This window comes from Paramisgurnus dabryanus, chromosome 10, assembly GCF_030506205.2.
Source record: "Paramisgurnus dabryanus chromosome 10, PD_genome_1.1, whole genome shotgun sequence".
Lineage (NCBI taxonomy): Eukaryota > Metazoa > Chordata > Actinopteri > Cypriniformes > Cobitidae > Paramisgurnus > Paramisgurnus dabryanus.
The window spans coordinates 26946508-27018596 of record NC_133346.1 but is presented as its reverse complement, the minus strand read 5'-3'; the positions used below and the strand labels follow the sequence as shown (position 1 = coordinate 27018596).

The window sequence follows — 72089 nt, the reverse complement described above, 5'->3', positions numbered from 1 at the left end:
AGTGGTGCTTGCCGTGGCAAAATTCTCGGGACAATATATGATTATACTCCAACCCAAAAGTAAAACGTTCCAACCCACTATCCACTAGTGATTACACTCAGAGTCACGAGTTAAACGGTCCAACCCCCGTGTCTCTACGATGTTCTGATGCGGAGATATAAGGCTTTGTTTACACTGTTGCTAGGGTACTGTATTTGGTTGCTAGGGAAAAAATTGGCATCCACTGGTGATTACACTCTAAGTCACAAGTCAAACGGTCCAACCCCCGTGTCTCTACGATGTTCTGATGCGGAGATATAAGGGTTTGTTTACACTGTTGCTAGGGTACTGTATTTGGTTGCTAGGGAAAAAATTGGCATCCACTAGTGATTACATGCCGAGTCACGAGTAAAACGGTCCAACCCCCGTGTCTCTACGATGTTCTGATGCAGAGATATAAGGCTTTGTTTACACTGTTGCTAGGGTACTGTATTTGGTTGCTAGGGAAAAAAATTGGCATCCACTAGTGATTACATGCCGAGTCACGAGTAAAACGGTCCAACCCCCGTGTCTCTACGATGTTCTGATGCTGAGTTATAAGGCTTTGTTTACACTGTTGCTAGGGTACTGCATTTGGTTGCTAGGGAAAAAATTGGCATCCACTAGTGATTACATGCCGAGTCACGGGTAAAACGGTCCAACCCCCGTGTCTCTACGATGTTCTGATGCGGAGATATAAGGCTTTGTTTACACTGTTGCTAGGGTACTGTATTTGGTTGCTAGGGAAAAAATTGGTATCCACTGGTGATTACACTCTAAGTCACAAGTCAAACGGTCCAACCCCCGTGTCTCTACGATGTTCTGATGCGGAGATATAAGGGTTTGTTTACACTGTTGCTAGGGTACTGTATTTGGTTGCTAGGGAAAAAATTGGCATCCACTAGTGATTACATGCCGAGTCACGAGTAAAACGGTCCAACCCCCGTGTCTCTACGATGTTCTGATGCTGAGTTATAAGGCTTTGTTTACACTGTTGCTAGGGTACTGTATTTGGTTGCTAGGGAAAAAATTGGCATCCACTAGTGATTACATGCCGATTCACGGGTAAAACGGTCCAACCCCCGTGTCTCTACGATGTTCTGATGCGGAGATATAAGGCTTTGTTTACACTGTTGCTAGGGTACTGTATTTGGTTGCTAGGGAAAAAATTGGCATCCACTAGTGATTACACTCTGATTCACGAGTCAAACGGTCCAACCCCCGTGTCTCTACGATGTTCTGATGCGGAGATATAAGGCTTTGTTTACTCTGTTGCTAGGGTACTGTATTTGGTTGCTAGGGGAAAAAATGGCATCCCATAATGATTACACTCTGAGTCACGAGTCAAACGGTCCAACCCCCGTGTCTCTACGATGTTCTGATGCGGAGATATAAGGCTTTGTTTACTCTGTTGCTAGGGTACTGTATTTGGTTGCTAGGGAAAAAATTGGCATCCCATAATGATTACACTCTGAGTCACGAGTCAAACGGTCCAACCCCCGTGTCTCTACGATGTTCTGATGCGGAGATATAAGGTTTTGTTTACTCTGTTGCTAGGGTACTGTATTTGGTTGCTAGGGAAAAAAATGGCATCCCATAATGATTACACTCTGAGTCACGAGTCAAACGGTCCAACCCCCGTGTCTCTACGATGTTCTGATGCGGAGATATAAGGCTTTGTTTACTCTGTTGCTAGGGTACTGTATTTGGTTGCTAGGGAAAAAATTGGCATCCCATAATGATTACACTCTGAGTCACGAGTCAAACGGTCCAACCCCCGTGTCTCTACGATGTTCTGATGCGGAGATATAAGGTTTTGTTTACTCTGTTGCTAGGGTACTGTATTTGGTTGCTAGGGAAAAAATTGGCATCCCATAATGATTACACTCCGAGTCACGAGTCAAACGGTCCAACCCCCGTGTCTCTACGATGTTCTGATGCGGAGATATAAGGCTTTGTTTACTCTGTTGCTAGGGTACTGTATTTGGTTGCTAGGGAAAAAATTGGCATCCCATAATGATTACACTCTGAGTCACGAGTCAAACGGTCCAACCCCCGTGTCTCTACGATGTTCTGATGCGGAGATATAAGGTTTTGTTTACTCTGTTGCTAGGGTACTGTATTTGGTTGCTAGGGAAAAAATTGGCATCCCATAATGATTACACTCCGAGTCACGAGTCAAACGGTCCAACCCCCGTGTCTCTACGATGTTCTGATGCGGAGATATAAGGCTTTGTTTACTCTGTTGCTAGGGTACTGTATTTGGTTGCTAGGGAAAAAATTGGCATCCCATAATGATTACACTCTGAGTCACTAATCAAACGGTCCAACCCCCGTGTCTCTACGATGTTCTGGTGCGGAGATATAAGGCTTTGTTTACTCTGTTGCTAAGGTACTGTATTTGGTTGCTAGGGAAAAAAATGGCATCCCATAATGATTACACTCTGAGTCATGAGTAAAACGGTCCAACCCCCGTGTCTCTACGATGTTCTGGTGCGGAGATATAAGGCTTTGTTTACTCTGTTGCTAGGGTACTGTATTTGGTTGCTAGGGAAAAAATTGGCATCCCATAATGATTACACTCCGAGTCACAAGTCAAAAGGTCCAACCCCCGTGTCTCTACGATGTTCTGGTGCGGAGATATAAGGCTTTGTTTACTCTGTTGCTAGGGTACTGTATTTGGTTGCTAGGGAAAAAATTGGCATCCCATAATGATTACACTCCGAGTCACAAGTCAAAAGGTCCAACCCCCGTGTCTCTACGATGTTCTGGTGCGGAGATATAAGGCTTTGTTTACTCTGTTGCTAGGGTACTGTATTTGGTTGCTAGGGAAAAAATTGGCATCCCATAATGATTACACTCTGAGTCATGAGTAAAACGGTCCAACCCCCGTGTCTCTACGACATTGTAAAGCGAAGATATCCCATCTGGAACTTTTTTATTCCCTTATATGGGCATGTTTCCTGCCCCATTATAAGTCAATGGGCATTTTCGGGTGCCTCTTACACCCCAGGGGTACAGCTTACACCCCTATGTGATGTATGTTCTTACAGAGTCTATCACCCTCTTCAAATGTTGTAACCTACATGTTTCTACAAAATCCTCAAGCGGAGCTATGACCCGTCAAAGTTCGGCCCAATGTTAAGTCAATGGGATTTTTCGGGTGGTTTTTCGCCCCCCTTTCGAAAATCCTTCACCCGATCGCTTATAAAAGTCATAGCACACCTCTCCTTAATAATCCGGTCGATTTGAGCCCTCTTTCATGGGACTGTGGCAAACCGTGCGGGACGAGTTACGCGCCGAAAAAGTGTGCAGACATAAGAATAATAAGATACTAGATAGGTACATTTCCTGAAGAAAATGTGAGTGGTGCTTGCCGTGGCAAGTTTCGTGGGACAATTTATGATTATACTCCAAGCCAAAAGTCAAACGATCCAACCCCCGTGTCTCTACGATGTTCTGATGCGGAGATATAAGGCTTTGTTTACTCTGTTGCTAGGGTACTGTATTTGGTTGCTAGGGAAAAAAATTGCATCCACTAGTGATTACCCTCCGAGTCACGAGTCAAACGGTCCAACCCCCGTGTCTCTACGATGTTCTGATGCGGAGATATAAGGCTTTGTTTACTCTGTTGCTAGGGTACTGTATTTGGTTGCTAGGGAAAAAAATTGCATCCACTAGTGATTACCCTCCGAGTCATGAGTCAAACGGTCCAACCCCCGTGTCTCTACGATGTTCTGATGCGGAGATATAAGGCTTTGTTTACTCTGTTGCTAGGGTACTGTATTTGGTTGCTAGGGAAAAAAATGGGATCCACTAGTGATTACCCTCCGAGTCACGAGTCAAACGGTCCAAACCCCATGTCTCTACGATGTTCTGATGCGGAGATATAAGGCTTTGTTTACTCTGTTGCTAGGGTACTGCATTTGGTTGCTAGGGAAAAAATTGGCATCCACTAGTGATTACCCTCCGAGTCATGAGTCAAACGGTCCAACCCCCGTGTCTCTACGATGTTCTGATGTGGAGATATAAGGCTTTGTTTACTCTGTTGCTAGGGTACTGTATTTGGTTGCTAGGGAAAAAATTGGTATCCACTGGTGATTACACTCTAAGTCACAAGTCAAACGGTCCAACCCCCGTGTCTCTACGATGTTCTGATGCGGAGATATAAGGGTTTGTTTACACTGTTGCTAGGGTACTGTATTTGGTTGCTAGGGAAAAAATTGGCATCCACTAGTGATTACATGCCGAGTCACGAGTAAAACGGTCCAACCCCCGTGTCTCTACGATGTTCTGATGCTGAGTTATAAGGCTTTGTTTACACTGTTGCTAGGGTACTGTATTTGGTTGCTAGGGAAAAAATTGGCATCCACTAGTGATTACATGCCGATTCACGGGTAAAACGGTCCAACCCCCGTGTCTCTACGATGTTCTGATGCGGAGATATAAGGCTTTGTTTACACTGTTGCTAGGGTACTGTATTTGGTTGCTAGGGAAAAAATTGGCATCCACTAGTGATTACACTCTGATTCACGAGTCAAACGGTCCAACCCCCGTGTCTCTACGATGTTCTGATGCGGAGATATAAGGCTTTGTTTACTCTGTTGCTAGGGTACTGTATTTGGTTGCTAGGGGAAAAAATGGCATCCCATAATGATTACACTCTGAGTCACGAGTCAAACGGTCCAACCCCCGTGTCTCTACGATGTTCTGATGCGGAGATATAAGGCTTTGTTTACTCTGTTGCTAGGGTACTGTATTTGGTTGCTAGGGAAAAAATTGGCATCCCATAATGATTACACTCTGAGTCACGAGTCAAACGGTCCAACCCCCGTGTCTCTACGATGTTCTGATGCGGAGATATAAGGTTTTGTTTACTCTGTTGCTAGGGTACTGTATTTGGTTGCTAGGGAAAAAAATGGCATCCCATAATGATTACACTCTGAGTCACGAGTCAAACGGTCCAACCCCCGTGTCTCTACGATGTTCTGATGCGGAGATATAAGGCTTTGTTTACTCTGTTGCTAGGGTACTGTATTTGGTTGCTAGGGAAAAAATTGGCATCCCATAATGATTACACTCTGAGTCACGAGTCAAACGGTCCAACCCCCGTGTCTCTACGATGTTCTGATGCGGAGATATAAGGTTTTGTTTACTCTGTTGCTAGGGTACTGTATTTGGTTGCTAGGGAAAAAATTGGCATCCCATAATGATTACACTCCGAGTCACGAGTCAAACGGTCCAACCCCCGTGTCTCTACGATGTTCTGATGCGGAGATATAAGGCTTTGTTTACTCTGTTGCTAGGGTACTGTATTTGGTTGCTAGGGAAAAAATTGGCATCCCATAATGATTACACTCTGAGTCACGAGTCAAACGGTCCAACCCCCGTGTCTCTACGATGTTCTGATGCGGAGATATAAGGTTTTGTTTACTCTGTTGCTAGGGTACTGTATTTGGTTGCTAGGGAAAAAATTGGCATCCCATAATGATTACACTCCGAGTCACGAGTCAAACGGTCCAACCCCCGTGTCTCTACGATGTTCTGATGCGGAGATATAAGGCTTTGTTTACTCTGTTGCTAGGGTACTGTATTTGGTTGCTAGGGAAAAAATTGGCATCCCATAATGATTACACTCTGAGTCACTAGTCAAACGGTCCAACCCCCGTGTCTCTACGATGTTCTGGTGCGGAGATATAAGGCTTTGTTTACTCTGTTGCTAAGGTACTGTATTTGGTTGCTAGGGAAAAAAATGGCATCCCATAATGATTACACTCTGAGTCATGAGTAAAACGGTCCAACCCCCGTGTCTCTACGATGTTCTGGTGCGGAGATATAAGGCTTTGTTTACTCTGTTGCTAGGGTACTGTATTTGGTTGCTAGGGAAAAAATTGGCATCCCATAATGATTACACTCCGAGTCACAAGTCAAAAGGTCCAACCCCCGTGTCTCTACGATGTTCTGGTGCGGAGATATAAGGCTTTGTTTACTCTGTTGCTAGGGTACTGTATTTGGTTGCTAGGGAAAAAATTGGCATCCCATAATGATTACACTCCGAGTCACAAGTCAAAAGGTCCAACCCCCGTGTCTCTACGATGTTCTGGTGCGGAGATATAAGGCTTTGTTTACTCTGTTGCTAGGGTACTGTATTTGGTTGCTAGGGAAAAAATTGGCATCCCATAATGATTACACTCTGAGTCATGAGTAAAACGGTCCAACCCCCGTGTCTCTACGACATTGTAAAGCGAAGATATCCCATCTGGAACTTTTTTATTCCCTTATATGGGCATGTTTCCTGCCCCATTATAAGTCAATGGGCATTTTCGGGTGCCTCTTACACCCCAGGGGTACAGCTTACACCCCTATGTGATGTATGTTCTTACAGAGTCTATCACCCTCTTCAAATGTTGTAACCTACATGTTTCTACAAAATCCTCAAGCGGAGCTATGACCCGTCAAAGTTCGGCCCAATGTTAAGTCAATGGGATTTTTCGGGTGGTTTTTCGCCCCCCTTTCGAAAATCCTTCACCCGATCGCTTATAAAAGTCATAGCACACCTCTCCTTAATAATCCGGTCGATTTGAGCCCTCTTTCATGGGACTGTGGCAAACCGTGCGGGACGAGTTACGCGCCGAAAAAGTGTGCAGACATAAGAATAATAAGATACTAGATAGGTACATTTCCTGAAGAAAATGTGAGTGGTGCTTGCCGTGGCAAGTTTCGTGGGACAATTTATGATTATACTCCAAGCCAAAAGTCAAACGATCCAACCCCCGTGTCTCTACGATGTTCTGATGCGGAGATATAAGGCTTTGTTTACTCTGTTGCTAGGGTACTGTATTTGGTTGCTAGGGAAAAAAATTGCATCCACTAGTGATTACCCTCCGAGTCACGAGTCAAACGGTCCAACCCCCGTGTCTCTACGATGTTCTGATGCGGAGATATAAGGCTTTGTTTACTCTGTTGCTAGGGTACTGTATTTGGTTGCTAGGGAAAAAAATTGCATCCACTAGTGATTACCCTCCGAGTCATGAGTCAAACGGTCCAACCCCCGTGTCTCTACGATGTTCTGATGCGGAGATATAAGGCTTTGTTTACTCTGTTGCTAGGGTACTGTATTTGGTTGCTAGGGAAAAAAATGGGATCCACTAGTGATTACCCTCCGAGTCACGAGTCAAACGGTCCAAACCCCATGTCTCTACGATGTTCTGATGCGGAGATATAAGGCTTTGTTTACTCTGTTGCTAGGGTACTGTATTTGGTTGCTAGGGAAAAAAATGGCATCCACTAGTGATTACCCTCCGAGTCATGAGTCAAACGGTCCAACCCCCGTGTCTCTACGATGTTCTGATGTGGAGATATAAGGCTTTGTTTACTCTGTTGCTAGGGTACTGTATTTGGTTGCTAGGGGCGTGGCTTGGGAGTGGCCAATGATGTGCCCAGTGATTACACTCCGAGTCACAAGTAAAACGGTCCAACCCCCGTGTCTCTACGATGTTTTGATGTGGAGATATAAGGCTTTGTTTACTCTGTTGCTAGGGTACTGTATTTGGTTGCTAGGGGCGTGGCTTGGGAGTGGCCAATGATGAGCCCAGTGATTACACTCCGAGTCACAAGTAAAACGGTCCAACCCCCGTGTCTCTACGATGTTCTGATGCGGAGATATAAGGCTTTGTTTACTCTGTTGCTAGGGTACTGTATTTGGTTGCTAGGGGCGTGGCTTGGGAGTGGTCAATGATGTGCCCAGTGATTACACTCCGAGTCACAAGTAAAACGGTCCAACCCCCGTGTCTCTACGATGTTCTGATGTGGAGATATAAGGCTTTGTTTACTCTGTTGCTAGGGTACTGTATTTGGTTGCTAGGGGCGTGGCTTGGGAGTGGCCAATGATGTGCCCAGTGATTACACTCCGAGTCACAAGTAAAACGGTCCAAACCCCGTGTCTCTACGATGTTCTGATGCGGAGATATAAGGCTTTGTTTATTCGGTTGCTAGGGTGCTCAAATTTGGTTGCTAGGGGCGTGGCTTGGGAGTGGCCAATGATGTGCCCAATTGTTACACCCCTAGTCACAAGTAAAACGGTCCAACCCCCGTGTCTCTAAGATGTTCTGATGCCGAGATATAACTGTTTGTATTTTATGTTGCTAGGGTGCTCAAAAGTGGTTGCTAGGGGCGTGGCTTAGTAAGTCTGTAAGGATCCTGAGAGACTGATTGGATGCCTGAGTAAAATGAGCCCACCCCCATGTCTCTATGACAGTGTGATGCAAAGATATCCATCTGGGCATTTTATAATGGCAGTCTAAGGGAGATGTTGCTAGGGTGCCCAAAATTGTTGCTAGGGGCGTGGCTTAATAGCTCTGGGATGATCCTGAGAGACTGATTGGATGCCCGAGTGAAATGAGCCCACCCACTTATCTCTACGACACTGTAAAGCAAAGATATCCCATCTGAACTGTTTTATTCCCTTATATGGGCATGTTTCCTGCCCCATTATAAGTCAATGGGAATTTTTGGGTGCCTCTTACACCCCAGGGGTACAACTTACACCCCATTGTGATCCATGTTCTTACAGAGCCTACCACCCTCTTCAAATGTTGTAACCCACATGTTTCTATAAAATCCTCGAGCGGAGCTATGACCTGTCAAAGTTGGGCGCAATGTTAAGTCAATGGGATTTTTCGGGTGGTTTTTCGCCCCCCTTTCAGAAATCCTGCACCCGATCCCTTATAAAAGTCATAGCACACCTCTCCTCAATAATCCGGTCGATTTGAGCCCTCTTTCGTGGGACTACGTTAAACCGTGCGGGACAAGTTACGCGCCGAAAAAGTGTCCAGAAAAAGAAGAATAATAATTATAACTAGATAGGTACATTTCCTGAAGAAAATGTGAAGTGGTGCTTGCCGTGGCAAAATTCTCGGGACAATATATGATTATACTCCAACCCAAAAGTAAAACGTTCCAACCCACTATCCACTAGTGATTACACTCAGAGTCACGAGTTAAACGGTCCAACCCCCGTGTCTCTACGATGTTCTGATGCGGAGATATAAGGCTTTGTTTACACTGTTGCTAGGGTACTGTATTTGGTTGCTAGGGAAAAAATTGGCATCCACTGGTGATTACACTCTAAGTCACAAGTCAAACGGTCCAACCCCCGTGTCTCTACGATGTTCTGATGCGGAGATATAAGGGTTTGTTTACACTGTTGCTAGGGTACTGTATTTGGTTGCTAGGGAAAAAATTGGCATCCACTAGTGATTACATGCCGAGTCACGAGTAAAACGGTCCAACCCCCGTGTCTCTACGATGTTCTGATGCAGAGATATAAGGCTTTGTTTACACTGTTGCTAGGGTACTGTATTTGGTTGCTAGGGAAAAAAATTGGCATCCACTAGTGATTACATGCCGAGTCACGAGTAAAACGGTCCAACCCCCGTGTCTCTACGATGTTCTGATGCTGAGTTATAAGGCTTTGTTTACACTGTTGCTAGGGTACTGCATTTGGTTGCTAGGGAAAAAATTGGCATCCACTAGTGATTACATGCCGAGTCACGGGTAAAACGGTCCAACCCCCGTGTCTCTACGATGTTCTGATGCGGAGATATAAGGCTTTGTTTACACTGTTGCTAGGGTACTGTATTTGGTTGCTAGGGAAAAAATTGGTATCCACTGGTGATTACACTCTAAGTCACAAGTCAAACGGTCCAACCCCCGTGTCTCTACGATGTTCTGATGCGGAGATATAAGGGTTTGTTTACACTGTTGCTAGGGTACTGTATTTGGTTGCTAGGGAAAAAATTGGCATCCACTAGTGATTACATGCCGAGTCACGAGTAAAACGGTCCAACCCCCGTGTCTCTACGATGTTCTGATGCTGAGTTATAAGGCTTTGTTTACACTGTTGCTAGGGTACTGTATTTGGTTGCTAGGGAAAAAATTGGCATCCACTAGTGATTACATGCCGATTCACGGGTAAAACGGTCCAACCCCCGTGTCTCTACGATGTTCTGATGCGGAGATATAAGGCTTTGTTTACACTGTTGCTAGGGTACTGTATTTGGTTGCTAGGGAAAAAATTGGCATCCACTAGTGATTACACTCTGATTCACGAGTCAAACGGTCCAACCCCCGTGTCTCTACGATGTTCTGATGCGGAGATATAAGGCTTTGTTTACTCTGTTGCTAGGGTACTGTATTTGGTTGCTAGGGGAAAAAATGGCATCCCATAATGATTACACTCTGAGTCACGAGTCAAACGGTCCAACCCCCGTGTCTCTACGATGTTCTGATGCGGAGATATAAGGCTTTGTTTACTCTGTTGCTAGGGTACTGTATTTGGTTGCTAGGGAAAAAATTGGCATCCCATAATGATTACACTCTGAGTCACGAGTCAAACGGTCCAACCCCCGTGTCTCTACGATGTTCTGATGCGGAGATATAAGGTTTTGTTTACTCTGTTGCTAGGGTACTGTATTTGGTTGCTAGGGAAAAAAATGGCATCCCATAATGATTACACTCTGAGTCACGAGTCAAACGGTCCAACCCCCGTGTCTCTACGATGTTCTGATGCGGAGATATAAGGCTTTGTTTACTCTGTTGCTAGGGTACTGTATTTGGTTGCTAGGGAAAAAATTGGCATCCCATAATGATTACACTCTGAGTCACGAGTCAAACGGTCCAACCCCCGTGTCTCTACGATGTTCTGATGCGGAGATATAAGGTTTTGTTTACTCTGTTGCTAGGGTACTGTATTTGGTTGCTAGGGAAAAAATTGGCATCCCATAATGATTACACTCCGAGTCACGAGTCAAACGGTCCAACCCCCGTGTCTCTACGATGTTCTGATGCGGAGATATAAGGCTTTGTTTACTCTGTTGCTAGGGTACTGTATTTGGTTGCTAGGGAAAAAATTGGCATCCCATAATGATTACACTCTGAGTCACGAGTCAAACGGTCCAACCCCCGTGTCTCTACGATGTTCTGATGCGGAGATATAAGGTTTTGTTTACTCTGTTGCTAGGGTACTGTATTTGGTTGCTAGGGAAAAAATTGGCATCCCATAATGATTACACTCCGAGTCACGAGTCAAACGGTCCAACCCCCGTGTCTCTACGATGTTCTGATGCGGAGATATAAGGCTTTGTTTACTCTGTTGCTAGGGTACTGTATTTGGTTGCTAGGGAAAAAATTGGCATCCCATAATGATTACACTCTGAGTCACTAGTCAAACGGTCCAACCCCCGTGTCTCTACGATGTTCTGGTGCGGAGATATAAGGCTTTGTTTACTCTGTTGCTAAGGTACTGTATTTGGTTGCTAGGGAAAAAAATGGCATCCCATAATGATTACACTCTGAGTCATGAGTAAAACGGTCCAACCCCCGTGTCTCTACGATGTTCTGGTGCGGAGATATAAGGCTTTGTTTACTCTGTTGCTAGGGTACTGTATTTGGTTGCTAGGGAAAAAATTGGCATCCCATAATGATTACACTCCGAGTCACAAGTCAAAAGGTCCAACCCCCGTGTCTCTACGATGTTCTGGTGCGGAGATATAAGGCTTTGTTTACTCTGTTGCTAGGGTACTGTATTTGGTTGCTAGGGAAAAAATTGGCATCCCATAATGATTACACTCCGAGTCACAAGTCAAAAGGTCCAACCCCCGTGTCTCTACGATGTTCTGGTGCGGAGATATAAGGCTTTGTTTACTCTGTTGCTAGGGTACTGTATTTGGTTGCTAGGGAAAAAATTGGCATCCCATAATGATTACACTCTGAGTCATGAGTAAAACGGTCCAACCCCCGTGTCTCTACGACATTGTAAAGCGAAGATATCCCATCTGGAACTTTTTTATTCCCTTATATGGGCATGTTTCCTGCCCCATTATAAGTCAATGGGCATTTTCGGGTGCCTCTTACACCCCAGGGGTACAGCTTACACCCCTATGTGATGTATGTTCTTACAGAGTCTATCACCCTCTTCAAATGTTGTAACCTACATGTTTCTACAAAATCCTCAAGCGGAGCTATGACCCGTCAAAGTTCGGCCCAATGTTAAGTCAATGGGATTTTTCGGGTGGTTTTTCGCCCCCCTTTCGAAAATCCTTCACCCGATCGCTTATAAAAGTCATAGCACACCTCTCCTTAATAATCCGGTCGATTTGAGCCCTCTTTCATGGGACTGTGGCAAACCGTGCGGGACGAGTTACGCGCCGAAAAAGTGTGCAGACATAAGAATAATAAGATACTAGATAGGTACATTTCCTGAAGAAAATGTGAGTGGTGCTTGCCGTGGCAAGTTTCGTGGGACAATTTATGATTATACTCCAAGCCAAAAGTCAAACGATCCAACCCCCGTGTCTCTACGATGTTCTGATGCGGAGATATAAGGCTTTGTTTACTCTGTTGCTAGGGTACTGTATTTGGTTGCTAGGGAAAAAAATTGCATCCACTAGTGATTACCCTCCGAGTCACGAGTCAAACGGTCCAACCCCCGTGTCTCTACGATGTTCTGATGCGGAGATATAAGGCTTTGTTTACTCTGTTGCTAGGGTACTGTATTTGGTTGCTAGGGAAAAAAATTGCATCCACTAGTGATTACCCTCCGAGTCATGAGTCAAACGGTCCAACCCCCGTGTCTCTACGATGTTCTGATGCGGAGATATAAGGCTTTGTTTACTCTGTTGCTAGGGTACTGTATTTGGTTGCTAGGGAAAAAAATGGGATCCACTAGTGATTACCCTCCGAGTCACGAGTCAAACGGTCCAAACCCCATGTCTCTACGATGTTCTGATGCGGAGATATAAGGCTTTGTTTACTCTGTTGCTAGGGTACTGTATTTGGTTGCTAGGGAAAAAAATGGCATCCACTAGTGATTACCCTCCGAGTCATGAGTCAAACGGTCCAACCCCCGTGTCTCTACGATGTTCTGATGTGGAGATATAAGGCTTTGTTTACTCTGTTGCTAGGGTACTGTATTTGGTTGCTAGGGGCGTGGCTTGGGAGTGGCCAATGATGTGCCCAGTGATTACACTCCGAGTCACAAGTAAAACGGTCCAACCCCCGTGTCTCTACGATGTTTTGATGTGGAGATATAAGGCTTTGTTTACTCTGTTGCTAGGGTACTGTATTTGGTTGCTAGGGGCGTGGCTTGGGAGTGGCCAATGATGAGCCCAGTGATTACACTCCGAGTCACAAGTAAAACGGTCCAACCCCCGTGTCTCTACGATGTTCTGATGCGGAGATATAAGGCTTTGTTTACTCTGTTGCTAGGGTACTGTATTTGGTTGCTAGGGGCGTGGCTTGGGAGTGGTCAATGATGTGCCCAGTGATTACACTCCGAGTCACAAGTAAAACGGTCCAACCCCCGTGTCTCTACGATGTTCTGATGTGGAGATATAAGGCTTTGTTTACTCTGTTGCTAGGGTACTGTATTTGGTTGCTAGGGGCGTGGCTTGGGAGTGGCCAATGATGTGCCCAGTGATTACACTCCGAGTCACAAGTAAAACGGTCCAAACCCCGTGTCTCTACGATGTTCTGATGCGGAGATATAAGGCTTTGTTTATTCGGTTGCTAGGGTGCTCAAATTTGGTTGCTAGGGGCGTGGCTTGGGAGTGGCCAATGATGTGCCCAATTGTTACACCCCTAGTCACAAGTAAAACGGTCCAACCCCCGTGTCTCTAAGATGTTCTGATGCCGAGATATAACTGTTTGTATTTTATGTTGCTAGGGTGCTCAAAAGTGGTTGCTAGGGGCGTGGCTTAGTAAGTCTGTAAGGATCCTGAGAGACTGATTGGATGCCTGAGTAAAATGAGCCCACCCCCATGTCTCTATGACAGTGTGATGCAAAGATATCCATCTGGGCATTTTATAATGGCAGTCTAAGGGAGATGTTGCTAGGGTGCCCAAAATTGTTGCTAGGGGCGTGGCTTAATAGCTCTGGGATGATCCTGAGAGACTGATTGGATGCCCGAGTGAAATGAGCCCACCCACTTATCTCTACGACACTGTAAAGCAAAGATATCCCATCTGAACTGTTTTATTCCCTTATATGGGCATGTTTCCTGCCCCATTATAAGTCAATGGGAATTTTTGGGTGCCTCTTACACCCCAGGGGTACAACTTACACCCCATTGTGATCCATGTTCTTACAGAGCCTACCACCCTCTTCAAATGTTGTAACCCACATGTTTCTATAAAATCCTCGAGCGGAGCTATGACCTGTCAAAGTTGGGCGCAATGTTAAGTCAATGGGATTTTTCGGGTGGTTTTTCGCCCCCCTTTCAGAAATCCTGCACCCGATCCCTTATAAAAGTCATAGCACACCTCTCCTCAATAATCCGGTCGATTTGAGCCCTCTTTCGTGGGACTACGTTAAACCGTGCGGGACAAGTTACGCGCCGAAAAAGTGTCCAGAAAAAGAAGAATAATAATTATAAACTAGATAGGTACATTTCCTGAAGAAAATGTGAAGTGGTGCTTGCCGTGGCAAAATTCGGGGGACAAAATATTCTAAGAGTGATTTTACACGCAGTCACAAGTAAAATGATCCAACCCCGTGTCTCTACAATGTTCTGATGCAGAGATATAAGGCTTTGTTTACTCTGTTGCTAGGGTACTGTATTTGGTTGCTAGGGAGAAAATTGGCATCCCATAATGATTACACTCCGAGTCACGAGTCAAACGGTCCAACCCCCGTGTCTCTACGATGTTCTGATGCGGAGATATAAGGCTTTGTTTACTCTGTTGCTAGGGTACTGTATTTGGTTGCTAGGGAAAAAATCGGCATCCCATAATGATTACACTCTGAGTCACTAGTCAAACGGTCCAACCCCCGTGTCTCTACGATGTTCTGATGCGGAGATATAAGGCTTTTTTACTCTGTTGCTAGGGTACTGTATTTGGTTGCTAGGGAAAAAATTGGCATCCCATAATGATTACACTCTGAGTCACGAGTCAAACGGTCCAACCCCCGTGTCTCTACGATGTTCTGATGCGGAGATATAAGGCTTTGTTTACTCTGTTGCTAGGGTACTGTATTTGGTTGCTAGGGGCGTGGCTTGGGAGTGGCCAATGATGTGCCCAATTGTTACACCCCTAGTCACAAGTAAAACGGTCCAACCCCCTTGTCTCTACGATGTTCTGATGCCGAGATATAACTGTTTGAATTTTATTTTGCTAGGGTGCTCAAAAGTGGTTGCTAGGGGCGTGGCTTAGTAAGTCTTTAAGGATCCCGAGAGACTGATTGGATGCCTGAGTAAAATGAGCCCACCCCCATGTCTCTATGACACTGTGCTGCAAAGATATCCATCTGGGCATTTTATAATGGCAGTCTATGGGAGATGTTGCTAGGGTGCCCAAAATGGTTGCTAGGGGCGTGGCTTAATAGCTCTGGGACTCTCCTGAGAGACTGATTGGATGCCTGAGTAAAATAAGCCCACCCCCTTGATTCTACGACACTGTAATTCGAAGATATCCCATCAGGAAAATTCTTATTCCCTTATATGGGCATGTTCCCTGACCAATTATAAGTCAATGGGGCACTTTTGGGTGCCTCCTACACCCCAGGGGTACAACTTTCACCCCATTGTGATGTATGTTCTTACAGAGTCTACCACCCTCTTCAAATGTTGTAACCCACAAGTTTCTACCAAATCCTCGAGCTGAGCTATGACCCGTCAAAGTTGGGTGCAATGTTAAGTCAATGGGATTTTTCGGGTGGTTTTTCGTCCCCCTTTCGAAAATCCTGCACCCGATCCCTTATAAAAGTCATAGCACACCTCTCCTCAATAAACCGGTCATTTTGAGCCATCTTTCATGGGTCTATGACAAACCGTGCGGGACGAGTTACGCGCCGAAAAAAGTGTCCAGAATAAGAATAATAAGAATAAGTATGAGGAATAGTAATAGTGATGCCTTGCATAAATGCAAGCACCACTAATAATAAGTATGAGCAATAGTAATAGTGATGCCTTGCATAAATGCAAGCACCACTAAATAATAAGTATGAGCAATAGTAATAGTGATGCCTTGCATAAATGCAAGCACCACTAATAATAAGTATGAGCAATAGTAATAGTGATGCCTTGCATAAATGCAAGCACCACTAATAATAAGTATGAGCAATAATAATAGTGATGCTTTGCATAAATGCAAGCACCACTAATAATAATTTTTACAATAGTAATAGTGATGCCTTGCATAAATGCAAGCACCACTAATAAGATTAAGATGAAGAACAGTATGTTGGCTTTTTCAAGCCAACATAATAAGTTTAAGTGCAACAACAGTATGTTGGCTTTCTCAAGCCAACATAATTAAGCAGGAGGTTAAAATGTTAAGCATAGCAGTAATGGACAAAGTAAATGTGAAACCACATTAAGTGAAACTAAAAATAAAGGCTGGTAATAAAAGACAAAATGTATTTTGTAAAAATGTATTTTCAGATGAGAAAAAAGTAAACAAGCTGCAAAATAAAATTTGAATAATAGGTTTAACCCACAGCAGATCAAGACAAAATAATAGCAGACAGAAAATAATAAGTGTAAAATGAATTAAAATCTAAACAGGAAAGCAATAGTGCAAATTAAAGCAAGTAAATGTGCATAAATCAAGTGAAACCATCAAAAGAAAACTGCTAATAAAAACCAAAAATGAAAAATGTTCACACGTGCAAAAGAAAAAAAAAAATATGTGCAAAAGTAAAAAATAAGTGCAAAAGTAAAAAATAAGTGCAAAAGTAAAAGTGCGCAAAAGTAAAAATTTTACAACAAAATCAGTTATTAACATTTAAATTTTGCAGTGTTTTTTTTCTGCCACCCTCACAATCACCAGCAAAGTTAAACCACCATCTAATAACTTGTTCAACCTCCTGCTCAGTCATTTGGGCACAAACTGAATTTCTTCTTACAGCCTCTAGAATACAAACATACAGAAAAAGAAAAATTAGCATTAAATAAAATGTGTAATAATAGGGATTATTACAAAGCATACAGTACAATACAGTATTAAAGAACCAAGAAACTACATATTCGTTAAATAAAGTCATAAAAACTTCTACAAAACACATTAAAAGCACTTACCAATGACAACACTTTTAAGCTTCAAACTTTGGAATGGTGTTTTTCCATTTAAACCTCTCCAGTTAATGGTTTTAGCGAAGTTATTTTTAATCGCCTGCTTCATTATTCGCCAGACCGTAGTCTGGAGAATAATGTGTCTGGAGTAATGTGTAGTATTGTCTGCTTTGTAACCCTGAATTAACCCACATCAAAACAGAGACAAAAGTGACTACAGTGTCTCTAGTGGATACTCTTAACCGAAAGATGCAGTGATATGTACCAGGAGCAACGTATTTTAACTTATGCAGAAATGTAGACAGAGGTCCATAATTCGAATGAGCCTGTGTAGGAAATAAAGCATGCCAAAAGACCAGGGCCTGTATGTATAGAACTTCTCAGAAATGCTCTTTTTCCATCACCTTAAATATCAGTATTTGAGTGGCATTAGAAATCAAAGATCTTTTAGATTCATTCAGAATCATTAGATCTTATCAAAGTTCTCCTCAAGAAGACAGGTGGATACTTCCACACCATTCAAGATTTACATGCAGTTGGAAGTATGAAAAATACTTAAACCAGCATCTAGATTGGTAGTGTAAGGTTGGGAGAATAACATTCATCTCATATACCACGACATGTACCACGATCATTCCATCAGAACAAACTTCTGGTCTCCTTTACAAAGTTTGTCTTTCTGAAAATTCTGTAGTTGCCCAATGGGAGTCAGAGAACATCGCTGTAAACACCTTGTACTTACTGATTGCTAAGTGAACATGATTCTCTGCTTTGGATTTTCAATTAAATGCACATGCTATTGTAATAAAGCAAAAGCAGCTAATAACTTAAGAATTTAGAGATGTTAAATGAAATACTGGAGACTGTGAATCAATGGCAGACAATTCCTTAGGACATTTGCTAACAAATCAAAGACTTGCATGACACTGTAACAAATGCCTGCATGACAGGACCTAAACTTCTGTAAGTTAATGTGGATTTGATCAGACTATTGTTTCCACACAGAGCAAAAAACATGAAACGGAGTTATAGAAAAAATCTTAAAAGACTAAATACGAAAGCTAAATAAAAAATTTAATGCTAACATGATAAACATCCTGTTAGGACTCTGCCATAATCTTGTTGGTAATTATATCTAGTTTTGTATGGCAGGGTCCTAACAGTACAATGTTTTGTGTGGGAGAGCGTGGTTTTGGTATTGTCATATTAGACCACGTTTTTCCCGTGTCTTGTGACTTTTCCCCGCTCCCTTGTATTCTCTTGTCATTGTGTGTTGTCATTTTTCCCTGCTCCCTTGCTTCCTCTAGTCTTTGTTTTTATGTCTTGTTTAGTCTAGTGTACTGTTTTCATGTGTGTGCTTATATATATTTTGGATATATATATATGTGTATGTGTATGTATGTTTATATGTGTGTATATGTGTGTATATATATATATGTATATATATATGTATATATATATATGTATATATGTATGTTTATGTATATGTTTATGTATATGTGTATGTGTATATATGTATATATATATATATATATATATATTTATGTTTATGTATGTTTATATATATATATATATATATATAGATATATTTATGGTTTTGTCTTGTTGGTATTGTGGTTGTCTTGTGTTTGTATGTGTTTTACAGGTTCACGTGTGCTTCCCTCACAGGTGTTCCTGTTCAGTGTGATTGCCTCCTCTCGTCTTCCTCACCTGTTGCTTGTTATCCTCTCGTCTGATCTGTGTATTTAATCCCTGTGTGTCTAGTGTGTCTTGGCAAGTTCGTTTGTCATAGTTTGTTGAGATACTCGCCTGTCACTTTGTCTTTATACTAGTCTGTCACAGTGTATGTTCTTGCCATTTCTAGCTACGCTAGTTCCTAGTCGTGTTTTGTGTCTGTTTCTTGTTGTGGAATTATCTCTCCTACCCCAGTCTGTGCTCTCTGCTACCCGGGAGTTTTTCTGTGGACTCTGATTACTCGACGGCTCTCGGAGACTGTTTCTCACTCACCAGTTACGGACCACTCTCCTTCTGCCTGCTTAACTGCCTGCCTGTTTTATTGACTGCCTTTTGTGCTTACAGCAGCGCACACTCGCCGCGGCATTGCCGCTGTCCAGTAGGAGGGTCCTTCAGCACTGAAGCTGCACGGCTTCTCCCTTCAGCACCACTAACGCTCTCTCTCTGCCCGCCACAGGATCTCCTCTTCCATCTGCCTCGAGTGCCTGTAGTCAGACTGTCATCTGGCCTTTTGTGGTTGGCCCCCACATATACTCTCTCCCACCGTTCGCTGTCTGGCCGGAGCCCGAACGTGTGTGGCTCTCCTCCCCGGTGCTTGTGTGTGCTCCCCGCCTCAGCCGTCTGCCCCGGTGTGGCTTTATGCCCAGACGCGCAATTGTCTGTTTACCCACATTATTATTTAAATAAAACCTTCTGTTTACTGCATTGGGATCTTCTCTGTTTTCTTGAGTCCTGACACATCCAGAATATTGTAGCAGAATGTAAAATGTCATTTGAAAAACTAACTTCATTTAAACAAAATTGTACATATAAGCAATGAAGTTAGAGTGACTGCTGTTTTAGTCTATTATTTTAGAATACTTTTTTACATTTATTGTTTTAAAACAAAGTACCATTGTCGTGTCTCTATGACATCTGTAATTAAGCTATGTTAACAAGCAACATTTAATACCCGCCATCTGTGTTTGTGTTCTGCAACAGTGAAATGTTATTCTAAACTGAAAACGAATCTATTAACTGCTGTAGTTATGCTTGTTGCAATTTAACATTGAGAGCTGTAGATCTATTTAAACTGTCTGATTAAAAATTAGAATCTACAAAAGTGGCCCAAATGTATGAGTAGTCAGACTAAAAAGTGATTAATTCCTTTTTTGGTCTTTGTTCTCTAAGCTCCTCTGGGAGAGCTCATATATTTATATATAATCATATTTACGGACGTATGCAAGACCTGGGTTTCAGCTGTTGCATCGTGCAGTCGTGACTCACTCGGATCTTTCACCCGGATCTTTCAATCAACTCATGAATAGTGAGTCTCTGAACTGAGATTCTCACTCAGAGCTCTGATACGAGAATCTCTCAACTCGTAACCGGCTGATTCACGTGAACTGTCTCTTGAGTCAGAGCCAGAAACACTGCAGATTCGCAGATCTGCAGGAACATTGCAGACTCGAGAATCTCCGGCTTGACTCTGGCTGTTATTGGACTACATAAGCAGGACACCTTGCTAATGAACGCTTAGATATTCTCTATGTTACATTTGTTACCCTAATATTGTATTGGGAACTCACTTAGAGAGACCAATATGCTTCGATGATGAACTCATTCCTGATCCTATCCATCCTCGTCACTCCCAAAGAGAACCTCAACATCTTCAGCTCTGCTACCTCTAACTCTTCCTCCTGTCTTTTCCTCAGTGCAACTGTCTCCAAACCAACCAACATTACTGGTCTCACTACTGTCCTGTACACCGTTCCTTTCATTTTTGCTGGTACTATTTTATCACACAACAGACTTGACACTTTTCTCCACCCATTCCAACCTGCATGCACATGCTTCTTTACATCTTTTCCACACTCCCCATCACGCTGGACTGTTTACCTCTTCTCACTGTTCCACTCGGATCCCTCTCATTCACACACATGTATTCTTTCTTGCTGCAACTAATCTTCATTCCTCTTCTCTCCAGAGCAAACCTCCACCTCTCTAGACTTTCCTCCACCTGCTCCCTGCTCTCACAACTTAACACAATGTAATCTGCAAACATCATTGTCCGTAGAGCTTCCTGTCTGATCTCATCTGTCCATCACCAATGCAAACAAGAAGGGGCACAAAAACTCTTCTGTCACACCTACCGCACACCTTACCACTGTTCTACTGCTATCACACATATCCTGTACCACTTTAACATACTGACACCCCAGACCTCCTCATACAATACCACAGCTGTCACCCTGTCACACACTTTCTCTAAATCTACAAAGACACAATGCAACTCTTTCTGACCCTCTCTGTACTTCTTTATTACAGTTTTTCTTGATTGCTAAAACACTATAACCAGGCTTTTGATCTAAAATTTCAAAATCATAACGCTATTCTTCAAGAAGCACAATCATTTTGCCGAACTATAAACACTGCTGCTTTAACAAATGAGTCAGATTTGGTAAACTGTTACTTCAAAACTCTACACACAAATCCCTACATTTCTCAGTACTTACACCATCTGGTCACATGGAAAGCACTAGCATTCAATATTTTTCACTCAAGTCAGCACAGCTTAGGCTCAATTAGCAAACAATTACCAAGATGGAAACATTAAGAGTCAAAATTGAACACACATCAATCAGATCCTTCAATAGATAGATAAAAGGGCCCAAATAAGTTCACTGAGCTTTGGAACAATGAATCCAAAGAGAAATAAAAGAATAGGTCGAGGAGGAAGAGGAGGATGGAGAGGAAGAGGAGGAAGACGTGGTGAAAGAGGAGGAGGGAGACGAAGGGCCAGGTGACAAGCAGTCTCAGATGAAATTTCGAGCCAATCTAGTTTACCATGTCCTTGTCCATGGTATGACAATGAGGGAGGCTGAGCAATGAGTAAAGCCTAATTTGAGTTGCTTCACTGTTGCCTTCATCTTCAGAACCTTCAGGGAGGGAAACAGACAGGTGTACTTACAGTAAGACTGCTCTGTACAGTAACTATAGTTTGCATACACTGTTGGACTATGCTACTGGAATAAAGAAATGCATCAAATCGCCTTCCATACAGATAGACATATCAGTAGATGAATACCAGGGGTGGATCATGTGACAGGATATTACCCTCGCTGTTTGGCTATGACCAATATAGCCTGTGATGTGGATGAGATTCTCTGGCCTGACCCAGAACAAAGACAGGATGTTGAGGCAAAAAAAAAAAAAAAAAATGTTTTACAGTTGTGCTGTGTAGCACATGAATGAATAAAAATGTGCTAATGCATACACTGATTGCGTCTTTTTTGGTCATGTGAAAAGTTTTTTGTGGGGGAGAACCACAAGCAACTTACCACAACTTCATTGTATGGCTCATCAGCTTAATACTTCTGCAGTTTCCACAACTCCACAATCTCACTTGTTCTTAAAAATCGGCACCAAATCACTTCTACTTCATTCCTCAGGCATCCTCAGTACTTGCTCAACAATACTTGCCTCTACTACTCTTCTCTCCCTGTCTATCCCTCTGTCTGGCCAACCAATACAAATCCTTCTCACCTTTCTTACTATCTAACCTTGCATACATGTCCTCATAGGCTTTCTGTTTGGCCTTTGCCACCTCTATCTTAACCTCACGCTGCATCTCCCTATATTCCTGTCTACTTTTCTCCGTCCTCTCACTGTCCCACTTCTTCCTAGCTAACCTCTTCCTCTGGATACTCTCCTGAACTTCCTCATTCCACCACCAAGTCTCCCTGTCTTCTTTCCTCCTTCCAGATGACACACCTAGCACCTTCCTACCTGTCTCCCTCATCATTTTGGCCTCTTCTCAAAGTATGTGTTCACCACAACCATTCCCATACTTTTAGCAAAGTTTACCAATCTCTGTCCTTCTGGGTTCCTCTCCTGAAGACCAAACCTGCCCATCACTTCCTCATCCCCACTATTGCCTTCACCAATATGTCCATTAAAGTCTGCCCCATCACCACTCTCTTTACCTCTTGGAACACTCTGCATCACTTCCTCAAGTTCGCTTCAGATTCTGTCTTTCTTCTCTTGCTCACAACCTACTTGTGCTCCAATGCTTCTAACCTTCCTCTCTTTCCACCTGGTCTCCTGGACACACAGGATGTCAACTTTCCTCCTCTGCATCATGTCTACCAGCTAGATTATGTGATATTAGCCATTAATATGTTTAAAACAACTGAAAAAAGACCAAATGTAAGAGCATGGAAGAACCTCTGCACTGTCCCAAAATGGTTGGATCCCAGAGGGTTGGGTTAAGTGTTCATTTGTAGCCAATGTTCCCTCTAAGCTGCGCGCGCGCAGCCGCGCAGGCCAGTCAAAGTGGCCACGCAATAGATTTGTCAGACCGCGCACATTTTTCAGACCGCACATAAACATTGATGCATTTGCTGTTGTAAAAGAATTAAGAGAGAGAGAAGGCGAGTGTTCTAGAAGGAGAAGAAACTTTCAACCAATCGCTGATCTTGCTACGGTGACAGACACTTTTATGATCCAATGGTAGCAGCGCATTCAGTTCACACAGGTGCCGTGCCGCTGCCAGCACAGAGTGAGAGCGAGTCAGATGAGCAGCTGCACGGGGCGACCTCAAGAAACTAAAATATTTATTAAGAGGAAAAAGTGATTCAAAACAGTGATTTAAAACAAATTATTGGATTCCTGAAGTGATGCGATAACTTGGAAAAGCTGTCGCTAGAGTGAGGAGAGAGCAAAATAGAGAATTAGAACGGAGGCAGATGCATAATCACAGAGCATCAAAACACTGCGAATGAACTTCTTCTTTTAAATAAGAAGTAAAAATGTATGTATTGGTGAGTTATATTCTAAATATTTACTTGACATTATGGCATAAGTGTTGCAAATTTGGCAGCAAACTATGAGTTTTATTAGTTTGTTTACATTGGCCTTGGTATATAACGAACGAGCTGAAGCTATTTACATTTGAAAGTTAACAGTCAAGTAACGTAAATGTGATTAAAAAATAACATTTTAAGTGTCAAAATGTTCAATAAGTGTTGAAACCCTGAGTTAGGTTGTTATTTGAAATGTTTACACGATGCTTATTGATAAATCTGTTGAATTGAAGATTAATTACTGTTCTGCCTTGTGTTTTTACAAGGCTGGGTTTTTTGTGAGAATTTCCAACATCTGTGAAGTTCTCCTGCTGCATCTTGGACACGCGAGACAATTAAGTATATACTGAAGGTGTATACAAAAGGCGAGCCAACCAGAACTGTGCTTTGAACTAATCAGAACTGGTAGGAGGATATTTTTCCTTTTTGTTTCAGACAACTACTAGGATGTGAATTCGCTGAAACTTCATTTTCCGTATTTTCTTGGATTTTCTTCAAAGGACACTGACTTTGAACTGAACTATTTGAACTATTTAAAGGAACAAACGGTCCTTTGAACCGAATCAATTGATTCATGAATTCAACCCAACTGAGTCATTTAAGTGAATCATGAATTTGGATTACAAACAAAATGAAACAGTGTTACACTTTTACAAGTATTTTATTTATTTATTTATTTATTTGCACTGTAGTATATGAGAACTGATTTTCAGCTTGAGTTGAATGGTTCAATCTGCTAAACCCAGGTACCTGGTAAATTCAAAGAGAGTGTTAATTACATGTATTGGGATTTATACACAGGCCCACATTGAACATTATGCGTGTGTATACACTAAACCCCATTACACGCTACACTGTCATCTCTTTGAATCTCCTATGGTTAACGCAGGCTCGTGGTCATTTTCGGCAGGTCGTGTGGTTTCGAATTGCTCACAGTACTGAAATGTGCGCTCAGAAAAAAAAGAATTTGCTCAGTGCTGAAAAAAATTAGAGGGAACATTGTTTGTAGCATAGATTGCTGATTGTGTAAAAATTATTAATTTAAATTAAATATTTTTATTAATGATAGAGCCTAAGTCAAAAACCATTAGGTTGTGCCCGGCTCTCACTTATAGTTCCTAATCACATCGGCCTAGAAAATTGCAACTTCAAAATTTCAAAATCTTAGTACACGATGTAACTACAGAAGAGTCAAGTTGTAAATAGGAAAAATTTTGAAACTCTTTGGGTATTTTTGAAAATTAGATCTGATTGAAAATTATTAAAATTAGTAAAATTATTTTGACTGTTTCCTGACATCTAGTATCTTCAGGACATTACAAATCCACACACCCGGAGGGAATCTATACACTAACCCTGCCGTCTATGACGCTTCAGGATGTGCCAGTTTATCAGTTTCTACCAGTTTCTAAAGCATCAGAAATGTTTTGGAACTAGTCATTTGTATCTGCATCTACATCGCAATATTTACTCCTTACATTATGTTGGGATTTACATTATGTAGGATGATTTTGTGTAAAAAAAAAAAATTACTTTAGCTGGGTTTTTACAGGCAGAGTAACATGTACAGTTTTTTATGTGGGCTTACACTAAATTCTGTGTTGCACTTCATATAAATGTGCATCACACGCACAATCATCTTAAAAGTTGTACAAAAAAAGTAACGTGCTGGCAAAGAATGTCACTTGCTTTTTTTAAGTTCTTTGGATGTTGTTGTGGGATCTTTTGTGACCTCTTGGAAAGTCGTTGCTGCGTTCTTGGGGTAATTTTGATCTGCAGGCCAATCTTGGGAAGGTTTCATGTTTTCCCATTTGTGGATAATGGCTCTCACTGTGTTTCGCTAAAGTCCAAAAACTTTATAAATGGCTTTATAACCTTTTATAGACCTAATTACTGTCTTTCTCATTTGTTCCTAAATTGAGTAGCTGTTGAGGATCTTTTGGTTAACTCCCCTTTTTCTGGCAGGTACTTATTAAGTGATTTCTGGATTGCGAACAGGTGTGGCAGTAATCAGCCCTATTTATTATATAAAAAACAATTTATCATAATTTTAATATGCCGCAGCACCCAAAATGTATCTGGCCGTGCCGCTTTCTCTTTGGAACTCCCCTGGAGTTCTTAGTCGAGCCTGATATTTATCAGCCAATTAGAAAATAAAACTTTTGTATCTGGGTAAAATTTAACGCAACGCCCAATGAAAAAAAGCATATCCTGGAATTGTTCACCATCATCCTCGTTCACACACAGGGGAAACCACTGGAGCTCCGAGCATCACTTTGAGCACAGAGTAAGTTATGATCTCCTGTTTTAATGTTACAACAAATTCACAACTTATTTGACACATAGCAAAGTTCTGCAATACTGTATGTGCACTGTTCCCTGTCTGGTATTCTTGTGTTCCCTCATGGTCCAATTCCGACTCTCACAATTGATACTTAACTGTTGTATTTGCACTTGGAATACCCAGTGGTTCTCTCCCTTTGAATGTATAACAATGGAAGATGGTAAACAATAACCTAGAGAACATATGATCATCATGTTGTTTCACATATTTTTCTTGAAGAAAAACAACCATATCTAAATGCTCGGGTGAATGTGGCACCTCACTTGTCCGTGACACTTCATAAAGCCTTTAAAAGTTTTGGTTTGTTTATTCCTAATGCCATTCCAGCATCTATGGCTATTTTCATGGTAAGAAATGGTTAATCCATACACAAGTTGATCCACACACACGTTGGGGGAGGTGGAGTTTGACATCCCTAATTAACCTAACCTGGATGTTTTTGGCCTGTGAGAGGAAACAAGAGGATCCAGAGTAAGCCCACACTGATAGAAAGAAAGGCCCTCTGACAAACCAGGGGCTCAAACCGGGGACCTTCTTGCTGTGAGGCAACAGTGCCATCCTATGAGCCACTGTGCCATTACCCTTTAACACTAGAAGCGCCAGAATTCCAAGACTACTAGAACAGCCGTTAGCGGTCATTCTGACCGCTAGATTATAAACTCTATTATCTCTAATGATAAATTCCCCAAATGAGAGATTAATGTATTAATTGTGTGAGGATATATTTTAAAAAACCAAATAACCCCAACATCTACATTTTTTATTTAGTTAAAAAGATAATTATACATTTATAAATATTCACACCATCTCATAAAGTAAAATGTAATAATTGCATACGCTATATTCAGTATTTCTCTGTATTTATTTAACATAACTCGGAACAACAAAATAACAAATTAAAGGATCTATTTGACTATGAAAAAATGTGTTTTAACATTTATCATACACTTATAACACAGAACATAAACGGAAAAGCTGAAAACAAGCTGCTATAAAGTAAACAAAAAGAGCCACGAACGAAGTTTAGAACCATAAAACAATTAGGCTACAAATTTTATATTAAATAAACAGATCAATACCGTGCTCGGCTATTTAAGCTTCACGGTCAACACAAGTTACTTTTCTTCTCCGCGCACAATTTCCGCACAAGGGTTTGTGGCATCGTCAAACAAACACAGAAAGGCCGTGAGCGCATCTTCGATGTTGCGCTTCGTGTGCGCGTTGGGGCCAGCAGCTTCAGTCAGGACAAGGCTCTGCCTTCTCCCTGGACATTCAGTTGACTGAAAGACGGTCCTAATAATAATAATAATAATAATAATAATAGTAATATTCTAATAATAATAATATGACCAGCAGAACTAGTGAATATAACTTGCACAGAGCAGCACTCGATAGGACAGCGGTGCATAGCGGAGAGCAGGGCAGCCGCAAGCTTGTCAGATGTGAATGAAACATCTGGATCCCTAATCTCCGATGAAGGTAGCAGCATCTTTTTACTTGGTCAGGACTCTGACTCATTTTTTGATGAGGATGAACTGTTGTCTTGCACCCAGGAAAGGTCGCTGTCACAGCAGTCATATTTCTCTTCATTTTATTATTTGTATCACATTTCTAAAACGCTCCCTATAAACTCTTTATAAACCTATTTTTTAAAAGGCAATAATAATTTGTTTTCCAATAATTTGGATTTGTAAGTGTGGCAGATTAGTTAGATCCTCCCTGTAGTGACGTCATGTTATTGGTAGCCTATCGTCCCGCAGGGAGGTGTGTATAAATGGCTGTTTGGTGCGGGCCGGATGTGCGTCATCTGTTCTGTGCCTGCGCTCTTCCTGTTTACCGGCATTCAACAGAGGTCTGTGGTTAAAACACAGCCGTGTGGACATTCTAACACCGCTTGTGTCATTTGGTAGGGCTTTGTGTACACTGAAGAGGTAAGCATCTTTAGCATTCGTCTTTGTCTGATACCGGATTATGGTATAGTAACACTAGTGCTTTGTGTCATTTGTAGTCTATTGTAAACAACCGTTACGTGCTGTCTGGCTCGTTACACTGCCTAGTCCCAGGTACGTAAGATTTAGTATTGCCAGAGGTTTTAGGTGATGTGGTGTGGGGGTCAGTTATGTTTATCTTTACTGCAGCATTCCCGTGTGTTTACCGTTTGAGTTGGGACATCCAATATATGCTGTTTGGCATCTACTTCATTTCTATCCCGTGGATACTGAAGTCAGCTCTGCTTTTTGGTGTGGCAAGCGGCTGCATTATTTGGTACGTGCGTTTATATTTCCGATTGCTGTTTATAAACTATAACTAGTTTACTAATCATCTTATTATCTGTTAGGGCTAAGACTGTGCGTGCTGCATTCCCCTACTACATATAGAAGCACGCTGCTGTTTTGTTCCTGCTTGATTTACTTTCGTTTCTTTTTCTTTATATTTTTGCTGTGTGTTTTCATCATTTTTGTCCTGGGTGATTTAGCGCGGCCCGATTTTGGAGTTGTTGGTTAAAACCTGCTCCTACTGTGACTGTATTTAAAGATCTTTTCCTCGTACGTTGGGAAACAACGAGTTCGAGGGCCGCGCTCATTCAGATTATTTATTTCTTCATTTTCCCTTTGTTCTGTTTCTCATTTTGGACTGTTTTAGAATGCTGAGATTTTCTTTTGGACATTGTTGTCTTTAAATTTATTTTCCTTTTTCTTTTGTGTTATTATCTAGCTGTTTAAGCTAGAATTTATTTATTTTTCTTTATGTTGGAAGGGCTTCTTTTGCTCCCCTGCATTATAAGTTTCCATTGATTATTTTCTATTGATTTGATTTATTTTGTTTTGTATCACAATTACAGGAGCTGTGTGTCCGACGGCAGTGAGGCTTTCCTTCACCGTGTGCTGTGTTATGCTGTGTGAGCACCACTGATAAGATCACGGGTATTGGAGTGAGTGTGTGTGTGCGTGTGTGCACTTAGTGTGATTCTCCTCTTTTGCTCCCTCTCTTAGCCTATCTGATGCCAATAGGCTACAGCTCTGAAACAATTGTGAATCCTTATTGTGGATTGTGATTTCCAGCTTTAGTAATTTGCTGGGTGACTATTATTCCTGCATTTTAAACTTTTGTACAAATAAACAAACTCTATTTTGCTACCCACGTCTCTTGCTCATTTTATTCAGTGGAATGTACCTGGGTTCCTTATAATATTTTAAGTGAACTGATTCCCTGGTCTAGTCCCAGGGTGGCGTAGTCTATTTTTATACTTTTAAGTGTTGGTCGTTACTTTCAAAAAGACCATTTCGCCACATTTTGGCGTAGTCGGCAGGGCTCCATTAAATTGAACAGAGACGTGGGGGAATATTACTTTACCAGCTGGTATTGCCATTATTTGTTTTCTTATCATTTCACAGGAACAAGACAGCAGCGTAGACTCTCTTTGAAGGGTCTCTTTGGCCATCTCTCCTGATTGTGTTTCAGGTCCAAATTTACTTCCTGCCCCGCCTTGCCTGGTGGTAAGTGTTTTACTAAAATTTAGCTATGGCAGAAGAATTACAAGAACTTCGGGATCTTGTGGCCCAATTAAGAGCTGATAATGAGAGACTTAGACAAGAACAGACCCAGATTGTTATTCCAGGTCCCAGTACAGCTCCTATTTCTACCACCTTACCCTCTGGTGCACAGCAATCTGCTGGTGCAAATGCCCCATCTACTGAGAGATTTGTGTTTGTACCCCGAGATAGGAAGTGTCCAAAATTTAGCGGTAGACCCGGTATTATCATGAATGAATGGGTAGAGGAGGCCCAGGCCTGTATGCGGGTTCGCCATTTGTCCAGAGCTGATCAAGCATTCTTTCTTTTTGATAATCTAGAGGGAGAAGCTCGGGATGAGATCAGGTATCGGTCTGAGGCAGAGAGGGGGGATCCAGATAAGATAATTCAGGCCTTAAAGGAACTGTACGGGTGTTCTTTATCATATGTAGCATTGCAACAGGCCTTTTTCTCCAGGAGGCAGCAGGAAGGAGAAACACTTTTAGAGTTCTCTATTGCATTGATGGGCCTCCTGGAGGGGGTAAAACAGCAGTCGCCACATGCCATACCAAATGCAGAAGCTCTATTGCGTGACCAGTTTGTCGAGCATGTGCTCGATATTGGTCTTCGTCGGGAACTTAAACAGTTAGTCCGCCGTGACCCTACCTCTTCCCTCTTAGATGTTCGTAGCGAGGCAATGCGCTGGGAGCGGGAGGGAATGCCTGGGGGTGCGAGAGGGCGAAGTCAGTCCGTACCAGTGGCCTATGGGGTTCAGTATGCCATACAGGGCGAGTCGCAGGCAGTTTGTTTGAGCTCCCCTCCCAAATCGGAGCTAGCAGAGTTACGGGAAATGTTGAAGGCACAACAAGAACAGTTAACCCAACTTACCCAAGGTTTCGCTCGCTTGCAGGTCCCTAATTCATATAGCCGGTCCCCACGTTACAGTAATATAGTATGTCGGAGGTGCCAACGTTCTGGCCATTTTGCCCGGGAGTGTGATGGAGAACGTGTTCTCCCTCGCTCTCCAGCAGTAGGTACATCTTCGACTGGGGCTAGGCAAGTTCGATCTTCACAGCCGTCGGAAAACTAATCCCCACCGGGCTGCGGAGTCACAGCGCGGATGGGGAGTCGTTTGGCTCAAATGTTGTAAACCGTCTAAATTCTGTCTCTCGTTTGGTGTCCTCCTGCCCTCATCTTAACGTGCTCATCGGTGGTGTTCAAGTGCCATGTTTAGTGGATACCGGTTCTATGGTGTCCACGATCACCGAGAGTTGCTTTCATCAGCATTTTGAACCATGGGGGCAGGAGCGTCTTAGGTCTTGTCAATGGTTGCAACTTACCGAGGCGAATGGTCTTGCGATTCCTTATATCGGGTATATGGAGCTCGATGTCGAACTTTGTGGTAAGGTAGTACCGGAGTGTGGAGTGCTGGTTGTCCGAGATCCTCCTGGTGGCGCCGGTGGGCATGTCCCGGGTGTTTTGGGGATGAATGTCCTTGGCCGGTGCTACCAGGAACTCTTTGGGCAACACGGTACATCCCTTTTTGATTTACCGGCAGTGTCACAGGCCCCTAGTCCCGTCACAAGGGCATTACAACATTGTAGTAAGGTTAGTGTCCAGACCTCTGTTGATCGTGTTGGTGGGGTTAGGGTGCGGGGGCAGGGGGTGTGTCACATTCCAGGTGGTACGATGAAGTTGGTAGCGGCAACCTGCTCAGAACATTATGCTACTGGTACCGTGCTGTTCGAGCCTCCAGATGCAGGCTTACCTGCTGGTTTGTTGGCCTCCCCCGCACTGGTTCAAGTGACCCGGGGCACGGTGTATATCCCGGTTGTGAACGTGGGTACCACTGAAATAATTCTTTACCCCAGGACGTCTTTAGGCACATTGAGTGGTGTCTTTGTCATTAGTTTGCCAGAAGGTATTACTGAAGTACGATCCTTAACCGCTACTGTAGGCTCTCATAGTTCCTTGGTCCCCTCTATTGTGGAGGACCAGATTGATGCCATAGATTTGTCAGTTTTGGCAGGGGAAGAGCAAAGCCGGGTCCGGGCCTTGCTTCACAAATACAAATTTGTGTTTTCAGCCCATGAGGGTGATCTGGGGTGCACTAACCTCTTGTCCCATGATATTCCGCTTCTGGACGATACCCCTGTCAGGCAACGGTACAGGCGTATACCACCTTCGGAATATGAGGTAGTAAAGTCCCACATTAATCAACTTCTTGAGGCACAGGTTATCAGAGAAAGCTGCAGCCCCTATGCGTCGCCCATTGTTTTGGTTAAGAAAAAGGACGGTAGTCTACGAATGTGCGTAGACTATCGTCAACTTAATTCTAAAACTAGGAAGGATGCCTTCCCTTTGCCTCGTATTGAGGAGTCCCTTGATGCCCTGACCGGTGCCCGCTGGTTCTCCACTATGGATTTAGCCAGCGGGTACAATCAGGTGCCTGTTACTGAAGCTGACCGGCCTAAGACTGCTTTCTGTACCCCATTTGGCCTATTCGAGTGGAATAGGATGCCATTTGGTCTTTGTAACGCTCCCAGCACCTTCCAACGTCTGATGGAGAGGTTGTTTGGTGACCAACAATGCCAATCGTTGCTTTTGTACCTAGATGACATTGTGGTGTTATCTTCCTCAGTGGCTCAACATCTGGAGCGTCTGGAAGTGGTCTTGGGTCGGTTAGGGGCTGAAGGACTAAAAGCCAAATTAGGGAAGTGTGCATTCTTTCAACGTGAGGTAAAGTATTTAGGGCATGTGGTGTCGTCCCAAGGTGTGTCCACAGGCCCAAGTAAAATCGAGGTGGTATCTCAGTGGCGCACTCCTACAAGTCTGTCTGAGTTGCGTTCGTTCCTGGGTTTTGCCAGTTATTACCGCCGTTTTGTCGAGGGGTTTGCCAAGTTGGCGGCCCCTCTGCATAAATTGGTGGCCGAATTGGCAGGTGGTAAGACAAAGAAACGTAGAGAGGTGAGTTTTAATGGTGCCTGGGATGAGATTTGTCAGGATAGTTTTGAAGCTTTAAAGCGGAAACTCACCTCTGCCCCTGTGCTTGCCTACGCAGATTTTACTTTACCATTTATTCTGGAGGTTGACGCAAGTTTTAGTGGTCTGGGGGCAGTTCTTTCCCAAGAGCAGGGTGGAACCGTGCGGCCAATTGCGTATGCCAGCCGCAGTCTTCGGCCCACTGAGCGCAATATGAACAACTATAGCTCTATGAAATTAGAGTTTTTGGCGCTCAAGTGGGCCATGGCTGAAAAGTTCCGGGAATATTTGTTGGGGCACAAATGTGTTGTCTTCACCGACAACAATCCCCTTAGCCATCTATCATCGGCAAAGCTTGGGGCGACTGAACAGCGTTGGGCAGCACAACTTGCAGCTTTTGATTTTGAGGTGAGGTATCGATCAGGCAGATGAAATAGAAACGCAGATGCTCTGTCGAGGCAGCACCCACTCGACTCTAGCATGTTAGGGGACTTGCTTCCAGGCACTGCAGTTCCTCGTGCTGTACAGCAGGGGGCTGGTACGCAGGTAGCCGTTCAAGCCACTCAAGCAGTGATCACAGCCCTGCCCAGTTATACCACTGCAGAATTGAGCTCTTTGCAACAGGCAGACCCTGTGATTAATGAAATTTTGCCCTTTTGGAAACGAAAGGTGTTCCCTAGAGCGGAAGAACGCAAACGGTTGTCTAGGCTGGGATTGATCCTGCTTCGTCAGTGGGATCGGTTCATTGAGAGAGAGGGTGTATTGTATCGACGAGTGTTCCGCTCTGATGGGGGTGAGGAGCGTTTTCAATTGATTTTACCCACTACCTTAAAATCTGAGGTTTTGAGGCAGCTTCATCAGGAGCATGGGCACCAGGGGAATGAGCGTACCACTGAGTTGGTACAGCAGCGGTGCTATTGGCCTGGAATGTCCTCAGAAGTGGCACGATGGTGCCAGGAGTGTGAAAGGTGCCAAGTCGCTAAGCATGGGGGTCCCACTGCCCGTAGTTTTATGGGCCATTTGTTGGCGTCAAGACCTAACGAGATCGTAGCCATTGACTTCACTGTGCTTGAACCCTCTCGTTCAGGAGTTGAAAACGTCATCGTGATGACTGATGTCTTCACGAAGTACACCATGGCTGTCCCCACACGGGACCAACGGGCGGAGACTGTGGCCCAGGTTCTTGTGGCCGAGTGGTTTTACAAGTTTGGGGTCCCTGGTCGGATTCATTCCGATCAGGGCCGAAACTTTGAATCCTCTCTCATCCAGCAGCTCTGTCAGTTGTACAAGGTCGAGAAGTCTCGCACTACTCCTTACCATCCGGCTGGTAATGGCCAATGCGAGCGCTTCAATAGGACGTTGCATAATCTCCTCCGCACATTGCCTGTTTCTCGGAAGAGGGACTGGGTGTCTTGCCTTCCACAAGTACTTTTCTGTTATAACACCACCCCGCATCAGACCACTGGTGAGTCCCCATATTTTCTAATGTTTGGGCAAGAACCACGGCTCCCAGTTGACTTTTTGTTGGGCAGAGTTCAGGAGGTGGGGGTAGGTAATGTTCATGAGTGGGTTGTGGAACATCAAACTAGGCTCCATGTGGCCTTTGAAGGGGCACGTGATCGGCTAAGGGTGGCAGCGGAGAGACGTAAAATACATCATGATCAGAATGTGCGGTGTGTGTCACTTGAGGAGGGCCAGTTGGTTTACCTCCGTGAGTGTGGCATGAGAGGTCGCCATAAGATCCAAGACTTGTGGAGCCCAGTTGTGTATAAAGTAGTGAAGGCACCTGTTGAAGGGGGTTCAGTATATACAATTGCACCGGTTGATGAGTTGGGTAAGGTAAGGCATGTTCATCGCTCTTTGTTGAAGGCCAAGATTTTAGGGGACCGTCCAGTTTCGAGCCCTCAGGATAGGCCTTTGGCGGATGGGGCGCTGCCTTTAGAGGATGAGCCAGACGAGGGCGATTTGCTACTGTTCGTCCCTGAAATCCCCCAGGCTCAGAGTCCGGCTGTTAGTGATTTAGTCCCTGCAGCTGTTCAAGCTCCCTTGGATATCTTGGACCCTTGCCCCCAAGTGACGGTACCTGGGATACCAGTAGCCCAAGGACAGCACCGTTCTGGAGAGATGGGTCTCGCTCCGGGATCTGTTACTGTGTCTGTAGGCCCACCAGGCACTGAGGTAATGGCTTTGCGGAGATCAACGAGACCCAGAGCAGGCCAGCACTCCAATGTCCATCACCTGCCACGGTCAGTGGAGGTGCCTGGTGAGGCTGTGCCCCTAGGTGGGTCTGTCTCTAGTGGGATCTCTGTCATTTTCAGGCCTTGGAATTGATAAGTGGAATTGTGGGGTTGCCGTATTCTATTGTCGGGGCGACGATACAAAAAGTAGGGGTAGATTGTGGCAGATTAGTTAGATCCTCCCTGTAGTGACGTCATGTTATTGGTAGCCTATCGTCCCGCAGGGAGGTGTGTATAAATGGCTGTTTGGTGCGGGCCGGATGTGCGTCATCTGTTCTGTGCCTGCGCTCTTCCTGTTTACCGGCATTCAACAGAGGTCTGTGGTTAAAACACAGCCGTGTGGACATTCTAACACCGCTTGTGTCATTTGGTAGGGCTTTGTGTACACTGAAGAGGTAAGCATCTTTAGCATTCGTCTTTGTCTGATACCGGATTATGGTATAGTAACACTAGTGCTTTGTGTCATTTGTAGTCTATTGTAAACAACCGTTACGTGCTGTCTGGCTCGTTACACTGCCTAGTCCCAGGTACGTAAGATTTAGTATTGCCAGAGGTTTTAGGTGATGTGGTGTGGGGGTCAGTTATGTTTATCTTTACTGCAGCATTCCCGTGTGTTTACCGTTTGAGTTGGGACATCCAATATATGCTGTTTGGCATCTACTTCATTTCTATCCCGTGGATACTGACGTCAGCTCTGCTTTTTGGTGTGGCAAGCGGCTGCATTATTTGGTATGTGCGTTTATATTTCCGATTGCTGTTTATAAACTATAACTAGTTTACTAATCATCTTATTATCTGTTAGGGCTAAGACTGTGCGTGCTGCATTCCCCTACTACATATAGAAGCACGCTGCTGTTTTGTTCCTGCTTGATTTACTTTCGTTTCTTTTTCTTTATATTTTTGCTGTGTGTTTTCATCATTTTTGTCCTGGGTGATTTAGCGCGGCCCGATTTTGGAGTTGTTGGTTAAAACCTGCTCCTACTGTGACTGTATTTAAAGATCTTTTCCTCGTACGTTGGGAAACAACGAGTTCGAGGGCCGCGCTCATTCAGATTATTTATTTCTTCATTTTCCCTTTGTTCTGTTTCTCATTTTGGACTGTTTTAGAATGCTGAGATTTTCTTTTGGACATTGTTGTCTTTAAATTTATTTTCCTTTTTCTTTTGTGTTATTATCTAGCTGTTTAAGCTAGAATTTATTTATTTTTCTTTATGTTGGAAGGGCTTCTTTTGCTCCCCTGCATTTAATAAGTTTCCATTGATTATTTTCTATTGATTTGATTTATTTTGTTTTGTATCACAATTACAGGAGCTGTGTGTCCGACGGCAGTGAGGCTTTCCTTCACCGTGTGCTGTGTTATGCTGTGTGAGCACCACTGATAAAATCACGGGTATTGGAGTGAGTGTGTGTGTGCGTGTGTGCACTTAGTGTGATTCTCCTCTTTTGCTCCCTCTCTTAGCCTATCTGATGCCAATAGGCTACAGCTCTGAAACAATTGTGAATCCTTATTGTGGATTGTGATTTCCAGCTTTAGTAATTTGCTGGGTGACTATTATTCCTGCATTTTAAACTTTTGTACAAATAAACAAACTCTATTTTGCTACCCACGTCTCTTGCTCATTTTATTCAGTGGAATGTACCTGGGTTCCTTATAATATTTTAAGTGAACTGATTCCCTGGTCTAGTCCCAGGGTGGGGTAGTCTATTTTTATACTTTTAAGTGTTGGTCGTTACTTTCAAAAAGACCATTTCGCCACATAAGCAAACAAGCATATGCTAATAGTACTGGAGACGCTGACAGAGACAATAAACTGCAGGAAAGGACAATAGAATTGCGCGAAATTTTGAACGGTCAATATGACCGCTATGGCTGAAATAGGTAGAAATGGTCACATTTTCTTTGCCTTTTGTGTAATTTATATAAAATCTATTGTAAGTAAAAATACAAACACTTTTAGGAAAAGTCACAAACCAGCAAGATTGTATTTTTTTAATTAACAAAGTTATTGTAAATATAAATTTCAAAACGGTCATTTTGACCGTCATGGCTGTTCTAGTGTTAAAAGCCTTTAAAAGGATTTTACATGTTGCTAAGTGATTATGAGTTCATAAAGGCATTTGTTTTTTTGTGTTGCTTACTTTTATTAAAATGATTTTCGACAATTTTGGGGCAGAGGACCATTTATTCTGATATCAGTTTCAGTTTGGGTGCTCATGACAAATTCACTGCAATTTTTTTAGCATAATACGAATAGTATTTTTAACCCTTTAAATAATGTGTGAATAATACATTACTCTATTAAGTAATTGCATTACCAAATTATTTAACATTTATTATGCATTCAAGAAACAAGAAAGCTATACATAATGCAGAATGTCTAGTCATGACTAATTAATCATTTCATGCGTTGTGATGACTAGTGCTACATGTCAGGTTTGTGCTGCTTTCTGACAGTCAAAGATTAAAACCTGCTGCAGTCACAAGAAACGTTTTTTTGCCAATTTTGAAAAGTTTTACTTTTTAACTTTTTACATTGGTTTGTAGTGGGTGGAAATCCCATTACAGATACAGAAACAGATCTTGGCTTCAATGCACATTCCTATTGTCCACATATGGTATGTTGTGTTACCAGTCATCCACACGAATAGCAAACCCCTACCTTAATAAGATTTAGCTTTATAAAGGAACTAAATGCCTTATAGAATTGTGTTTTAATCATCAGATGCCCTGTAAAACTGTAAGCTTTTTTCATATTTTCTATTTTTCCTTAATGTTTCTCTGACTGGCAGCCGTAACTTCAGAGACAAACTCCATTCAGAAATCGTATTGTCATGAAAGTAGTATCATTTGCATGTGTCACGGCCGGGGGCGGACCCAAGGTGACTAAAAGGCCACGCCCCTCTCCAACTTCCACCTCGAGGAGGTTCCCAAGACCACTCCAATGACCAGACAGACAAGTATACTACAGTTTAAAAGTATAGCTTTATTTAAATAGTTAAAAGAAGAAGGGGAAGGGGAAAGGGCAATTAAAACTAATAAGACTTCTTCTCGCCTCCAGGGCAGTTTGGACCAAGGAATGGGGACAGGGGCTCCTTTACGGCTTGGTCCTTGAATCCGTGGGGCCCTCCATTCCTTCTGGAGGCAAAACAAGTAAAACTCTGTTAGTAACTTGACTTCAACACGGGACGGCAACTAGCCTGCTTTTTCATCCGTATCTCCTGCACTCTTAGGTTTTTCCCTGTGGGGGCCCCTCGCTCTCTTCGGGACGGTGTAACAAGGCAAAGGTAAGTATTTCACTCTCTCTCCACAGTTCGTTTCTTCCTCCGGGTGTGAGGGGCTTAGGCTGTCTCGTTCACTTCGAGGCGGTGCACTAGGACAAAGGTAGGTATTCCACTCTCTCTTCACAGTTCGTTTCTTCCTCTGGACGTTGCTTTAAGCACAGACAGGTTAACACATCACACAGGTAAGTTACTCACAGGGCTTGGACTGTCTCGTTCACTTTGAGGCGGTACACTAGGACAAAGGTAGGTATGTCACTCTCTCTTCACAGTTCGTTTCTCCCTCTGGACGTTGCTTTAAGCACAGACAGGTTAACACATCACACAGGTAAGTAACTCACGGGGCTTAGGCTGTCTCGTTCACTTCGAGGCGGTGCACTAGGACAAAGGTAGGTATTTCACTCTCTTTTCACAGTTCGTTTCTTCCTCCGGGCGCTGCTGTAAGTACAGGTAGGTTTATCACATCACACAATTTAGTTATCCACGAGGTATGGACTTCTCGTGTACGTTGGACAGTGGGCTTTCGCACAACGTTCGTGCACCGTATACCTTCACCCGTCTGCTTACGCCTCAGGGGTGTCGTGGGGACGGCTGGGTCGAGTGCTACGGAGCCGAACGCTTCCCTGGCTCTCCCTCCTTGCTTGGACAACTGGGGGCCACGAGCTGGGGCGAACTCTCGGTGAGGCTCCGCACACACCAAGGGCTTCTGTGGAGTAAATCCAAATACTACCACGACCCAAAATCCTTACAGTGCACTTAGTTTGCTACTCACTTGGACGTAGCGCTGGGCTTCACCACTGTCTGCTTTCGAAAGTGAGGTGGTTAATGCTGACACACAGGGGGGCCGAAAGGTCTGAGCTCTTCTTCACACGGGGCGCGAGCCACGACGTGTTATCCCTTCCTCACGAGCCGTCCGAGGTGGGGGCGGTTCTGGTCGCTACAGACACAGCACACACTACAAGCTTGTGTAAACACCAAATGATAAGTTCACTCACCCCACAGCACTCGACACACTCTCACGTGAATTTCTGGACTGGACCACCTGGCCTCGACCGGTCAGTGAGGCTGGCTGGGCATCGCCCTCACTGCAGGAGAGACAGTATAGTATATAATAGAACACAGTCAGCACAACCCCTGTATGTTGTTTGCTACCCGTTTGGCTCACCCACGCTTCTTGTATCCACAGGGCCAGACGACCTACAGCATCAGCTCCCAAGTCGTTCCCGTTCGCACTTCCGGTTGTCCCACGGCTCACCCACGCTTCCCTTCGCAGTGGGGCCAGGTACCTTTAACACACTCAGAATACACACTAGCAGCCTTTTGTCAATACAGCATACACATGCAACAGCGATTACTCACTCGTTGTTTGATCTCACAACCTGTTTGTACTTCCGGTTGTTCCACGGCTCACCCACGCTTCCCTTCACAGTGGGGCCAGGTACCTTTAACACACTCAGAATACACAATAGCAGCCTTTTGTCAATGCAGCATACACATGCAACAGCGGTTACTCACTCGTTGTTTGATCTCACAACCTGTTCGTACTTCCGGTTGTTCCACGGCTCACCCACGCTTCCCTTCACAGTGGGGCCAGGTACCTTTAACACACTCAGAATACACAATAGCAGCCCTTTTGTCAATGCAGCATACACATGCAACAGCGGTTACTCACTCGTTGTTTGTGCTCACAACCTGGGGTTTCACTGCACTCATTGATTCTGAATCATCACATCCACAAGTAAATCCGCCCACAAATCTCTTCACCTAGTCACCTTTTGCCTCTTTTCTTCCCCAAGGGATCGACGTGGATCACTACGGCGGCTTCCACAACAGCAAACACAGCGTGCACAAAGTACACCAACAGCACCCATCTGATATCTTCAAAGGCCTTTTTGTACTCTGCTTTCTCCTCTGATCAGCCTATCAGGAATCGCCGTGTCAATCGCCCCGACCTGCGTGTAATTTGGCTTGATTTAGCATTCGGGGAAACCCCGGAAATCCCGGTGTTTAGAGTTAGAACCCATCTTCCACACTTTTGGTTCCACCCTCACAGATCGTCACCTGGTGACACATGCATGTAAATAAGATACTGTCAAACAGATCAAATCTGAAGGTTGAAATGTACAACTATGAAATATATGAATGTCAGCTACCCCGACTAGTGTCAACAACGTAATACTAAACATGGTACAAAATATGTATTATGTGTTCCAAAACCAGGGAAAGAGAGGTCATCCACAATGTGTACAGGTCCTGAAAAGGTGGCAGATTGTAGCCAATAACCTTCTCAGCAGAACAATTTTTTACCTGCTTTTAACACCTCAACTTTGAGGACAAGTGTAGTTGATGTGTTAGAAGCAGGAAAAATGGTCATGAATAAGAATCTGAGTGACACTGACAAGAGCCAAATTGTGATAGCTAGAAGACTGGGTCAGAGCATCAAAGTAAATCTTGAGGGGTGTTTCCAGTTTGCAGTGGTCAGTACCTATTAAAGGAAGTCCAAGATGCACGTGGGGAGCAAAAACTGGCCGATGTGGTCCGATCCAACAGATGAGCTACTGTAGCTGAAATTGCTGAAAAAGTGAATGCTGGTTCTGATAGAAAGGTCTAGTCTATCCCTCGACGGGTCAGGGCTGTTTTTGGGGGCAAGGCTGTTTTGTTAAGGGAGACCTACACAATATTAGGCAGGTAGTCATAATGTTATGGCTGATCAGTGTATAATGTTTCATAATAAAATGACCCTCTTCTAATTTCCTGAATGATGATGTATATTATACTGTATAAATGCAACCTGCATCTTATCCTTTTTACAATTATTCTGAGTTAATACTGCACAAATCTGGCAGCCCGCCATAAACATGTGTAGCAGCACTACCCAGAGACAGGCTGAATAAGTGCTTTAATTAGAGACAGGTGACTGTGGGTGTAGGTGTGCATAAAAGGAAGGTTTCCAGCATTGTTTGAGCGTGTTGAAGTGTTAAATGTCTAATGTTTTCTTGGTGGATCTTTGAGCAGTTTGGGACAAGCATTTGATTGTGGACTTGCTGCATTTTGGGTAGGTCACAGTGTATAAATTAGTTTTATTTACGATGAGCTGTTGACTGCATGTGCTTTGTTCATTTGACTCTATTAATCAGGTTTGTATACTATCGTAAGTTATTTAATGTAAAGGGAGCTGTTGTTAGTAAGAGCTCTATTTGTTTACATAGTATACATGCCGGGTGTAGTTAGTCCATCCTTTGACGTGTCAGCAGTGCTGACTCGCAAATAATCAGCTTAACCCTCTGGGGTCCGACCATTTTGGGACACTGTCAGAGGTTCTGACATGCTCTTACATTTGGTCTTTTTTCAGTTGCTTTAAAACATAATAATGGCAAGTGTCTCATACCACTGTGTTCAGCACAAACTGGGCTAAAATATTATATGAGCTACATGTATGTACATGTTTGTATTTTTGAGAGAAAAAGGTTTATGCGTGGTTTTTAAAAAAGCAAAAATTTTAAGATCTGTTTTCGTAGACATTTTGAACCTTGGGGGAAAGACCGCTTGAAGTCCTGCCAGTGGCTGTTATTGCGTGCCGCAAACGGGCTTTCCATTCCCTACATTGGATTTTTGGAACTAGAGGTTGAACTATGTGGTCATGCTGTACCAGAGTGTGGTATTCTGGTTGTTAAGTATCCCCCTGGAGGCATTGGCAACCAAGCCCCTGGTGTCCTAGGAATGAATGTCTTGGGACGATGTTACCAGAAACTGTTTTGACAGCATGGTTCGGCACTTTTTAATTTCCCTTCTGGGGCAGTGGCACCTTCTTTGAGACAGGCATTGCAGCAGTGCCATCAGGTAAGTACTCACCCTTCTGGTGGGTCAGGCTGCGTTCGGGTACGTGGTCCTCGGACACAACGAATAGCAGGTGGTACTTTTACGTTAATAGCGACCTGTTCAGAGCAGTTTGTGGATGTGGTAGTGCTCCTTAAACCCCCAGAGTCAGGATTACGGTTTATGTGCCAGTAGTCAATGTGGGTACTTAAGATGTTATGCTTGACCCGCATAGGGTTTTGGGTAACTTAAGTACTGTACATGTAATAAGTTTACCTGCAGGAGTTACAGAGGTTAGGTCTAATACAATATCAGCCGGTTCACCAGTGTGTCACCTCACGGTACAAGCACAAATAGACACGATCGATTTGACTTCATTGTCTGCTGAAGAACAGAGCAAGGTAAAAGTCTTGCTACAGCAGTATGAGTCAATTTTTGCCGCTAACGAAAGTGACTTGGGTTGCACCAATCTCATTTCTCATAACATTCCATTGGTAGATGAGGCTCCAGTAAGGCAGCGACATCAACGTATTCCCCCTTCAGAGTATGAGACCATCCGGGCCTATATAAATTAGTTTTTGGGGTCCCAGGTCATTAGGGAAAGTTGCATCCCATATGCCTCCCCTATTGTTCTGGTGAAAAAGAAGGATGGTAGTCTGCGCTTATGCGTGGACTACTGTCAATTGAATGCTAAAACCAGAAGAGATGCTCTTCCATTGCCTCGCATAGAGGAGTCACTGGATGAGCTGTTGGGGGCCCGATGGTTCTCTACGTTAGATAAAGACCGCTTTTTGCACCTCATTCGGGCTATTTGAGTGGAATCGAATGCCGTTCGGGCTCTGCAAGGCTTTCTCTACATTCCAGCGCCTGATGGAGCGGGTCTTTGGAGACCAACAATATCAGTCTCTTCTGTTGTATTGAGATGACATCGTAGTCTTCTCATCATCTATTAGCCATCACCTGGAGCGGTTAGGGGTGGTGTTTAAGGGCTTGGAGAGGGAAAATTTAAAAGTGAAGCTAGAGAAGTGTGCCTTTTTCCAGCCTGAGGTAAGGTATTTGGGTCAAGTTATTTCGATCAAGGGAGTTGCTACTGACCCTAGTAAGATTGAGACAGTGGCCCCAGCCCTTTACAGTTAAGGAGCTGTGTTCCTTTCTTGGCTTTGCCAGCTACTACCACCGTTTTGTGAACGGTTTTGCAAAGTTGGCTGCTCCTTTGCATCGGCTGGTAGGAGAACTGACGGGAGGTAAGCGTAGGTCAAGGCAACAAGAGGGAGATGTGTTTTTCAACACTTGGGGTAAGGAGTGTCAAGATGGCTTTGAGGAATTAAAACGTAGGCTACCACCGCCCCTGTGTTGGCATACGCTGACTTTATCAAGCCCTTTGTCCTTGAGGTGGACGCGAGCCATGGGGGACTAGGGGCAGTCCTCTCACAGGAACAGGATGGTAAAGTGCGTCCAGTTGCGTATGCCAGCCACAGTCTTAGACCCAACAAACGTAATATGTCAAACTACAGCTCCATGAAGCTGGAGTTTTTGGCACTTAAGTGGGCTATGACTGAACGTTATCGAGAATATCTGTTGGGAAAGTTAAAGGGTGTGTGTGTGTGCGTGACTTATAGCATGTGTAAAGTGTGAGAAGGACACGTTGTTTAATGTGTTTAGTGTGTATAGTGTGTGTGTGTGTGTGTGTGTGTGTGTGTGTGTTTGTGTTTGTGTGGTAAATGGATTATGGTTTAAGTGAGGAATGAGTGCTAGTTTGTTTACTTTATCTTGTATTTTGTTATAAATTATGATGTGATTTATTTAGTTTTTTTTTGTTTATTTGATTTAATATTGGTTTCACAAGTTATTGTTTATTTGGTTATTTTGTGGAGCGTGGTATTCTATTCAACTGTTAGATCGGTCGGGGAGGAGTGTAACTTCTCTAAATATTTCTTTTGTTTTTAATTGTTCACTGAGTGGTTTGATGTGTAACTTTTTGTTTCTTTGAAACACGTGTGGTGAAGTGAGCCCAAAGAAACTTGTATTTAAAGTGTGTGGTGAAGTGGAAATTTGTTTTTCTTTATTTCTCCCTGTTATCCGATCTGAACTTTTGATGTCTGGTACCTAATCTACTGTTTTTAAATGAGGCTAGCTTCACTAGTCTTGTGCTAAAGATATTACATTAAATTGTGGTATAAAGAAAGTATTGTTATTTTTTGTATTCATGTCTCCTCTGAATCTTTGTGGGAACTAACCTGTGTGCCATTATTTATATTTCCCTGGGTGCAACTTCCAGGGTGGCGTAGTCGGTGTTACAAAGACTTAGGTGTTTACATAATCTTTAAGATGTTCCAAATAGTACCTTGTTAAAGGTAAATTGTGTTTAGAATAACACCTTTGGGTGCCACACATGCAAATATGAGGTGAAGTGAATCAAAGGAACTTTCCCCCACTCAGAATTACACGTTCGTATTGGCCCATTTATGATCAATCGGTTTGACCTGCTAAGGTTAATAGGTCCCTACACTCATGCATCTTCAGTCAGTCCCCAGGGATCAGAAATCCCATCAGTTTAGTTTTGTCATGTTGCTGACCCACCTATAGGACTTAACAGATTTCCATCTCATGTAAGGCAAATGGAACCATCCTGACATGCATCAAGGTCTTTTGTTTTTAAGCCAAGTCAATGCAACTATCTGATCTACATTTATTAGATGTGTAATGAAATGTAAGTTTTAAACCCCTTTAACATTAGGCGCTTAAAGAAACTAATGTTCGGGTGACCTGTGATCACTTCACTTTTAATCCCTTCTCCTTTGTTTTGTGTAGTTACATATGCTTACCCATAATTTAGCTGAATAAACCTTTATTTGTATTTATGATTGTTCCTGTTTGCTTCTCACAAACTTATGCCAATTAAATGGTCCCATCTTGGTAAATTGATAGTTGTGAGTAGTACTGTACTGTGTATTAGTAAGAACATTACCTGACTGTAAAAAATATTTTTCTTAGAATTGATTTGCAAGGTAAACATTCACTAGCCAGATATTTCAGCTCATTATTACATTGATTCTGATACATCAGGTAAATTCAACAAAATATGCAGAGTTAACCATGATCACTTTTACACATTTCTCTTGTGTGAAAAGACAAATTCCCTTACAAATGAATGCGGAGAACGCGACCAGGTTTACATGGTTCCTGTCTCTTTACATGTAATTGTTGGAGAATGCTATGAAGTTTTAAAAAACATTGATCACTGAAGAATATGTTAAGATTTAAGAACAGTGTCCTTGGTGATCCATGTGTTGCAGGTCCCCATGTCCCATGTCTTTGAGAGTTCAAAAAGCAGAGACAGGGGTATGAGTATAGTAAATGTACATAAGCAAACACATTAATTTTCAGGTTAAATGATGCTTCAATTATTTACAAGCATACACTAGGATTGCATCCAGTTGAGAAATATATGGAAAAATGTTCAATTATAGGTAAACTATTCCTTTAACCAGTGGATTTAAAAACATTTTATTTTAAAGTACATTATCAGTGCTTAATTAATTTATCTTTGATGTCTAAAGGTTTGCTCACACAAATAAAGATGGTGCAGGTTTCAAGGTTATTTGTGATTTATGAATGAAAGTACCCTTTCATTATCCCTGGAGCCATGGTAGGTTTTTACAGTGTCCTTGTAATATAAGATACATGCATTTACTATAGTTATAACAGTAAAATATATATAATTACAAAGTAGGGGTGTGTTGATCTAAGGGCGCACTCACACTATCCAAACCAAACCGCGCTCGGGCGCGTTTGACCCCCAAAGCCTGGTTTGTTTGACTAGTGTGATCGCTCTGTTCCGCGCCCGAGCGCGGATTGGTTATTCGCGCCGCGGCCGGGTTGAAGAGGTGGGCCGGAGCGCGGTTCACTTGGGCTCAGGCGCGGAAGGCTGTGGTGTGAGCGCATTCGCGCCTGAGCGCGATTCAAAAGGTGAAGACGTCAGTTGCGCGACCACTACCTTCATCTGCCTCCGTAAAAACATTTTGATACGCGCCGCGGGGTTACGTGAATGTCCGAGCTGCGCATGTGACAGATGAACTAAGCAATATGATGACATGTGATAGGGCTATAATCGCGCACCAAACGACTCCGAATAAAAAACACAGACTTATCATTACGGTAGGTTCCAGTGTTAAGAGAGAGCTTTACTTCCTGCTTTTTTCAAAACAATCGCATCTTAATGATGAAAGCGCACCCGGACTCGGATCGATACAAGTACAGTGTGAGTGCGTGCATCTGGGGGAGTAGGGAGGGGTGACAATCGCGCTGGGGCTTGGTTTGGTTTGGATAATGTGAGTGCGCCCCTAGACTGAGCACTGGTCGAAATCACTAGATTTGATATGGATCTGCTCTGATATAATCCATTAACCTGTGAGGTAAATAAGTTTAGCAACATGCTGTATAGAGCAGGGGTCTTCAACGTTTTTTGGGGCAGGGACCCCTTAGATGAGAGGCATGGACCAGAGACCCCCTGATACTAAATGTGTAAACAGAGATATTTAAGTAAGCAGGTACGAGAAGCTGCTTTTTGTATTAGGCACAACGGAAAGTGGAGTAAACCACAACTGTTGACCAATCAGAATCAAGGACTGGAACCAGGGTTATTATAGTAAACGAAAACTATCACAAAAACTATAATGTGAACCTGCAAAACGAACTAAAACTAAATAAAATTAGGGAAAACAAAAACTTTAAATGTTATTAGATCAGCAGTTGAACACTGAGTCACTTCTGATACTGGATCATAAATAAGCAGATGTTGCTGGATCATTAATGACCAACAAGTGGCAGAATAATGTCTATTAGAACCCTTGACCTGCAAAGCAGCATCAGGAGATTTGTATGACGCTGTCCAGGCAGTGGATCCCTACCCCAGAGCCAACAGTCTGGTTCAGAAAACATTATCTCATTGTTAACGGTTAGATTATTAAGACAACCTATCTTCTGCTAACAGACCATTAAAATAACTGAAGAAGGCCTACTTATTTCAGTGTACTGTACACCGAAGCAGTGGCGGCTCCAGACAATTTTGATTGAGGGGCAATGGGGGGTCCTGGTCATTTTAAGGGGGGTCACATGAAAACCAACAAAAAAATACAGTGAACACGGCTAATAACTGCATATTACTGCTACTAAACAACAAAAACAACACAGCATATGAACTACTTTGTTTTTAATTAATTAATAAATTGCAGTTTACAAACAATATGCTCAAACTTTAATCGCCATAGCCACACCCATGACAGAAAACAAAATAGTATCTATTCTCATACTCTCGCCACCTTTTGATTGCCCTACTTCTGTCCAGTTTCTGTCCCTGTCCTCTTCTCTGCTCCTCTTACTTTCCAGTCTCCTCCTGTCTTATTCTCTGCTCCTCTTAAGTCTTCAGTCTCCTCTGGTCTTCTCTCCATTACAGTACAATTTAAACCTGTTAAAATATTATGTAAGGAGTGTACTCACCACTTAAAAGAGAACAATTTGCTTGTTGTTTTAATTGGCTGCAAAGTGATCAATAACAACATCTACATCCATCTCTTTCATTCTTCTTGAGCTGATTGCCAGCAAGATTGCTGGTTCAGACATAAAGTGTTTCTGAGGTAGGTTTTTAATCACTGTAAGCAGAAAAGGCTCCTCTCACAGGCAGCTGTTGATACAGGCAGTGTCATGGAGAATCACACAAGTTTGTATAAATCAATGAAAGCCTCCTTGTATGGCCTCAATAGAATCAGCAAGTCATGGGTGCTGTTGAGAGAGACCCCATTTTGTTTATTTCTCTAAATGAGGCATTTCAGTTGAGGTAGTTCTGCTGAAAGGTTGTCTTCTAATATCCCATAGTGCCTAGCCATGGGTTGAAGGGCATCTTGGTGCAGGAAGGTCTTGTGTTTTGGATTAACAGCTGCAACTCCTTTCATTACATGGCAACTGTCAGCAGAGAAGCACCTATTCAATAAACTGATTAAACGGTCAAGTACTGGTAAAAAACAGTTGATTTTGTAGTCTTCTGGTGTATCCTTTTCCTTGTGTGGCTATTGCTGACATGAAACTGCTACAGGTGGGAGGGCTGTATTATTTTTCTTTTTTGCCTCTTGGTGCTGCATGTCAATGCCCACTCTCTCACACATGTCATTTGCGCCCTGCCACAAACGGGTCCAAGTTTCAACATTGCGTTCTTCTTTGAGTGTGTCAACCAGTGCAAAGACCAGATCAATGGTGGATGCCAAATTAAATCTGTGGCCTCTAGTTGGTCAGATTAAGTTTTTGTGAGCCCAAATATGTTCTCCAGCATGTAGATTTGCAAAACAAACTGTGCATCAATCAAGCCATTTAGTGATCTAGCCTCAATAGCTATATGGCTATTTGTTTGATTGCTGACTTCCTCAGTGTGGCTAAGATGCTAGGGAGGGTTTGCTTTATTGCACAAAGACTATAGTACTGACATGCCCATCTGGTATCTGATAGATGTTTTAATTCCACAGCTCCTTTCTAAAGTTGTAAAGTAGCTGAACTGTAGCAAAGCAGTCAGCAACTGGTTTGACATTATAGACAGAGTCAACTAAAACCAAGTTTAATCTGTGTGCATGGCAGTGGATGTACACTGCATGTGGGACTTCTTTGCGAAATGTTTTCTGAACACAGTTGTTGCAGCCAGACATTAAAGATGCCCCATCATAACATTGTCTAACAGATGTATTTTTGTCTATATTGAATTTAGCCAATGCCCCTTTCACTGTCACAAGTGAAGACTCCAAACCATCAGCTGGAACAAAATCAAGGAACTCTTCATAAATGTCATCATTGTGTATGTAGCGCAGAACAAGAGATATCTGCTCCTTTTTGCTCGCATTTTTAGTTTCATCCACTATTTAAGTAAAGTGCTCTCCTAGTTTAATTTCGTTACTAACCTGTTCTCTCAAAATGCCGGCCATTATATCAATTAACTCGTTCTGACACACTTCTGTGAAATCAAACTGTCCACTCAAGAAACAACACTGATTGACAATCAATTTCACATGCTGTTGTGCAAATGGAATAGACAACTGGTGGAAATTATAGGCAATCAGCAAGACACCCCCAATAAAGGAGTGGTTCTGCAGGTGGTGACCACAGACCACTTCTCAGTTCCTATGCCTCCTGGCTGATGTTTTGGTCACTTTTGATTGCTGGCGGTGCTTTCACTCTATTGGTAGCAGGAGAAGGAGTCTACAACCCACACAAGTGGCTCAGGTAGTGCAGCTCATCAAGGATGGCACATCAATGCGAGCTGTGGCAAAAATTTTTGCTGTGTCTGTCAGCATAGTGTCCAGAGCATAGAGGCGCTACCAGGAGACAGGCCAGTACATCAGGAGACGTGGAGGAGGCCGTAGGTGGGCAACAACCCAGCAGCAGGACTGCTACCTCCCCCTTTGTGGAAGGAAGAGCAGAAGGAGCCCTGCAAAATGTCCTCCAGCAGGCCACAAATGTGCATATGTCTGCTCAAACAGTCAGAAACACACTCCAAGAGGGGGGTATGAGGGCCTGACGTCCACAGGTGGGGGTTGTGCTTACAGCCCAACACCGTGCAGGACATTTGGCATTTGCCAGAGAACAACAAGATTGGCAAATTTGCCACTGGCACCCTGTGCTCTTCACAGATGAAAGCAGGTTCACACTGAGCACGTGACAGACTTGACAGAGTCTGGAGATGCCGTGGAGGATGTTCTGCTGCCTGCAACATCCTCCAGCATGACCAGTTTGGCAGTGGGTCAGTAATGGTGTGGGGTGGCATTTCTTTGGGGGGCTGTACACCTCTCCATGGGCTCACAGAGGTACCGAGATGAGATCCTCAGACCCCTTGTGAGACCAAATGCTGGTGCGGTTGGCCCTGGGTTCCTCCTAATACAAGACAATGCTAGACCTCATGTGGCTGGAGTGTGTCAGCAGTTCCTGCAAGAGGGAGGCATTGATGCTATGGACTGGCCCGCCCGTTCCTCAGACCTGAATCCAATTGAGCACATCTGGGACATCATCCACCAACACCATGTTGCACCACAGACTGTCTAGGAGTTGGCGGATGCTTTAGTCCAGGTCTGGGAGGAGATCCCTCAGGAGACCACCCTCCACCTCATCAGGAGCATGCTCAGGCATTTTAGGGAGGTCATACAGGCAAGTGGAGGCCACACACACTTTTGAGCCTCATTTTGACTTGTTTTAAGGACATTACATCAAAGCTGGATCAGCCTGTAGTGTGGTTGTCCACTTCAATTTTTAATGGTGACTCCAAATCCAGACCTCCATGGGTTGATAAATGTGATATCCATTAATAATTTTTTTGTGTTTAATTCATTGTCTGTTTGTGTAATCGCCATGTAAGTAAAGAGAGGTACAGTTTTTCTGGCTCGACCTCATTAGCACTAATGTGATCCCACCTACCACGTGCGCGCCGCTCATATGGAAATTACCTGATGCGGGCTATGCAAACAAGATCAACGCCCCCAAACAATGCTTTAAGAAGCAGCAAGTTTTGACAGTTTCATTCACTTAATGCGCTGTGAAGATGACACGCTTTACAGGTGAGGAAGCTCTACAGATGCTCCTGGACAGCGAGGAAGAGTTCACCGTTTCATCAGACGAAGAGCAGGACTCCGACGATGAACATTTGTATTTTAAAGAGTGAGTTGATACAGCTGAGGATATAATTTCTGAAGAGTAAGTTGTACTTACATTTGTTGAAATGTTGTGTGATGTAAACTTTTATATACTGTATACTGACTATTTGCAAGCAGATATTCATAATGACTTTATAGAAACGTCTCGTAATTGGCAACTTGTATTTACATTAAAATGATCTTACATTAAACCGTATGCATAGTGTAATGTGAATATGTTATAAAGCAATATCACTACTATAACTATAGTGTTCATGCCGACTTATCAATAAGGCTTCTTTACATGATTATTTGCTCGGGTGTAACGATGTGCTGTAAATGAGCCCGGAGATATGTCATGCGTTAAAGAGTATGATTTTATGGTGTAATGTAAATATACAATATGTCATAAAACAATATCACTATTTAGAATATATTTTGACTAGTGTTTATGCCTCAACAAGTCTTGTTTACGCGACTATCTGTTCGGGTGTAAATGTATCGATGTAGTATCGATGTGCTGTAAATGTGTCCGGAGATATGTCATCTGTTAATGTTTAGCCATAATATGTCCGGTAATGGCCCGTTAACAAAGATATACAGCGCATCTATGTACCCAATTATCTTATCTCAACTATGCTTTACTGCCTTATTATTGCTTTATAAGTTTGTTACTGGAGAGAATACATTATATTAATTATTAAAAACTTTTGTAAGAATGTGGCTGCATCACATTTGCAGAAATGCGACAGACATTCATACAGGGTAAGTCACATTTGCGGGCTTTTCTGTTTTATTACTAGACTATTACTGATGTTTTGCTTAGTAATTTGGAAAATACAAGATGCTAATAATGTTTCTTTTATATATATAAACATATCTGTATTTTCCGAAAATACATGATACAAATAATGTTTGTTTTTTTTAGGAATGTGGCTTCACCGTCATTTACTCGCACAGGGCATGCAGAAACGAAACCGAAATTCATAAAGTGTAAGTTACATTTACCGGCTTTATTTTTTCTCAATATTAGTATAACTGATGTGTTGCTTGATTTTTTTATGCATAAAACTATGATTGTTTTTTTGGGGAATGTTGCTGCTTTCACCTTCGTTTGATACTCGCATTGGGAGGGCACGCAGAAGCGCAATTGAGAACAATAAAGAGTACGTCCACATGTAACCATTTTTTTATGTTAAGCCATAAATATGTCCGGTAATGGCCCGTTAACAAACATATACAGCGCATCTATGTACCCAGTTATCTTATCTCAACTATGCTTTACTGCCTTATTATTTTTTTATAATTTTGTTACTGTGGAGAATACATTATTAATTATTAAAAAAATATTCTCAATATTAGTAATACTGATGTGTTGCTTTGTACTTTGAAGATACATGATATTAATTAAGTTATGTTTTCAGGAATATGTCTGCAAGACCAACTTCGTCTGGTACTCGAGGGCACGCAGCTGAGCAACTGGGAACAATAAAGAGTACATCAACATGTACCCATTTTTCTGTTATGCCTGCACTATATTAGTATTACTGATTTGTTGCTTAGTACTTTGGAAACTACACGATGATACTAATTATGATTATATTTTTTTAGGAATGTGGCTACTCACAAACGCCATAGGTCTCCTTCAGTTCTCAAAGCAACTGAGAATAGTGTGTAGGTACAGTTTATTAAAGTGTCACTACTACAGTAAAATACTGAGTAATATTTTTATTTTAGATTTTGTTTAAAAATGTTCTAACCCAAACCATTTATTTATTTACAAATTTACCACTGACAGTGATAAGGCCCCTGTTGCAAAGAGAGTCAAGACCGTTTTGTCATGGAAAACAGAGACTGATATTGATGTGGTTCCACACACTTTGCGTTTCTTTCCTGCACGGGAACCTGGACCACAGCACACACACCCCTGAGTCTCTTCAAAATGTTTTTTTTCCTGAGGATGCAGTTTTAACTCTATGCCATAACACCATAGCTCAGGCTGCCAGGGCAACAGCAAAGGGTTGCAAGTATAAATGGAAAGATGTCAGCGTCACTTTCATTCACAGCTGACATTTAGAATCATTTTCTTTTAATTAGAGCCATATTGTACTAGTCATATAGAATATTGTTACATGTATACATATTGTTACTTTATTATTTATAATTACAATGAAGCTTCTTTATTTATAATTACAATAAAGCTTCTTAACTCTATTGTTTTGTTCATGTTTTTAGCATTTTTTGGAACCCTATAAGACTTTTATTTTACTAATTTCAGATATAAAATAAAGTCTTAAGTCTTTTGTACTTTATTGTAACCTTTTTTTTTTTAACTACAAGCAAAATATTCTCTCTTTAAGTCTCCCCACATTCATTATTTTGTCCCAACATTCCTCACTGAGCCATTAGGGTGTTGGGTCTCTGGTGTGAAACACATCAATATTCATGACCATTGACCCTCTCTTGCATATTGCTTTTACACAGCAAAAAGTGTCTTAAAAAAAGTTAAATCAATGTATTGTTTCATGTGAATAAGTGGGTAAAATGGTTTTTACATCTTTTTGTTGCAAATTCTCTACTCTACAAGAGAAGATAACTTTTTTGCTTGTTAACGAATGTTTAGGATGTGTTCCTTGGTCTTATTTTAGCAACTTATTTTTTTCTTTTTTTTTTACTAAACACGCATAAACATCATTTACCTAAAAATACAAACATGTACATACATTTATCTTACATATTATTATAGCACAGTTTGCAGTGTTATGTGATATTAGCTATTAATGTGTTTTAAAGCAACTGAAAAAAGACCAAACGTGAGAGCATGTCAGAACCTCTGACAGTGTCCCAAAAGGGTCGGACCCCAGAGGGTTAAACCACTGGGTGTGCTGTATTGAATCAGGCAGATGTATCAGATAACTTGCATATATATTTGTGTAAAGGGGATATTTACAAAATAATCAGCCTCCACCAAAACAACCCCAAAATTAATATTCACAATATTATAAATAAGGCAAAATGAGCGAAAGCAACCAGGCCCGGTTCTAGGCATGGGCATTTGTGGTGCAGTTGCGGCTCTAATATCCAGGACCATTTCCACTTGATTCCATACATACTGATAGGCAGTAGCTTTTAAATGGTCCTGTGCTTATTTGTGTTCACGCTCTATATAATATAGATAATTTATAATAGCAAATTAAAATTATGGTAACACTTTATTTTAAGGATCAGAAATTAGTTAGCAATTAATGACTTATAAGTGTATGTGTAACTGACTAGTTAGCAGTGTTGGGAACGTTACTTAAAAAAAGTAATTAGTTATAGTTACTCACTACTTGTTCCAAAAAGTAACTGAGTTAGTAACTGAATTACTCTATAATAAAAGTAACTCGTTACCAGGGAAAGTAACTATTTGCGTTACGGTTAAAAAAAAAGTTGCTATATGTCAAAGAATTTGTATTTTTTTAGCAGTTTTCACATGTCAGTTGAAATGAGTAGAACAGACAGGTGTTCATACATAACTTTCCATATTTATTGCACGTCAACAGACAGCAAGAGTTTTATCCTACACTTCAAGTATTATCTTTGTAAGAAAAGTAAACAGTTACACCATATAAAGTGCATTTAACTTCAGCAAACTAAATGAAATAAAACTCTCTCAACCTGAGACAACTGGTCAAGTAAACAACCTGTACTTCCAAGTGTTTTGTTCACAAAAAGTTAACTTTTAAACAACAAAAAGTGTGTTTGCTCTGTAGTCGTATTCTTAATTAAATAAATCAAACTCCCAATGTCAGACAACTGGTCTGGTAGACATTCTGTACTTCAGGTATTTTCTTCAAAAGTAAACAGTTAAATAATATAAAGTGTGTTTGCAATAACTGTAGGAAATTAAATAAATCAAACTGAGATAAATAGTCTGGAAGATATAGGCTGCTGTATTTCGTTTTCTTCATTAAAAAAGTAAAGTTTAACAATATGATTCATTAAATTAGAGTTGCTTACAACGGATGTCGACAAAGTCTTCGCTCCCGGACATAATGTACACATTACATGCACGTTCTAGCTTTGACCACAATGAATTTGAAGTAGTGCTTATATCTCCACCTTGAAAATGCCAACTTTTCATCGGATTGCTCCTCCTGACTCGCCATCTCTTCTGCTGCCGCGAATCTCTGTTTAGCTGTTGCGTGTGTGTGGGTAAATTCCAAATGCCGTGTGTGCGCCCTTGAAGGGCACTTCGCGAAGGGGATGTAAAATCCAAATAAACAGAAAAAGACGCTGTATTTTATCACCAAGTGTATTTTAATTAGCCACACTATCAGACAACATTGCGCAACTTTATCTAGAGTTTATACATCAAGAGATTTGATCTTCGAAGGGAATAGGGCATAGTGATCATCACTTTCGATTGGAATTCGCCCTGTGTGTGTCGCCGCAGGCGCGTGCACTGGCATGTGTATAACAACATTGGCTCTGATTGGCTACCATGAAACACATTACTCTGCCTTAGCCAATCATAATCGCTTATCTCGTTATTAACCTACCTCCTCACTAGCTGTGTGAGCCAGGGTTGCGTTTGGATCACACAGGTTAAGTCAGTGCATAGTAACGCACCGCATTTAACGTCCGGTAACGTTAACGGCGTTGTAACGGCGGGAAAAGTAATTAATTAGATTAGCCCGTTACTGAAAAATGAACGTCGTTACGTAACGCCGTTCTTTTAAACGCCGTTATTCCAAACACTGCTAGTTAGTGACCTGTAAGCAGTTACAAGCTATTTATAAGCCATTTATTGGTTGTTGTCTTGTTTTTGTCTTATAGCCCCTTAACACTTGATTTTGTCCTAACAATGAACTTATTAACTAAAAACAAAAGATACTAATAGCTTGTATTGTGTAAAATACACACTTTATAGGTTCTTAGTACACTGTTTGAGTTTGTAGCTTATAAGTGTCATGGTCTTGTCAGACATCTGTGCTAGATTTAGGTCTGAGTGCATCTGACAGGACCATGACAGTATTATGTTCTGTGTGGGGGACATGTGGAGTCATATTGTGTGTGTGGCTTCCACATGTTCCCAGTGTCTTGTTGCTGTTGTGATCTTGCCAGACCTTAGTATAGGTTCAGGTCTATGTTCTGAGGGCAAGGTCATGTCAGCATTGTGGTCTGTGTGGGAACACGTGTTTTTCACATTATGTATCTGTGTCACGTGTTCCCAGTGTCTTGTCACTTTCACCCTACTCCCTTATGTACTCGTGTCTTACGTGATTAATTATGTTCACCTGTTCCCCATTGATGTGGTGTCTTTATAATACCCTCGCGTTCTCTGTGTTGTGCGCGTGCGTTGTCTAAATTCAGTGTTCATGTCATCCGTGTTTGCTTATACCTGTTCCCGTGTTTGTGTTCCATCACAGTCTTTAGTTATCCTTTGTTTTACCCCCACGTGGGTGTTTCTGTTATTTTGTAAATAAACTCATAGTTATATTTTCTTATATCCTCTGCGTTTGGGTTCTTCTTTAATTTTCCATTATTCGGTGTAAACACACCGTGACAATAAGTGTGAAATAAATATAGAATGGGCATTTCAAAACAAACATTTAAATGAACAGAAAAAGTACTTTCTTGTTACACAGAAGCAGTTTTTTAGATTTTGTACTACACTAACAAACTATTTATAACTCAACTATTCCCTGAGTATATTAATAGGTAACAAGCATATTTCTCACTAATATATACATATTAAGGCAGTATTACTTAAGAGTATGTTCCCTATTCTAAAGTAAACATTTATTGTTTTCCAATAACAGAAGAGACTTTAAATAGTGCTGTAAAGAACTTGTTCTTTATTGTTTCAAGTTTCAACAAAAGAACCAACTGCAGGTGAGAGACATCCCAAAATATTACAATCAATTGCCAAACAATTGACATATTAAGTTATCACTATAACAATCTTACATATTAAAGGTCTCCTTTAGGTCCTTTTATATAAGCACCGCTCAAAAAGTCAGTAACCACCTCTTTATCAACATTTACAATATAAAAACAAGAACAAGTTTAAACATCCAGTAATATAATTTCTACAACAATAAAATTTTTGGGATAGTTCACAAAAAATGAAAATTCAGTCATTATTTTCTCACTATCATATTGTTACAAACCTGTATAAATTTCTTTGTTCTGATGAACATGAAAGTACTTTTTCTGTTCATTTAAATGTTTGTTTTGAAATGCCTATTCTATATTTATTTCACACTTATAAGCTACAAACTCAAACAGTGTACTAAGAACCTATAAAGTGTGTATTTTACACAATACAAGCTATTAGTATATTTGTTTTTAGTTAATAAGTTCATTGTTAGGACAAATCAAGTGTTAAGGGGCTATAAGACAAAAACAAGACAACAACCAATAAATGGCTTATAAATAGCTTGTAACTGCACTGTTAACGATTTCCCTGTATTTTTACAGTACGGTACTGGCAGCACGGTTGCCAGTAAGTTACTGTATTTTGGTTTTACAGTACTGTACTGTAATACCATTTTACAGTACACAAACTAGTACTGTATAGTTACAAAGCAGTACTGTACTGTAATTTTACAATATTTTATTACAGTAGTCTATTTTTACAGTAATTTACTGTAATGTCTATATTGACCCATAAATACTATTTATTACTTATTACAGTTAATACAATAATATTATATAAAATAGCTAGAGATTTAGGTTTAAATCTATAGTTATTAATATGGTAAAAATGCTAAATTAAAACATAATGAATTAAAAGGCAATCCAAGCAATGTATGTATCAAAATTTTATTTAAAAAAAAAACATTTAATTGAAACAAAACATATTTAAAACCAGATTTTAAACAATAATAAACATATAAACAAGTTAAATAAAATAAAATCAACAAGTATAAACAAGTTTGGAGACCCCTGCTGTAACATATTTAACTCTGGCAAATAGAACACTGGTCCATAGTTTGAAGTTTTCAGTTTAAAGTCCATCATCGACTAAAAGGTAACATTTCACTGTGGTAAAAAGAACACTGGCCCATAGTTTTAAATATTCTACTTGAATTTCATTGAACACTAAAAATAAATTAAAAATTAAACTGTGGCAGACAGACCACAGTGGCCTTTACTTTGAAGTCGTCCATTCGAACTCAATCAGGGACTGCATGAAGCTGTTCACATGGGGGTTAATGGCCACAGCTTTTCTCTGCACCAAGTTCCTTGTCTTTTTGCTTGCTCCTTGTCTGGATGTGCACTTTTTCCCATCTTTGGAATTAATTCTATCCAGAAACCTGTTAGAAATATCATAAACATTAAGTCAACAAATATAAGATAGAAAAAGATTTTTAAAAAACTAAACTTAGCCTTGAACTTACTCCTATTCTGAAACCTTTTGCTCTTATTCTACTGTTCCACACCTAATTACATTAAAATACAGAAGATTCACTTACCTCGGAACAAACTCTTTCATCAATGGACAGCATCCACCTGGATCCTGTCATGATTGAATGTCCTGAACAGAAAGTACAATTGTTACTGATTTGGACACAACTTTTTATTCTGAAAACAAAATATTTTGTCAATAAAGTCCAGGGACACCTCTGCTAAATAAATATAATTATTAAATTAAATTTCTTATAACCAAAGTCTGAATATTTCTGTTTGTATATTTCTACATGGCAAACTAAGACAATTGTGTACATGTTGTGTATGGTCGTGTTACAGTGTTGTGTGTGAATGAGTGAATGAGTGTATACATGGGTATTTAAAGAAACTGTAGTGGTAAAGTGCAAACTTACCGAACATAATGTGCTTGGTGTGTGTCTGGTATCACCCGTTGTGCCTCCACATCTGCCTTAACTCCTGAAAAGTGCAATGACACTCATGTAAACTACAAATAAAAAGTCAGCCACATTCCTGTGTAATTTTGCATGTGACGTGAAAGCATTTAATATTGCAGTCGAAAAAATACATGACTTGTAACTGTACATCATGTACTTGCCTGGTGCCTTTAAAGATGATCCATCTTACCCAATCCAGCTTACAAGCAATGGTAAGACTGTAAAAAAGACAAATGTTACAAAAACTGTTAGCCATAGAAATAAGTAGACATTGTGAAGGAAATGGTAAAAGAAAATTTAGTAACACTTTACTATAAGAGTTTATTCCTTAACATTTGGTAATGCCTTAGCTAATATGAACTAACAATGAACAATATATTTTACAACATTAATAATATTTGATAATGTTCATTGTGCAGAGACAAAGTGATTGATTTAAAAATTTATTAAGTGTTTAAATCTAATATCATGCTATGCTAACAAATAAAACATTACTGTAAGTGTTTAGTCAGTTGTAAAACAAATATATATACATATATATATATATATATTAGTTGTTATATTATATATTATATCTAAATATCTAAATAAGTCTTTTTTTAATTATAACATCTTGTCTACAGAAAATCTCTGAAAATGTCTCGTTTAGTGCAGAAAATAGCGATTTACAGTGACAAGGTAAAAAGACTGTCCCTTTAATGTTTTACCCGGACCGGCTGCGGTGTAACACGCTATTTCACGCAAAGTTTTTTAACAAGTTAGTAGCTAGCTGCTCACTTTAAAGATAAACATGATCGCCTAAATCTGAGCAATCCTGGTGATGCCAGTTTCACGATGTTATAATGGACTATTTTACATCCAGAGATGAAGGATCAGATGACAGAGACGAGAAGACAAAGGTACATAAATGCGGAGCCCATTCTCTTTTCGTGCATTGATTTGATGTGTTTTGGAAACTTATATATACTGCATGTAATGCATCTGAAGTGGTGGAAACAATATGCCATAAAAATGTATTGGACAACTTACTGGACGTGTAAAACGCTTTAGAGAAGATATTCTCTGCTTTTGCGGATATACCGTAATATAATAACAACAACAATACGCGCGGCAATCCCTTTCGTTCATCTGATATTAAGATGGTCTGAATGATATTTGGTCGAAGTTAAAGCTGCGATGAGTTCGATGCATGTATCCAGTTAAATATGAGGTTTCTTGTTTTCACTTCTGTGGAGGAGTTCGGTATGCTGTGTACGGCGTGTCAAGTCCTGTCTGTTTACAACCACAGCCTTACCAAACAGTCGAACTTAATATTTTCTCTGACGCTAACTGAACGGATGAAACGCCGAGATAAACGACCGTTATGCTGGGACCGCAAGACCGCGCTGGCAGGTTGTCTTTGTCCATTTCGTTAAAAATAGTTTCATTGTCACCACACTTTCATCACAATATAAACTCACCAAAACCCTCATAATTTAGTTAAAACAACCCTATATTCATTAAAAAAGGTGTAAAGCGAGTTAAAGCAGCGGTAGACATCTGTGTGTAACGTTAGCTTACTTTCTGAGGGAGATTGAAACTTTGTTGGCGACCGTTTTTTTCTCTCATTGCACGTTTAAAACAATATTGTGACAAACTATTGACAACATTCTTAAACTAAAAATTAAGTTTTCATGAAACAGAAATATTTCAAACTTACCGAACTGCCAGAAATCAATCGTCCTCCTTCAGCTGCAGCCAGGAGTTGTGCTCTCTCTCCCTCTGTGTGATTTGACTCTGGCGCACTTTCTCTGATTATTGCAAGTACACCTGGCACATTACAGCAATGGCTACAGCAAGGTTACATCAAGACCAAAATATACTGTAAAATTTTCCCGCTCAAACAAATTTACCCAGAATGCATTATGAACTGCAGTACTGTACTGTAATGTATACATACAGTATAGTACTGTGGATTTTTACAGTAATGTACTGCTAAATCTACAGCGACATCTAACAGTGTGCTTACAGGTAACTAACTAGTCAGTTACACATACACTTATTAGTCATTAATTACTAACTAATTTCTGATCCTTAAAATAAAGTGTTATCACTTTGAAGGTGTGTGCCAATAAAGCATATAAGCATATTTGAAGTATAAGTATTTGAAAAGTGTATACTATGCGCTGAGAGTATTCAGTCAATATCATTGTCATTTTTGATGGATGTTTATTTGTTAATTTGTATAACATTTGTATAGCTGGGTTGCCGATAACTTACCATAAATTTAAATTTATGTTATTTACTGGCAACATTTTGTTCAAAGTTAAATGAACATTAAACATTTACCAGTTCTTTGTCTCTACAGAATAAAACTAGAAAAACAACATCAAGCAAAACATTCTGGGAAACAAAATCTGAAGCAAAAAACAGAAAAAGGTTGATGATGATTTCTGGTTCCTAGAATGCTTTGCATGAGGCTGTTATTGTATAGTTTTGTTCTGTAAAGATAAAGACTTGTTAATATTTAAAATTTAATCAACTTTGAACAATCTCTTGCCAGTAAATAACATAAATTTAAATCTACGGTAATTTACCGGCAACCCAGCTGCAATACCTTTGTAATTTCGACAGATTTTTTTACAGTGTAGAGGACTTCCAAGAAATACAGACAGTTTATCTTAGGTAACGCCAGTTTTGTTTGTTGTTTGACTTAAATACAAACTTTTTTAACTTGACTATTTTGATAGTCAGCTCCCCAAGCGATGCTATCGTGCACACATTTTCAAAGTGTCTAAACAGAGTCAACAGCTCTCAAGATTGATCTGTCCTGAAAACTGTCTTTGCATGCCGCTTTTGCTAAGCAGGAATCAAAGGCTGTGATAGCCGCTTTCAGCGTCACTCAAAGTCGGTCAGCTGCAGAGATTTGAAAAACCCAGTGTCATGTAGATGCGTATAAAAAGCACGAAGTGTAAAAATCATGCAATACATACGCCAAATTCCACTTTGGCGTGCATATGATACCCAGTCCTTCCCATTCACTTAAACAGTGCATCTTTTTTTGTCGTTTTATTTATTGGTTTCTCAATTTTTTTCTGTTTTTTAAACCATTTTCACTTGGGTTTAGGGTTAGATTTTAGATTTGTTTAATGAGGTTATTTAATATACAGGTTTCTCCATGTTTTTGTCTCTATTTAAGCCATGGTCGCTTGGAGTTGGGGTTAGAGTTGGAGTTTGGGTTAGGATGTCATTTTTATATAACAAAAAGTTGTTCCCCAAACGCAAGAGAAAATGGTAAAAAAAAGCAAAAGAAATTGAATTTGGCGTATGTATTGCACGATTTTTACACTTTGTGCTTTTTAAACTCCGTGAGACTGGGTTGGATTTGAATGCTGTTCATCTAGGCTTCTTTAACTTCATGGGGCACTGCAAGAACCAACATGTGAATGATGTCAAAGCGCTGCGAAAGCAAATCGAGAAATAATATAGAGGTGTCTGCTTATCAGTCGTTCTTGCGTTACTTTGATGGCATCAGCCTGCGGTTCATGCGGTGACTGCTCCGCATAAAGTTTAACTCACCTTAAAACTTTACTTAATGCCGTCAGTAATGATTGTCAGACTATAGTGCACATGGATTTAGCAGGTTTGGAGGCCCCCCTCCAAGCTTGAGGCCCTAGGCATTTGCCTACTCTGCCTATAGCTAGCGCCGGCCCTGCACAGTTGATAAATATACACATATACATATTACATATATATACATACATACACTGTAAAAAATGATGCCGCTAAAAGTAGTGGAATTACAGTAACTGAATTACTTTATAATGCGTTACTCCCATCACTGTTTTTAACACAACTTGTGTTGTCCCTTTCATTCATTTTAACAAGAAATAACGCCTTAAATGGCATGACACACACAATGTGTAAAAAATTAACACATGATTTTTTGCAGTGCACATGCACATAGCCTACTCATACGTAAAATCTGGTTTCAATTGATAACAGGACTAAACATAAATAAGATATGATAAAAACCTACATCAACACATAAGACTATATTTAAATGACAGATTATAACAAAGCTGACGAACTTCAATGGGAATGTTAATTCAGATGACAATAGCTCTATACAGCCCTTACGAAAAAGAAGTTTGTTCAAGTGTGCTATAAGTATACTTCTTTTAAACTTAAAATAAGAAAGTACACTTTCAGTTTACTTTATATGTACTTCTCTAAAATGTACTTTAGGTACTTCTCAGAAATATACTTAAATTGTACTAAAGTATACTTGACCGATACTGACTGAAATGTCTAAGTATATTTGGCCTATACTTGTTTACTGACATATACTTAAAAGTATAAAGTAAAAATGCAACAAAGAAAGCTACATCAAGAAAGCTGCAAAAAGCCATATGAATAGCCCTGGTACAAAAATAAATATACTTTATTGTATTTCAAGTATATTTAACTTTGCAATAGTACATTACAAATATACTTAGAAAGAAATGTACCATCTTTGAATATATTGAAAGTATGGTTACAACATATTTGCATACAATTAAACTTTTAATATATTTCAAAATAATTATAATTTAGTATATTTTATAAAAGTATACTTTAAAAAATATACTTTGAGTTAAAGTTCTGTGGAATTTTTTAAGTATACTTATTTGAACTTATTTTAAAGTTTATTTTAGGTATACTTTATCTGTTAAAGTTATCATTATAATAATGCACTGAGAGCATATTTATAAAACACATTATTTAGCATCCTTTTGAAACAGTATATTTTATGTAAATTTTGAAAGTATATGTAGTGTACAAATGTATATTATCTTTATGGAGAATCTTTAGTGTTAGTAAACTAGTAGGTTATTAATTTTGTGCTGCAGGTATACTTGCAAGTATTCTTTTACTATACTTTTAGTTAACTAGTAGTTTACTTCTCAACTTTACTTTAAGTGAACTTAACATCATACTATATATATATATATTGCACTTAGAGTAAAATACAATGTTCCTGTGTATTAATTTTTATACTTGACATGTACCTTTTAATTGTACTTTCAATTTGAAGCTATATATATATTAGTGATCCCACAATTCTCAATATATTATTGTCCCAACTTTTTTGGAATGTGTAGCTCTCATAAAATCCAAAATGAGCCAATATTTGGCATGACATTTCAAAATGTCTCACTTTCAACATTTGATATGTTATCTATATTCTATTGTGAATAAAATATAAGTTAATGAGATTTGTAAATTATTCCATTCCTTTTTTACTCACAATTTCTACAGTGTCCCAACCTTTTCTGATTTGAGATTGTATATATATCTATATATATGGCTGAATTCCCTGAATATTAACTTTCGTTCTGGACTCCATTTCCTATAATCCTGCATACCTGGACTGAATGGTCTGCCACCATTGGACGGCCTATATAAACTCTCTGGAAACATTCAGTCAGTGCAAAGTCTTGATTTGTACTGGCTGTCATTTCTGAGCGGTTTGCCTGCCTGCATATCTATCTGTATTTATTGATCTTTATCTGTTTTACCCGCTTTATGAGTATGTTTGTTGCCTGCCCTGACCCTTTTGCCTGTTTCATGACTACGAGATTTGCCTGCCCTACATTGCTGTGTCTGCTGTTGTTTGACCTTGCCTGTTGGAATATGAGTGTGTTTAATAAAAACCTGCAGATGGATCCTCAGTGTCAAAGTGCTTTGTTACACAAGCAGTATACAATAAGTAACCTACTAGTTTACTAAGAGTACACTTTTAGTATATGACTAGTAAACTACTAGTTAACTAAAAGTATATTAAAAGAACACTTGGAAGTACCTGCAGCACACAATAAGTAACCTACTAGTTTACCAAGGGTACACTAACAGAACACCTGCATGTACACTTTCAGTATATGACTAGTAAACTACTAGTTATCCCTTACGAAACAAAAATATATTGCAGTATATTGGAAAATGTCATGCAATTTATTACGCAACCTATTCCCATATATGGGATTTAATATTTATATTTTCCAATATATTGAAATATATGCATAGACCATACATGTATATATATTACAAAATATATTGCAATCAAGACCAAAAAGGGCACTATATTTTTTACATGTAATAGTTTGTCTTTATATGTATGTATGTATGTATATATAGGCGTCAGAGCACGTAGCTCGCAATGCTCAAGTAGGAAGCTGAGATTCAGGTGCGAAGAGAGGACAGGATGCATAAAAGACATCAGCAATAAGGAGGCTGATAGATAGGTCCTGACCTATGATCCTGACCCACACTCCTAATCAGTAGGTGGCGGTAATGCACCTAAAAGTTGTTTGCCAACTGCCAGTAAATCCCAAGAAGAAGGAGAAGGAGGCTGTTGTCAGCAGGCTACCCAACCCAAGGAAACTTCAAGCTTTACAAGGTAAATAGTTTTCAGAGCTGGTGCTTTTCAGTTTTTATTGCATCTCTGCTAGGAAAGATTTTTGTGAACAAGAGGGGCAGCAGGAGGAGGGAGAGAGTAATCCTTGTTGTTCTGCTCCACAGATACTGTCTTACAAAAGTTTCCTACGGTCAAGGAAGCTGATGTCAGAAAATCCATCAACAGTTGAATCTGCTAGCTGAGACACCAGGTGAAGAGCCAAGGCATGGTTATATAAGTCGTTTAAATCAGTGAAGAACCAACATAGACTCCTAACCAGGATAACAGACTGTTCTTGTGGCAATTTATTTCTTTGCTTTTCCACCGTTCCCAAAACTTCTTGAAAGTTTGTTAATTATTTATTTATTCATTATTGTCTGTGCATTTTGTTTATAGATATTGTCTTTAACGGCACTGCTGAAAGTTTGAAATGGACATTGGTAATTTGAGTTGCTTTAATTTATATTTTGTATATTTTTTGTTTAATGGCACACAAAATGTAATTTATGTAAATGCAATGCAACTCATTTATGTAATGTAATGTTAAGCCAATAACATTTCCTTTGACTGACCATATGCAAAACCTTTTGTGGTTTTAATAGGCCTATGTAGCTCTGTACCTCAAATTGGGTTTAGTATCTGTGCCTGATTAAAAAAAAAAATAAAGGTGGCTTTTGATAGATTACCCATCAGTCTGTGTTAATATGTTGTGTAAATGTTTGTATATTGCAAGTTGCATATTTAAGTATTTATATATTTTATATGTTTCATGTACATATACTGTATACATCCCCATATTTGTCCATACATTGTATGTGCATGTTCTCATATATGTACACATATTGTGCATACATTTACAAAAATCATGTACATATTTTTCCATTTAATTTTACATATATTTAAAATGTATTCCACAATATATCGAACACATATATACATATATTTCATGTATTTTCCATATAATTTTACATATATTTGAAATATATTCTACCATATAGTAAACATATATGTGACACTATATCTGTACATATATTGTTAATACATTTTCGCATATAAATCGAAATACAATATTGCGGATATTTATAAATATAAAATTGCATATATTTTTTAATATATAAACACATATATTATATTTAATGTACAATATATTGAAAGCGGCAATAATTTGTATATTTTGCAACATATTGCAATATATTACACATATATAGAATATATGTACCATCAATATTTTATTCCATGTATTGCCAATATATAATATATTGAAAAATTGGAAGTAAAATAATATATTGCAATATATTAGAATATATTTCAAGTAATATATTGGTAAATATATTTTCCTTTCATAAGGGTAACTAAAAGTATATTAAAAGAACACTTGGAAGTATACCTGCAGCACAAAATTAGTAACCTACTAGTTTACTAAGAGTACGCTAACAGAACATTTGCATATACACTTGAAGTATACGTCTAGAAAACTACTAGTATACTCATGAGTTCACTTGCAGTACAAATGAAGAACTAATTGTGCACTAGTTGTACACTTAAAGTAGACAACTCTTACACTTATAGTACACTTAGAAGTATACTTTTATATACTAAAAGAGGGCCAATTTAGTCCCAAGCGGTATTCAAGCAGTACACTTACAAGTAAACTACTAGAACATAATTGTTAGTACACTTACTACATAAAGTATACTTAAAACTATACTCCAACATTACTTAAGTATAGAATGAACTTGAAGTGTACTTCTTTTTCGTAAGGGAGGACAGTTTTCTTCATAAAATTAGTTTTTAGGTGGGGGGTCATTATATGATCATTATTTGCGTTTCTGGTGTTATGATTGTGCACAGAGTTACAGTACACTATTTGATTAAACAGAGAAATAGGCATTTTCATTGTCAATGTGCTATATATCATGGTCTTAAAGTAACTGTTATTCTTTGGTTTAAAGTGAGCCATGAAAGAGTAGAATACATCTGATAGAACAAGTCTTGCACAATTTGTATTTTTGTCAAGTCCTTTTAGATGCAGAGGACCACACCTCAGTGCAGTATGACACATGACATAATATCAATGACTCTGTAACAATTTTTAAAGTGTCCAGATTCACATAATGACAACATTTTTTAGTTACTGCAATGCCGCATCCCATTCTGTTAACAATAGTATTTATGTGATCTGTCCATCTGTGGGATTTAGCAGCTTCTGGAACTGAACTCTATTTTTTAGCAACAAAATGTTTATTTTTACACAGCTGCTTTACATAAATATTTGCACTGATGTGAATACCACATGTTTAACAGAATATACCCTTTAATTTCATTTCTGACCTTCGTTTCTGCCTTTGAAATCTCACAGGCATTTCTTTAATATAGTTTGTTGCAGTTTGTATTACTGTTTGTTTTGCCCTTGAGACACCAGCTGTTGTTTAATTCCTACATATGAACAAACAATGACAAAACATATCCTTTGTATTAAAGAAGACATATTTGATGGATGAACAAATATATTTTTTATTTTTTCAGTTGTACATAAATCGGTAATAATAAATCAAGAAATTTTTCTTTTTATTTTCCTATTATATTTTTACTTACTTGTAAGCAGACAACATGTGTCATAAATCAGCTAAAATAAAATATATCAAAAACTTAACAGCTGCCATTAAACATCTTAAGAGAAGAAACTGTCTCAAATGCAAATACATCTAAAAGAAACAAACCACACACAGCAACCAACATGTTACCAATTTGTTTGTGCTTTTAGCTTTAATTTGTTTTTTCTTTTTGAAAGAACTTCCTGGTGGTCTGATTCACCATGTGAAATTGCATTGAAAAACTATGAATCTATTTATGTAACTCACAAATCAAAGATGACCTTGTAAATAATGGCACAGAATGGAATAATCAGCAGTGATTGTTCTTCTGGAACATCTGTCCTGAACATTCAGACCACAGACGATATCTGTGGACAGACAGAGAAACGGAAGGGATTACACAATAAGTTAATAAGGAAAACAAATATGTGTTCTGCAGGTGTCACACAAAAACCAACATCACACACTGACATCAAAGGAAGATTGTATTTCTAAATAAACTGGAGATTTATTTATGTCATAAACACAGATAAGAATGAATAAGCTTCAAAAACAGATAAAAAGATTTTCTTCTATCAAGCACTTGATTACTACAAACTGTATTCAAATTCTGAGCCTGTATTTATCAAGCCTCACAAGAACACTGCTAAGAATTGACTTGAGGAAAAATATCTTGGCTCAAAGCTGCACTTTTGTTATTAAGCATCTCAGTCGTAATTTAAGTGAAGTGTGGGACTAAATCTGAAGTCTTAGACAGAGCTCAACATAAAGGACTGCCTGATGGCCCGGGGCTAGTGTAAGAGATGCTCGGGCCAGTAAACAGTATTTTCATTTGCCCGATCAGGCCAGTGCCTCCCCCACCATCACTAACATATATTTTCTGCCTGTGACCAATGGTCTGTATTTATTCTTATGCAATCTGCATATGCAAAGTATCGCAAATGTTAAAGGAACAGTATGTAGGATTGTGGCCAAAACTGGTATTGCAATAACAAAACTTGTGGCTAAAACTGGTACTGCAATCACACAACTGGTGGCCAATACACAAAATGACAACATAAACATCAGTTGAGGGCTGCAACTCCACTTTTTAAATGACAATATTCTGGCCAGACCACTGTTGTCAGTGATATAAGTATTTGAAATGAAAATGATTTCTTAATGTCTAGTGACACATCAGGGCCATTTTATGATTAATTGATATACATTTCTTACATACTGTTCCTTTAATGTCACAGGTCGGAGAAGCGGACCGCCCCTGTCGCGGGTCACGCTCCTCCTATTTCCACCCTGAGGAGGTCCCAAAACACTCCAATGACCAGACAGACAGAGAATTAAAATTTAACAACTTTTATTAAATATTGAAAGGTAAATAGTTAAATATAAAAAAAGACATATCCCAGTCCTCGGGCCTTCATAGCAAGGGGGGGCATTAGGGTATTCTGGGCTCTTGGCTGGGTCAAAGGCAAATCCTTCACAGGTAACTGGGACTTTTCCTTGTCGCTTCTCAGGTTCTTCACTGTAAACAGAGGTGAGTGTTACACAGGTGACTGGGACTTTTACTTCTCGCTCCTTAGGTTCTTTGCTGCAAGCAGAGGTAAGTTTTGCACAGGTGACTGGAACTTTTCCTTCTCGCCCTTTAGGTTCTTTGCTGTAAGCAGAGGTAAGTATTACACAAATGACTGGGATTTTTCCTTCCCGCAGCGAGGTGACTGGAACTTTTCCTTCTCGCTCCTTAGATTTTTTGCTGTAATTTCCCAGGACTCCTCTGACCTCGAAGTGGCTTCTGTCAACACAAGCACAGCAACACACTGCAAGCTTTCAAGTGTACACACTCACAATGAAGACAAAGACTCACCCACGGCACTCCACACACTTTAAGTGAACTAAGGACTGAGCCAAAATCGGCCCGGGTTCGTTGTGTGGTTGGTTGGGCATTATTTCTAATGGAAGGGAAAAGCACCTAAATGATGGACGCCGGACCTCCTGCGTTTGCTTCTAATTGTACTCCTCGGCTCACCCACACTTCTCTCCACTGTGGGGCCGCAGATCTGTTCGTCCAACTCACAACACACGTTAGGTAATATAGACCTTTTGCGTGTTTGCAAACAGAGATGACGTTTTTTGTGGGCGGAGCCCAACTGGTGGCCGAAAGTGAATGCTTCTCAATAGCTGTGTGAAGTGTTTTAGCATTAAACTGTGATTTTTAAGGATCCGGTGTTCTGTAGAAGTCTGTTTCCCCTATATTTCTCTTAAGTGTAATGTTTCTTATAACGTTTTCACCAAGTTACGTTTATTTTTTAAATAAATTAAAAGTTTTAATGGCTTGGCCACTGATATGCTTGCATGTATGTAATGTATATGTATTGTTCTTTATTGGTAAATCAATTATTTTTACAGTATGAATCTCTGAAGTACTTATAAGAGCAATAGTATCATGTATTCTGTATAATATCATTTATTAAACATTTAATCATTTCCTGTTTTCAATTTCTTCCTTATATTTTTATCCTACGTGTTTGATCTAAAACTATTATGTTTACATACAAATTAATTTGTATAGGCCTGTTTATATATTAACACTTTACATCGTGTGTGTGTGCTATGTTTATATATTTATTAGTAAACATCATAATTTAGAACAAACAGGAAGAAGACATAGGGCTCTATCTTGCACCCAGCGCAATTGACTTTGTCCGTGACGCATGTATCATTCGTATTTTGCCCCGGCGCACAGCGGGTTTTTCCCGTCACAGAAGCACGTCGGCAAACTAGGGAATGAACTTGCGCTCCCTGGGTGGTTCAGCGCAAAAAAAGAGGCGTGTTCCGGCGCAAACCATCCCTGATGCTATTTTGCAGTTTCAAAAAACAATTGCGCCACTGACCAGAAAAAAAAGTTTAAAGTCAGTGGCGCGTTGCGCGTTGTTCATTATGCTATTTTAAGGGCGCATGCTTGACCATAATGTATAGGGTGCACAACGCGCATACACTTTGCTTATCTAATCTACACAGATGCAACAGTTATTTTTGCAAATCATAAATTGTTACACTTAAAAATATTAATACACGAGATAAGGGGAATCATAGTGGTGAGCATTGTGGTGATAGTTTTTATTTATTCTCATGCAAATAACGATTAAAATATTTTCATAACTTTGTTGTGTGGCTGTATTACGTTTATTTTATGTAAATAATAATTAAAATGTTTTCATAAGAAACCTTAATGTATATGAACTACGCCCAACCCACACCTATGAATAATGAACCTATTTCAGACCAACCCCTTATTGATTTGCGCCCGGCGCAAGAGTTATTTCTCACGCCGGGAAAATAGCAACAGCGCCCAAGATCCGCCCACAAACTCACTTGCGCGTTGCGCTTCGCACTTGCGTTTCAGATCGTTAAAATAGGGCCCATAGGCTAAGATATAAGGTAAAAAGAAGTAATAGAAAATGAAAAAAAAAAATACGAAAACTTTAATAAATGGTAATATTATTGATATTATGAACTAATGAAAATCTTTAATCCTTCTAAATAATATATTATAAACGTAACGTGATGAAAACGCTATAAGAAACACATAGAGGGATCAGACTTCGACAGAACACCGGATATCTTCTCTAATTATTTTCTATTCAAATAATTAAAAGATTTTCAGATTATTTCATCACTCCAGTCTGTCCGGTTGAGGGCTTTTATTGCAACCATAAACACCTACGTTTATCTTCAAATGGTGTCTTCGACGATGATATACTATAAAAATGAAGGTCATCTATTTTGGCATTCCTATTCTGACACTCAACAGCACAACAAAACATTTTCTAGTGAGTTATATTGTTCGTTTCACTCGTGTCTCATTCATTTCCACTGTTTTTCTGCCACCACATGCGCGCGTGACGTAACTGTGACGTCGACTCGCAAAAGGTCTATACCCTCTTCAATACCACATGGTTCAATATATGGTGTTACTCACGTGCGATAGCAATACTTCACAACGCTGGCTTCCTATATGGACTTCCAGTATTACTCCCCGGCTCGCCCACGCTTCTCTCCACAGTGGGGCCGAAAACTGTTTGTTAGACTCACAATACACGTCAGGTAATACACTCTTCTCAATACTTCACGGTACAAGGTAACTGTTACTCACACAACACTGATAATACTCTGCTGGTCTTGTTCCCTTTTCGGCTTGTCTGCCGCTGTCGATCGTCCTTGACGATATCTCCAGTGAGTAGTCCCCAATGTTACTAGGGTTGCCACCTGTCCCGGTTTTACCGGGATTGTCCTTCTTTTTAATAACCTGTCCCGGGAAATTTGTCAACTCTCCCGGGACACTGAATGTCCCGGTTTTCGAAAAGCTATGTGAATATGAAATTTAGCGCGCGCACGGCAGAGAGGGAGACCTTGCGTCTGTGTGTGTGTTTGCCTCATTTAGCGCATGTAAGACAGAGAGCATCCTGATTGGCCTGTTTCAGGACATCAACCAATCAATTGTCAGTGTGGGCGGGCTTCTCCTTCTCTTCTCCCGAACCAAACTAATCAGTGTATCTAGAAACAGGAGCGCCATGGCAGAGGGAGAGTGCCCCAAAAGCGAAAATATGAGACACATTTTACACTAGACTACACGAAAGTGTATCCCTGTCTTAAAAGAGTTTAAATCTTGCATGGTGTAGAGTTTGTAACAGTGACTTCAGCTTTACCATGGCGGGTTAAATGATTGTAAAAT

General features: G+C 40.7%; 1 protein-coding gene and 3 long non-coding RNA genes across 9 annotated transcripts; 3 read left to right on the top strand and 1 right to left on the bottom strand.

Annotated features, from left to right (window-relative positions):
- Positions 1-26600: 26600 nt before the first annotated feature.
- Positions 26601-28229, top strand: LOC135718273 (uncharacterized). Its single transcript, XR_012337796.1, has 3 exons — positions 26601-27940; positions 28018-28072; positions 28148-28229. It is a non-coding gene; the product is annotated as an uncharacterized lncRNA (long non-coding RNA).
- Positions 28230-32983: 4754 nt separating this feature from the next.
- On the top strand, positions 32984-36343 carry LOC141282920 (uncharacterized). Of its 6 annotated transcripts, none has more exons than XM_073816080.1 (3): positions 32984-35135; positions 35213-35267; positions 36049-36343. In XM_073816080.1, exon 1 carries the CDS (start codon positions 32984-32986, stop codon positions 34832-34834), a length of 1851 nt encoding a protein of 616 aa, XP_073672181.1. In that variant the 3' UTR covers positions 34835-35135; positions 35213-35267; positions 36049-36343. The 6 variants fall into 6 exon arrangements, with proteins under 6 accessions (XP_073672181.1, XP_073672179.1, XP_073672180.1 ...); XM_073816078.1 differs by adding an exon at positions 35368-35469 and having other exon boundaries at positions 32984-35267; XM_073816079.1 differs by lacking the exon at positions 36049-36343 and adding an exon at positions 35368-35998.
- Positions 36344-51573: 15230 nt separating this feature from the next.
- LOC135718504 (uncharacterized) lies at positions 51574-52740 on the top strand. Its single transcript, XR_010520860.2, has 4 exons — positions 51574-51664; positions 51923-52005; positions 52110-52172; positions 52297-52740. It is a non-coding gene; the product is annotated as an uncharacterized lncRNA (long non-coding RNA).
- Positions 52741-57363: 4623 nt separating this feature from the next.
- Positions 57364-60355, bottom strand: LOC135718505 (uncharacterized). The gene is made up of 5 exons (XR_010520861.2): positions 60054-60355; positions 58516-58572; positions 58313-58376; positions 57965-58026; positions 57364-57805 (listed from the first exon to the last, which is right to left on the bottom strand). It is a non-coding gene; the product is annotated as an uncharacterized lncRNA (long non-coding RNA).
- Positions 60356-72089: the final 11734 nt, after the last annotated feature.

Excerpts from the sequence above, each read along its gene's own strand:
- LOC141282920 (XM_073816080.1), top strand. The coding sequence starts at position 32,984 with ATGTTAGGGGACTTGCTTCCAGGCACTGCAGTTCCTCGTGCTGTACAG.